A 71,250-nucleotide genomic window follows, 5' to 3' on the forward strand; every position below is an offset into this window, starting at 1 on the left:
AGTCCTCCCTCCGCTTCAGCCTGCCAGCCCCCAGGGGGACCATGACCTGACTTGCCCGTCCCCTGGGCTCCCCCAGGAGACCTAGGAGAGGGCCAGGCCCCTGCAGAGCCTCAAGGACACTAGGCCTGTTTCTGCAGCATCAGAGCAAACTCACAGAACCCACCCTCCATTTCTTATCAGAAGTTCTTACTAAGCAGATGCCCTCACCACGACAGCGCCCTGCTGGAGTCCAGCCGGGGGAGGAGGGATGGGCTCCCCAGCGAACACCACTGTACTAGTGCCCAGAGTGGCCCAGCCGCTGGACATTGTGATGGCACACACGTGAAACCCCCGATGTCTTGGGGCCAGCCCAGGTCACCTTGCCTGGCTTCCCGCAGAAGGAGGCAGAGGCTCCAAGAGGGGGACGGACTGGCCCAGGTCACAGCAGGTCAGAGGTAGGTTGGGTCTGGATGCAGCCGGGCCCGTGCCCCAGCAGCCAGCGGTTCCCTCTGTTCTCACATCATTAGTGTTTTGACTGAGAGGCTGGCTGTGGTCATCTGGTCATCGTCTGAGGCGCTGCCATTGCCAGTCTAGTCATTCAGATATAGAAGCAGCAGCCTGTATGTCCAGGTATCTATAAAGCACTCTGCCAAAGGCTCCAGGCTGCCCTTAATAAAAGCGGGAAATGGTGGCCATAGCTAAAAGCCCCTCAGAATAGTGAGGCTGGAGGGGAGAAAGGCGTGCAGCCAGATGGTTCTGTGTTCAAATCCTGCTCTGCCTCCCTAGCTGGGACACGAGACAAGGGGCATAACCTCTCTGGGTCTGTTTCCACATTTCAGGATGAGAATGTTTGCTTCTTTCAATAGCTGTGAGCATGGCCCTGTGGTTATGGAAGACAGCATCCCTGTTTCAGAGGTGCGTGTTGAACTGCGTGAAAGTAACATGCCACACGTGAAGTCTGGGGTTTGCTTTATCTCCAGCTACTCAGATGCTCCTGGGCACGCAGATCGCCTGGGGCTCTAGTTAAAAGACAGATTCTGATTCGGTAGGTCTGGGGTGGGGCCTGAGGTTCTGCATTTTAAACTAACTCCCAGGTGACACTTGGGCTGCTGGTCCATGGAGTAGCATAGCTTTGAGATCCTTCAGCAACAGCATCAGCAAAAAAGGTAGAAGCGGGATGGAATATACTAAAAACCAATGAACTGTACACTTTAAACGGGTGAGGGGTAAACAGTAAAGCTGTTAAAAAATAAAAGAACAGTAACTTCTTCATGGTTTCTTCTGAGGAAGAAATGAGTGTATGTAAATGCCTGGGTCCCTGGGAAGGAATGAAATTCCCTTCCCCTAGAAGTTCGGCCTTTCACAGCCTGGAAGTCTTTGAAGCAGGACCCACATTAGCTTTAGTCTAAAGCTAAAACCAGTCAGTACTTGGAGTTCACTGCCAAGGAGGTGATGGGTTTCAGAAATAAAAGCATGTTGGGAGACTCCAAGAAAATGTTAGGGACTCAGATTCTGAGGCATGGAGGGACCAGAGGAACGGCCCTCCTGTCCTGACCCTGGCTGTTCCAGGCCTCATACAGGGTACGGTCAGACCCCCACCCCATCCCCAGGGCCTGAGCCCTTCCTCCATCCTGCTCTCCCCTGCACACTACTGATGGAATTCAGCTGAACCCAGGGTTCTGTTAGGTCTCCCACCCCTTGGCCCAGAAAGTGTTTCTCCCCTCCAACTTCCATGCCCTGTGCCAAGGCCATCTCCTCCAAGAAGCCTTCCCTGACATTCCATATCCCTGGATTTGCCTCTCCCTTAGAGAAGGGACCATTTTCCCCAGTCTGAGCTATCAGGCCACACAGGCTGTCTCTGGAGGACTCAGTGGGCAGCTGGTACTTACAGAGCCCCTACAGGTGCCTGCTCTGGTGTAAGGCCCCACCATGGGTCATACATCAGGGGATCATTCACTCAGTCGTACATTCCTTCATGCCTGGCTAGGCCTGAGCCTCAAAATCACCTGCCACGCAGTTTGGTCTTGTGTCGCTCACCTGTCGTGTGCAGCCTCCTTGACTTCTCACCCTGATTCTGGGGCAGGTGAACCTGCAGAGGCCTCTCATGACCTAGTGTCATGTGTACTCTGGATGGAGCCCAGGGCTGGAAGCCAGGAAGTCTGGGGCTTCTTCACACAGATCACCACAGGCAACAGGCTTCACCTCCCTGGGCCTTAGTTTTTCTATCAGCAGAATGGGGATAAAAGCCATGCCTGCTGCCCTCCCCCTAGGGCTGTAGGGAATTAAGAAGAACCCCATCTTGGGACCAACCCAGCCTTTAGAAACACTCTCCCACCTGTGAGGTTGAGCAGCTGAAGAGCAGAGAAAAGGGCCCTGGACCGGAAGCAAGGCAGCGTTACTGTCTTCCTCCGCAGGGCCTCAGTTTCCCCTTTGTCTTAAGAGGATGAGACTTCCCACACAGGACTTCTGGGAGGGGAGAGGCCTGCCAGGACCCACCAAGACCAGTGGAGTCAGAGTGTTCAGCCAGGAGAGGAGAATGAAGGGCAGCGGGGAGGGAGACTTTATGCATAATGTCTCCTGGGGAGAGCAATAGACCCCCACGAAGCAGGGGAGGGGCCAGAGGCAGGTGACCATCACTCCTCAAGGGCTTGAGAGCATTGACTTTGGTGCCAGAATCCCTGGGTTCAAATCCCAGACTCACCAATTACTAGCTGAAGGACACAACCTTTTGGTTTTACAATGAGGATACTAATAGCACTACATTATAGGTTGTTAGGAGGAGTTATTCTGTTAATATAGGTAGTTTAAAACAGGGCCTAGTGCCTATAAACACTATCAAGTGTTAGCCATTCCTGTAACTCATTCATCGGGTACTGGCTGCGCTGGGTACTGGGAGCACAGCCCAGAACCAGGCCACAGTGACCCCATGGCACAGAGCTGACAGTCCAGCAGGACAGATAGACCAGACCCAGAACTCATGAGCTAACAGACAATGGCAGACTGTGATAGTGCCAGGGACCAAACAAGCAGGGGGTGGAGGAGCTTTCAAGGAAGAGAGAGTGGACGGTGGATGTCTTTTTGTGGCAATCAGGGAGGGCATCTCTGAGGAGGTGTCCAAATCCACATGTAAGGCTAGAACTAAAGGGCCTAGAAGAATCAGGCATGAAAACAGCAAAAGGCAAGGGGATCCAGGCCATGGGGACAGCGTACAAAGCTCAGCACACCAAGAACAGAGCTGCGGCAGAGGAACCAGTGTGTCGCTCAGCTCAAGCAAGCCAGGCCCTGCTGCCACCTGTCAGTCCTACATGCCCCCAGCCCAGCCTTGCCTCTCTCGCTCGAATCTTTGCTCTCCAGACAGCTCCAAATGAACTTGCGCCTCGTGATCACTCGTTGGTCCTGGGAGGACAGGCCAGGCCAGAGAAGGGCTGTGTCAAGAGGGGAGATTGGGGCAGGGGGCAGCCAAAGCAGCCCACCCAGGCCACGCGCATCCCTCAGGGCAGAGCCTGGGACATTCTGATCCGGCCTCACAGAGCCACATCAGCCTATCAGGGCGGGGAGCCAGCTCCAAGAGCCATCTAGTCCAGCCCTCATGGGGGCCTGTGTTCGACCCTGGGGTCCCAGCAGGGGCTGTGCAGCCTCCCCCACGCACCTCCAGTGATGAGCTCTCAAGTGATCTTATCCTGAGCCTGGAATCAGCCTCCTCCAGCTCTGCCTTCCAGGCCAAAGAGGTCGCATCTCCTCCTCCTATTTCCCTCTGCCCAGGACAGCCCAACCCCACTGCCTGCCAGAGCCCTCTCTTCTGAAACAGAACAACCAGGCTCGGCCAGTGCCTCCCTAGCTCCTGGGATGCAGGCTTTGCCTCTGCTCTGCATTTGCTCTACCCTTACCTGGCCAGTCCCTAGCAGGGCGGGAGCCCAGGGGGCCACCCTTCCTCTGCTGTGTCCTATGCCCCCCTAACCCCGCCGTGTCCCTGGGCCCACCTTCTTACTTGAGTGAAAGTCTACTCTCAAAAACTAAGCACACTTTGTGGCGATGGAAATGTTCTCTCTCTTGACTCCATCAGTGTCAAAGTCCCAGTTGTGGTAGTGTGCTACTGTTTTACAAGATGTCACTGATGCGGGAAATTGGGTAATGGGCACACGGGACGTCTGTATTTTTCTTAAGCTGCATGTAAATTACAATGACCTCAAAAAAAAAAGATTTAATTAAAAATAATTTATAAAAGAAAGAAGCATAACAATATAAAGTATTACTGTAATTATTATGGCTCTTCCTGGTTTTCTTCCTTGTCTTCCCTCTCCTCCTCCTCTTCCCTCAGGCATATGGGTTTTCCAAAGATGCAGTCAGATTCTTAAAGTGACTAAGGGTCCACGGCCACAGACGCCCCTTAAGAGCAACCCCAAGCACTGGGCAGCTCTAGACACAACTCCCACTTTACCCAGCTCATCCCTTCTCCATACCTGCCCCCGTTGCACAGATGGGGAGAATGAGGCCCCAAGGGGAGGAATGGCCTGCCTGATGTCAGGCACTCACAGTGTGTTTGTGGCAGAGCTGTGGTGTTTGTGAGCTGGTCTGACTCTAATGATCAAGACACGTGACTAGCACAGAGCAGGCACTCAAATCATCACACATTTTAGCCTCTTCCTTGCTTTCCTCTTCCCACCCTCCTGCCTTCTTCCATCCTTCCCTTCCCTCTGCTTTTCCCCCTTACTTCTTTCCTACCCACCTGAGTCTTAATCAGACTCAGAAGGCAAATGTTGCAGTTATCTAGTTCTGTGAAACAAACCATCCCCAAGACTTAGTGGCTCAAATCAGCAATGGTCATTTATTTTGCTCACAAATCTGCATGTAAGGCAAAGCCTAGCAGGGAAGGTTCATCTCTGTTCCACGCTGCACCAGCTAAAGGAGTTCACCCAGAAGCTGGAGGATCCAATTCCCAGATGGGTCCCCGCCCAGGGCTGGCAAGTCACTGCTGCTGAGGACTGGAGACCTCGGTTCCTCTCCACACAGACATCCAATGGGCCCCTCCAGGCTGCTTGGACTTCCTCACAACATGGTGGCTGGGTTTTCAGAGCAAGTATCCAAAGAGACAGGAAGCAGAGGCGGCTAGCTTCTAAAGGCCTGGGAACTGACCCCTGTTACTTCTGCCATATCTTATTGGTCAAGAACTTCCAGAGCCAGACTCAAGGGTAGGGGCATAGATTCCCATCTCTCAATGGGAGAAGTGTCAAGACATTTTGGTTTTAAAACCACTGCAGCCTATAAGATGCACATACAAAAATCAGTTGTATTTCTGTCTACTACTGATGAACAACCTGAAAATAAAATTAGGAAGACAACTCATTCACAATAGCAATTGTGAATAGAATTCACAATTCAGAAAGAAAGAAGTATTCAGGAATAAATTTCACAAAAGAAATAAAAGAATCGTGCACAGAAAACTATAAAATATGTTAAAAGAAATCAAAGAAGATCTAAATAAAAGAACTAAGTAAACACTCATGAATTGGAGGACTTGAAATTGTTACGATGGCAAGTTTCCCCAAATTGCCATTAAAATCCCTATCAAATCTCTATCAAAATCTCAGCAGGCTTTTTTTTTTTGTAGAAATTGACAAGCTGATCCTACAATTTATATGGGAATGAAAATTACCTAGGATAGCCAAAACAATTTTGAAAAACAAGAACAAAGTTGGAAAACTCACACTACTAGATTTCAAATTTTACTATAAAGCTATGGTAATCAAGACAGCATTGTATTAAAAAGATAGAAGAATAGATCAATGCAACAGAGTAGAAAATCCAGAAATAAACTCATGTATGTATGATCAATTGATTTGCAACAAAGTGCCAAGACAATTCAATGAGGAAAGGATAGTCTTTTCAACAAATAATGCTGGAACAATTGGATATTTGTATGCAAAAAAGGGGAAAAAAAGGAGAAAGAAAAAAACTTAGATTCTTACATTACACCATACACAAAATTAGCTCAAAATAGATCATAGATCTAAATATAAGCTAAAATTATACAATTTCTAGAAAAATATAGGAGAACATCTTTATGACTTAATTTAAGCAAACATTTATTTCTTAGCTATGACACCAAAATGTGACCCATGGAAGAGAAAATTGATAAATTGTACTTCACTAAAAGTTAAAACTTTGCACGTCTAAAGACTATTAAGAAAATGAGGAGACAAGCAACAGACTGGGAGAAAATGCTGACAAATTAGATAGGTGATAAAGGACTAGTATGGAGAATATATGAAGAACTTTTACACCTCAATAATAAAACAAACAACCCAATTAAAAGAAAAAGATTTGGGGCTTCCCTGGTGGCACAGTGGTTGAGAGTCCGCCTGCCGATGCAGGGGACACGGGTTCGTGCCCCGGTCCAGGAAGATCCCGCATGCCGCAGAGTGGCTGGGCCCGTGAGCCATGGCCGCTGAGCCTGCGCGTCCAGAGCCTGTGCTCCGCAACGGGAGAGGCCACAACAGTGAGATGCCCGCGTGCCGCAAAAACAAACAAAAAAAAAAAACGAAAAAGAAAAAGATTTGAATAAACACTTCACCAAAGATACATGAATGACTCACAAGCCCATAAGGAGAAACTCAGCATCATTCATTATCAGGGAAATGCAAATGAGCAACACTGCTATAGACCCAGGTGAATGGCTCTAATAAAAAGATAGATAATGACAATCATTGCAGAGGAAGAGGAGAAACTGAAACCTTTATATGTTGCTGGTGAGGATACAAAATGGGGCAGCCACTTTGGAAAACAATTTGACAGTTTCTCTAAAAGTTAAGCATATACTTAGCGTATGACTCTTAGGTATCTACCCAAGAGAAATGAAAATATGTATCTGCATAAAGACTTATCTGCAAAATATATATCTGCAAAGACTTATAGCAGCATTATTTGAAATTGCCCAAACTTGGAAGCAATCCTAATGTCCGTGATCTGGTGACTAGATTAATAAAAGGTGGGTAGCCACACACGAGAACACTACTTGGCAATAAAAAGGAATGAAGTACTGACACCCAAAACAACAAAAATGTACCTAAGAAACATTATGCTGAGTTAAAGAAGCCAGAAACAAAAGATTCCTTGTTGCATGATTCCATTTACACTAAATTTCTAGAAAAGGCAAAACTAGAGAGAAGGAAAGTGGATCGGTAGTTTCCTGGGGCTGAGGGTGGGAGTGACGGAAAGCTGGCACGAGGGAACTTTTTGGAGTGATGGAAATGTTCTAAACTGGATTGTCCTGATGGCTGCGCACTCTGTAAATTTATTAAAACTCATCAAACTGTGCACTTCCAACGGATGACTTTTATGGTATGTAAATTATACCTCAATAAAGCTGGTTTTTCTAAAAAGCCACAGCAAGGTGCAAGCCTGGAAAAGGCCGTGGGAGACTTTGAGGGGCAAGGCTGGCTACGGAGAGGCGGAGTGCCCTGGACTCAGACCCCTAGAACACAGACTGACTTGAGCCCCAGGAAGCCCTTTGATCATGCCCTGATCCCTAGATTCCCCCAGAGCCCCAGGCCATAGACAGCTCAGGGGCCTCTTACCAGGCTCCTTGACAGCACCATCATTCAGTCCGCTGTGCCAGGGTCGTGCTGGCCTCGTGTGCTGCTCCCGTCCCCACCCTGCCACCTTCACCATCAGTGCTGTGTGGCCAGGATCCCACCCCCCAGGAGCCCTGAAGGAAGTGTGGTGGGCCCCTGGACAAGTCATTTCACCTCCCTAGACCTCAGTTTCCTCATCTGCCAATATGGTACCGTCACCTGCCTCTCTCAGGGGTAAGGGGTCGGGAGGTAGGCTATATTAGGGGAGTGGATGCGATGGTGCCTGAAGAACTGTCAGGTCACGGAGTAAATGTGGTGGGAAATTAAACCACTGAGCCCCAGGGCATCCTGGGAAATGCGAGAGAGACTTCTAAGGCCAGGACCTGCCCAAACTCTATGTTCCCAAACTCCCTGTGCACAGATGTCTCCGTGAGGGAGGAAAACCCCGGAGATGCCCACCCAACCTCTATCTCATTCAGGGTCCCTTCTAGCACCGCCTAGAGGGTTGGTGGCCCAGATTGGGCTTGGACTCCTCTAGCACCGGGGGCTGGAGGCTCACTCCTTGTCTAGGCATCCCTTGCCTCTCTGAACAACTCCAAGTGTTCAAAAAGCACTTCCTACCCTAGAGGGAGGCACCACATCTCTTGTGACCTCCTCCAGCAACTCGGGGCCAGAGCACTGGGATTTATCTGACTCCTCAGCCCCCAGCAATGGTCCGAAAATTCAGATTCTACGTTTGGGGTGATGCTCTAGCATGTGTATTTTGAAAAAAATCCCCCAGATATATGCAATGCACACACACACAAGCTGAGAAGCACTTTCTAGGACAATGGGTCCCATAGTGTGGTCCACGGACCGCAGCATCAGCATCACTGGGAACTTGTTAGAAATGCAAATAATGGCCCCACCCCAGACCCGCTGAATGGAAACTGACTCTTGGGACCCACAGGCTCTGTTTTAACCAGCCCTCCAGGTTAAAACATGCAAAAATTTGAGAACCAATATTGTCCTAGAAAGCCTGACTTGAAAAACGGATTTAACCTGAGCACAGCATGGAGGATCCTGAGTGTCACCCAGTGAGCCTCTCAGTTCCCCTCAGCAGCTCTTAGTTTGAAAGCTACCAGTCATGATGCTTTGGGGGGCCATTTTAGTTTCCCGACAAGGAAAAAAAAAAACATTTGATTTAAAGAAAAACCGGACCTGAAGCTTTCCCTCTCTAAGAGCGGTGATGGCAGCCCATCAGTCCCAGGCTGACAAGCACGGTGACAAAACATCAAAGCGGGCAGGCAGCCTGCGTGTTTGCCCTTACACCTGTCAGGGCCTGTCTGGCAGGCCAGCGGTGCCCAGGGCCAGGCCGCCAAGGCGGCAGGGGATGGCGGGGGGCCATTGTTCCCATCCAGCCTCCAGCAGCCCCGAGTAATGACACCGGGGTCTGACAGCCTCAGAGGAAGCTTTTTGTCTCACAGCCGTGGCCAGTGCCCATAATTGATATGGATTGCGGGGCTACCACCCTCACCCTGGCTGGCAATTAGCGCTGGAGCTGCCGGCTGTCAAGAACTCCTGAGGCTTGGGGGGAGTGAAGACTTGTCAGGTTGCTGGGCCCACGTGGCTCATTATGTTAGGGGCATGGGTCCCCCACCCTCAGACCCCTTTGATCGCAGTGGGGTGGAGAGAGCAGGTAAGCTGGCTTGTCTCTCCCACTCTCTTTTCAGAAAGGTGAGCCAAGGCCACTGGTGACAGCCCTCCCACCCTTTTCCATCTGGAGTCTCTGAGTCCTGCATGGAGTGACCAGTGGGGAGGGCTCTAGCAGAGCTCAGGTTGAGTCAGAGGGAGGAGTGGGCATGAAGGTCAGATGGCCGGGCAGGTTGTGGCCTTGGGCACCTCCCAGCCTGCGGGTGTCGGGCTAGTCATTTCCATGCAGCCTTTGACAAGTCCTTTGTCAGAAAACTGAGGAGATGGACCAGATCACAAGTATTCAAACTGCTGGTCGCAACAATTAGTGGATCATAAAAGTAATTTAATGGATTGAGACAACATTTTAAAAACTTAGAATGGAATATGGAATGGAATGGAATAGAATGAATGAAATGAATAGAATCCCAAATATGCATTAAGCCTAAGTATTGTTGCCTAAAATTTTGTTCCAATTATGTATGTATAACACAGATGTGTGTCTGGGGTGCGACGTAAAAAGTTTTTCTTATTTTGGGTAAATAAAGTTTGAAAGCTGTCACACTGGATGACCCCTACATTCTAGAATAGGGGCTGAACACTCCATCCAACCCAGAGTGCATGGAGCCTCAGTTTATAGGAAAAGAGCCTGGAGGAGGGGAGGAAAGGAGAAGGCCCAGAGCTTGGCTTCAGGGAGCCTCCAGTCTCATTGGCATGAAAGGCAAATGGACAAGAGAAGAGACCACGTGGGTCCCAAAGCGCCAAGCAGGGTCTCATTCGCTTGCTGTGGTTCCCACCGCCCACCCTTGCCCAGTGTCTGGCACAGAAGTGCCCCCTGAACACTCCTATAGGTGTTTTTCTAACTGAACTGATGTGGAGGGAGGAGTAGCCTTCATTGGCTGTTTCCTGTGTACCGGGCTCCCTGCTGCTTGGTCCCGAGCCCCTCCAGCCCGAATGAGTGATGTGGGAACTCTCGAATTTCAAGAACATGCACAAATGAAGTCCGCGGCTGTAAGGTACATGATGTAGGTCATGTGCACACAACTTGACAGTGCACTCCAGCACGACCACATCCTTCCACCCACACGCAGCACATCAAAGCCAACCCTGTGCTGTAAGAAGTGCAGGAAACTTTACCAGCTGGGGTTGTGTTCAAATGAACATTAATTGGCCAGGTCCTTGCACTTTACAGTTTATAAAGCTCTGGCTCGTGCCCCAGCTCATGCATTCCTCCCTATGAGATCAGCATCTCCATCCCCAGTTTACTCAGAGAAGTGCAGCAGCCTGCCCAAGGTCACACAGCCACCAAGCAGTCAAGCTGAGAGGCCACTCAGCCTGACCTGGGCCCACAGGTCTGTAACCCCCCTTCCCCTCCCCGCCGTCCGCCAGGCCTCCGCTCCCTGGTCAGTGTGCGATGTGAGAGCCCTGCCATCCCTCCCCTTTCAGACAAGTACAGCTATTTTGAAAAATCCCTGTTGAGCTAAGTCAGGTTCAACGGGATCCAATAAAGGCTTTATATTTTTCTCTTTGCTATTAAATCATATTTTCTTTAAAAGGCTAAAGCCCCACAAATCACCACTAAAGCAGCCTGCCCCACGCTGACTAGGCCTGTATCTACCAGCCTCCACCCACTGGAATATGCAGATGGCCTCCCCCGCCCTCCCCTCCCCCGTTACACACAGGGAGGAAACATTGGAGCTTATGACTATTATATTGTATCTGTCTTAAAAGCCAGCCCCTCTTTGCAGACACAGACACTCCCCAGCTCATTTAAAACATTTATCGGTTTCATTCCTTTAATGATTCAAACTTGTGCTGCGATGTGCTACTCAGAACGGAGGATTTTATGGATTTAACAGTTTTATTAATTTAAGAGGTTTCCACTGAGTGCCAGAATGGCTCAGTGTGACAAAGAAGGTATCATAAATGAATTGATTTGTCACGTATCAGAATGTGATCCAGCAGTGATTTCATTATTGAAGTTATTTTCCTCCAATTATCTGCAAACTTAAAATGCTAAAGAGCAGCCCCCTCACCCCCACCCCCAGCAGCAGCCAGCCTGGATCATTTGAGCAGGAAATAAATGCAAATCGATGGCCCAAATTTGCCACCACGTGTGGAGGCCGCCCATGCCTCCCTCCTCCACTCGGCCCTGCCGCCCCGAGAAAACAAAGCCTCGGGATGTAGGGTGTCTCTGCGAGGCCTGGGGGCGGAGGTCATCTGCAAGCCCACTTGCTGTGTCCAGGAGACCAGGTCTCGTCCTCAGTGGGTCCCAGGCCTGGAGGAGCCTTAGCATCTGTTCCTGAGTGCAGTGGGCAGACAGGCCAGGAGAAAGGCATCTGGCCACAGCCTCTCCTGGCTGTCCAGGCCTTTGGACTTGGGTCGGGTGCACACGGAATGAGCACTGGACAAGGAGCCTGGCCAAATGGGGTTCTAGTCCTGTCTCTGCCCACACCTCATGCCACGGCCTAGGCAGCTCCAGGATCTAATGAACTCTCCACTGTGTCCTGAAAGTGGCTACGCACTGTCACGTCGGGGCTGCCATATGTTCTTTCTTCTCAGCCTGGAAGACACCTGCCCTGCCCCACCCCCTCCCTCCTCCTCCCCTGCCTCGGCCCAGCTGCTCTCCATCTTCTCCCGCACCCTCAAGCCCAGGCCACGCGCCAATGGGGCCCTGAGCTCCCAGCTCTGAGCCCTTCCCCGGCAGCCTTATTCTGGCCCACTGAGTCCTCTGTCCACACACTGCCCCCGAGACTTCTGCTCCCAGGACTCAGTTGCCTCATCTCCTTGAGGGCGTGAGGGCTAGATAAGTTCCCAGCCAGGACTTACTGACTCCAGCGGGTCCCCAAGACCCTCACTCGCTGCTGAATTGATTTTGTTTGTTTATTCTGCAAACAGCCACCATGTGTCAGGCATCCATCAGGGGCTGGGGAGAGAAAGTAATGAATCAAATGGCCCCTTGTCCAGGCAGGGAGATAGGACATGGGGCCCAGAGCCGAAAGTGATGAGTGCCCTCACTGGACCTCTAAGCTCTGTAGAAATTCAGACGGCGGGCAGCAGGGGAGCTCTGAGTCACCAGGCTCAGCCTCCCACCGGGTTTGCTCCTCCAGCCTCCATCTCTCCCTGATCAATAGGGGCCGCCTGGTCTTGCCATGGGGCCCAGATGGGAAGGGAACAGTCGGGCCCAAGGTGACAGAGTGAGGGGCAAGGGGGAGGACCGCGGCAGAATCCTCACAGGCACACTGGCTCCCACCTACTTCCCTGGCTAAGCAGACTCGAGCCTATGCCAACGCACTCAGTTTTAAGGGGAAGGAAAGGGCCAAGAACCGCTTTATGAGACACGCCTCCTAAGCTCCAGAAACGTATCTGGGCCCTTCTTGTTTCCTTCTGACGAGATTTTACCGGTGAAGGGAGGAAGGCCCAGAAAGACGAAGCGACCTGCCAACCCAGGCCAGGTCTGAAGGGGCGACTCCAAAGCTCTCCCAAGAGGCAGTCTCCCTGCCCCTCCACACTGCCCACTTAGCTCACAGGCCCTTCTGCCTCTGCCCAGAGAAGCACCCAGAGGCTGAAGGAGAAGCAGAGAGAGAGGAATGGGGTGTTCAGGTCCACCTGGGGGGCACAGGGGCTCTAGACCAGATCCAGCTCAGTCCCTCGCTCACTGCGCACAGCTCAGCAGCTGGCCACCCTCCCTTCATCTGTCCAATGGGCAGCGGCTGCCGCTGGGACTCTGAGTGTTCTTGCGCAAAGGAGGAGCAAGTCCTTGGTAGACTGTAACGTGCTGTGCCCACGAGGGCCCGGGCGACTGTGGGGGCCAACAGTCCAGGGTGACCAGAAAGAGCTCTTGCTCCATGTCACCAAAGGGCACCCTGGGAGTGCACTTGCCACCCACCCCCCCCAACCCCAGGCGAGTCATAGACTTCAGGCCTTTCTGAGTCCTTATAAGGGTGGAGGTGACTCCTCACATCTGCTGGCTTATCAGGAAAGCTGGCATCCAAGAGGAAATCAGAGAGGGACAGGCTGGGGGACAGGGGGTGCCTCAAAGGGCACTACATGGGCATTCCAGAAGCATCACCAGCCAAGCCAACAGCCCCAAGGGAGGAGAGCAGAGACCCTAGAGCAGGTCTGATTGCCCCAGCCCGGGGGAACAGAGGCCCCCAGAGTGGGCCTGCAGGACCCCAGAGCTAGCTGAGGGCCTGCTAGCCCTACACGAGCCCTACAGAGAGGGCCTGAACGGAACTACCACATTTCCTGGGAAGCAGCTGGAGGTCTCCGGTCTAAAGTCTCCCAGGAATGGGAGTCAGGGCCCAGAGAGATCCAGAATCCTGGGATCCCAAGGCTGAGTCCATCCACCACCTCCCTTATAAGAGCCCTCCAGAGAGACCGGCTGCCCAGGCTAGCTCTGGGGGCCTCTGTTCCCCAAGGCTAGGGCACCTCACAAGCACTTCGCATAACGGGGAGCTCACCCCTGCACAGGCAGCCCGTCCACTTTCCTCCAGCTCAGTTAAAAAGGTCTCTACACACATACATATGCGTGGAAACCCACTCACTCTTCACACACACACGCATACATGCACACATTCATGCCCAGATACACAGACACAGGTACACTCACAGGTGAGCTGGGGTTTTTTCATTTTGAAGTTTTTTTTTTTTTTTTTTGCGGTACGCTGGCCTCTCACTGCCGCGGCCTCTCCCATTGCGGAGCACAGGCTCCAGACGCGCAGGCCCAGCAGCCATGGCTCACGGGCCCAACCACTCCGCGGCACGTGGGATCCTCCCAGACCGGGTCATGAACCCGCTCCCCCCGCATCGGCAGGCAGACTCTCAACCACTGCGCCACCAGGGAAGCCCCATTTTGAAGTTTTTTAATGCACGAAACGAACATCCCAGAAACAGAACAGGCATTGACTTATTAACGATGAAGCACTGTTTAAAGAAGCCCCCTCCCAACTTGGTAAATAGGAATATAGTATAAATAGACATGAAAGAAGGTGAACATTTTAGGATCAAATGCAAACGCTAACACACTCTTCTATGCCACACTCCTGCACAATGTACACACCAGTCAGGCCCCAGTGTGCACCTGGGTCAGACCACCCATGCAGACCCTCCCTCTGCCTGCCCACCCCTGTTCTAGGACGCTTGAGACTCCATCAGGCCGTGGGCAGTGCCTGACGGATGAGCTGACGCAGCTGAAACACGGGGGAAATGACCAGACTCAAGGTGAAGTGTGATCTCTCCCTTCCAGCTCAAGTACGTCATTACCTCTCTGACCTCCGATGGCTAATAAAGGCGTCTAATTCGTGTGGCACTAAAATAGAATCTTGATGTGCACCACGACCACCTCCTAAAATTAAAGCTATGACAAGTGATGAGGGTCTCCATTAGCTAATATCTGCATGTGGAAGTTCTCATCTTCCCAGAGTGGGCTAATGTCTCTGAAAGCCCCGCTTTGGGGAGCTTACCTTTCCAGGCTCTAGACACAGAGCAGATTGGAAGGCACTAGACCTTGTCACCAGGCTACCACAGACAAACAACTGCCAACCAGTCACTCAGGGTAACAGCTTTGACCGAGGACCACCAGTGACTCTGCCCCAGGCATGGAAGGACAGGCAGGAGGGCCCAAATGTCCCCAAGCTGACCCGCGTGAGGGCGTACAAATGTCTCCACTGTGGAACCCATGTTGGGTATCATGGGTATCCCCAGGAGGCTGTAACTCACTCAGCCCAGGGGAAGTCCATGAAGACTTCTCAGAAGAGGTGGTAATTCACCATCATCCTAGTTCCATTTGGTGTTTGCATGAATAAGATTGGTAAATTGCATGGGGATGTGATGTGTGCCTCCATCGTTGCATTCTTTGATAGCGGTATTAATTTCTGGGATTCCTCTCAAGATTGATTATTGCATCTGATTTAAGATTTGGGGCACAATATCACTAATTATTAGAGAAGTGCAAATCAAAACTACAGTAAAGTATCACCTCACACCAGTCAGAATGGTCATCCTCAAAAAGTCTACAAATAATAAATGCTGGAGAGGGTGTGGAGAAAAGGGAGCCCTACTACAGTGCTGGTGGGAATGTAAATTGGTACAGCCACTATGGAGAACAGTGTGGAGGTTCCTTAACAAACTAAACATAGAACTACCATAGGATCCTGCAATCCCTGGGCATATATCCAGAGAAAACCATATTTCAAAAAGATACATGCACCCCAATGTTCATTGCAGCACTATTTACAATATCCAGGACATGGAAGCAACCTAAACGTCCATCAGCAGAGGAATGGCTAAAGAAGATACGGTACATGTATACCATGGAATATTATTCAGCCATGAAAAAGAACAAAACAATGCCATTTGCAGCAGCATGGATGGACCTGGAGATTGTCATACTGAGTGAAGTAAGTCAGACTGAGAAAAACAAACATCACATGATCTCACTAATATGTGAAATCTAAAAAATGATACAAATGAACTTATTTGCAAAACAGAAATAGACTCACAGACATAGAAAACAAACTTATGGTTACCAAAGGGGGTAGCGGAGGCAGGGGGCACAGGCAGGGGGGAGATACATTAGGAGTTTGGGATTAACATATACACACTACAATATAGAAAATAGGTAAACAACAAGGACCTACTGTATAGGACAGGGAACTATACTCAGTATCTTGTAATAACCTATAATGGAAAAGAATCTGAAAAAGAATATGTGTGTGTGTGTGTGTGTGTGTGTGTGTGTGTGTGTGTGTGTGTGTATGTATAACTGAATCACTTTGCTATACGCTTGAAACTGACACAACATTGTAAATTAACTATACTTCAATTAAAAAAAAATAGATTTGGGGCACAGCCAAGCCCTCCAGGCCAGAGTCCTTTCCTCGCCACTGTGCATAGACACATGGTACTTGTCACGTGCTGACTCTCACCAACTCCTACCAGAAACAGAAATGACTGAAAGACGCTAAACTAGCAAGAGCCATTCAGGTGCCGTCCTTCCCCCTTCCCCCTGACCTCCACCCTGAACACTCTCCCGTCCCACTTGCATCTTCCTCCTTCCTTCTTTCAGGTCTCAGCTCAGACGTCACCTCCTCCAGGAAGCCTTCCTTGGTTGAGGTGCTTCTGCTGTATGCTCCCAGAGCCCCCTGAACTGCCCCCATAGGAGTACCTTCCCCATGGGATTTTCTAGTCCGACTACTTATCTCTGACTACTTATCTGCCTGCCTATCAGACCATGAGATGTGTGAGGGCAAGACCAAGCCTTCTTCTCATCTCCCACACCCACGATGGTTGTACATAGCTCACCAGATACCTGTGTAACCTTATCTCTATTATCCTATTCGATCCTCCAGCTGTCTTAGAAGGCAGAAAGATTGTTATTGATACCCATTTCACACATGGGAAGACGGAGGTCCTCAAAAGGGGAAGCAGCTGCCCAGCATCACTCCTCAGTAGCAACTGACAGCTGGAGGGCTGGGACAGCGGCGTCTTCATCGATGTCAAGTCTGGTCCTTTCCTGGGGCTCTTGGCACCTCTTGAGTCGAGGACTGGGTTTGAGACAAATTGCCGCGTAGAGGGATCGATTCATCTCAAATCATTAATGGTACATTATCTGAACAAATGCTAAGCTTAGGTGCCCCAGCTTCCCAGGCATGGCATATCCCCTGCCCAGCTCTGCTTTGCAGATGGTGACCCCCCCCCCTCCAGCTGTGAACCCATCCTGGGATCTCTTTGGACACCTTGCGGAGAGAATCGCGGTCCCTTCTCCACCCTACGGGATGCTCTCTGGCTCCCCAAGGCCAGCCCTCCACCATTTCGTCTCCTGTTCGTGTGTGGCAGTTTCAGTCAATACCTGCCCATTCCAAACACGCCTATCACCCGCACACATGAGGTTCCTGTGCACGGGGGCTTCCGCTCTGGGGAGCTCCAGGGCTGCTTATCTGGGCTCAGCAAATCCAGCCCTGCATCCCCCTTCCTGTGTGGACACCAACCCAGTGGCCAGCGGTATTTCCCAGAATGTCCACACTGCACGACCGGTGGCATAGCCCCACAGTTCTGCTTCCTCTCGGAAATCCAAAGGCACAGGGGACTGAGGGGGTGGGAGGGCGCCTCAAGGAAGGTCCTCGGCCACTGGTGTCCTGGAGCACCTCTCCTGTGTAGTCAATGGCATGGACTCTCAATCACCCTTTAGCCCACAGCCTAGTTGTCACTTCCTCCAGAAAGCCTTCTGTATTACCACCTCGGCCCTTAGTTAGAGGAGTCTTCTAGTTCAATGACACGGCTCAGCGTTTGTGTCCAGAGTGGTCAGGCACTAAAAGCTCCAGTAGACAAGCTCAGGGATTCGGACTTGCTCTTGAGGTCCATGGAAGCCACTGAGGAGTTATAAGCAAGGACGGAAGATTAGCTCAGTTGTGCCTTAGGAAGACCCCTCAGTCTGAAAGGTAGAGAAATAGTTAGAGGGAAGAAGTCCCTGGGTAGAGAGAAGCAGCCGGAGACGATGGCAGTGACCCAGCAGGCCAGAGGTGGCGCTGGCAGTAGGGCGGGGACAGTGGCGTGGCAAGGAAGCAGGCAGAAGCAAGGCGGTAGGAGGACGGACCTCCCAGTGGCTGACAAGATGAAGGTACGTGGGCGACAGGAAGAGGCCAGTGCGGCCCCCAGGATCTTGTCTGAGGGACTAGGATGGCGGTGGGGCACTACTAAGCTAGCGCACCCAGGGTGAGGTGAGAATTCCCTGAGATGGCTCTGAAAACTGTATGTAAATTAAGCAGTGCTGGGACTTCCCTGGCAGTCCAGTGGTTAAGACTCCACACGTCCACTGCAGGGGGCACGGGTTCGATCTCTGGTCAGGGAACTAAGATCCCTCATGCGGAGTGGTGCGGCCTAAATAAATAAATAAATAAATCGTGCAGTCCTGCTCCAAAAGTATCTTCTTGGCATTTTGTTAAAGATTTCCGCTGTGTGCAAAGTTGAGCCAGGGATTCCTCGGTCAGCTTCCAGAGCCCCTGTGTGCCCACGTCCTGATTCCTGCCTGGCTCTGAGTCCCGGCTTCTCTCGTCCTCCTTCGGGAAGGAGGACTGACCCCCGCCCCCCATCTCTCAGGAACCTCCTCCTCCTGCCTTTCACCAGCCCCCAGTGGGTTCTGAGCTGCCGAGGTCACCAGGTTCTTTCTCATTCAGGGGTCCTCTCAGCTACACAGTCAGCCTCCTGTGGGGAACACTACATCCATCTCCCCAACCCAGAGAGGAGAGGGCCTGACTCGGGGCATGGGCCAGGACGGACACCCAGGCGTCCGGACAGCTGGCCCTGGACTCTCTTTGCAGCTGCATCCTTGTGGTGGGGTAACATGGTGGCTAAGAAGGGCGTTCAAAGCCAACTTTGTGACTAACCAACGGATGCTGTAAGTGATTTGCTTAGCCTCTCTGTGCCTGCTCCCTCATTCTTGAGAGCGGACGTCAACAGTAGTAGCTCCCCCACTGCTGGGTCTCAGGATCAAATGAGTGGCTCTAGGAAACTGCTTAGCCTGGCCCCTGGCCTGTAGTAGGCGTTCAGGGAATTGCAACGATGATTGCTGTTAAAAATGTCTATGGTGCCCAGGGTCCCTCCCTGGCCTGGGTGAGGGGAGACGCCAGTAACAGTCCAGCCCATGCTCAAGGAGAGGAGAATGAGGCTGCACTTTTGAAGGCAGGAGTGTCAAAAAGTAATGGGCAGGACTTCCCCGGTGGCGCAGTGGTTAAGAATCCGCCTGCCCATGCAGGGGACACGGGTTTGAGCCCTGGTCCGGGAAGATCCCACATGCCGCGGAGCAGCTAAGCCCCTGAGCCACAACTACTGAAGCCCGCACACCTAGAGCCCATGCTCTGCAGCAAGAGAAGCCACCGCAGTGAGAAGCCCGCGCACCGCAATGAAGAGTAGCCCCCACTCGCCGCAACTAGAGAAAGCCCGCGTGCAGCAACGAAGACCGAATGCAGCCAAAAAAAAATGTAATGAGTAAATTTTAAAGCCTCACATTTGGCACCTATATGTGATGAGATTCAACCTAATTGTCATTAGCCGTGGTGGCAGCTGGTCGAGGGCACAAGCTGGCCTCATCCAAAGTCCTTGCTCTTAAGCACTGCCTCGTGGTGCACCTAGGCCATGTGGCTGAAATCACACACCTTCTCTCTCCAAGGGCAGCAGCAGGAACCTCTGTTATTCCAACACCCCCAGGCTCAGACCTCAAGGGAACCAAATCTGCCGCCTCCAGGCTTGCTGTGCCCCCCGCCACTGTCTGCTAGCTGAGTCCCCCACACTGAGAGGCAGCTTTGCCCACCCTGCTGCCCAGTGAAGAATGGCACGCTCCCCGTTCAAGGGTGCTCACTGGCCCTTATCACGGGAGAGTGATGTCTGCAGCGCTGAGTCGCAGATCCTGCTTGCCTGGTCAGCACTGCGGAGGGCAGGGAGGCAGCAAGAGACAGACGCTGCGCTTGACAAACACCACATGGCCGGGCAGGCAGGCAGGAGCAGAATGAAATCAGAAGGGAAGGAGGTGAACCTGGCATCCTGACCAGGTGCTGGTGGACACACCGGGCTTCCACAGGGGGGATCTAAGATGGAGAAAATCGGTGACCTTGGTCATAAAGGGGATTGATTGGCCCGGGACCCATTGTGCCTGCTGAGGTGTGGCCTTGACTGGCCCTGCTTCCTGGAGGAAGGGTGCCCTCAGAGACTTCAATTCACCAAGGTTCAATTAGCTAATAAGTTGTGCTGGGGCGGGAGGAGGCTGGTGGAGGTTTTCCAACTATGAACACCAGAAGAGACGGCTTCAGGGACCCGAAAGGGCCTGACTGTGACCTTTGTCCATGGGAGGAAGAGGGAGCTAAGGAAGACGACGGCTTGGCTTTGGACTCAGATGGAGCTGAGTTTAAACAACCTTCTTGGGCAAGTCCCTTCCCCTCACCAAGGCTGCTTCCCCATCTGTCAAACAGGAGTGACAATCCCATTTATGGAGAGCCAGCTACGCGCCAGGCACTTTGCTACCAATCTCAAGGGCGTGAACTCATATAATCAGAACCAGAATCCTAGGAGGTAGCTACTACTATTATTATTTGCATTTACAGATGAGGAAACTCAGGCCCAGAGAATGAAATGACTTTTCACAGGTCCCACTCTGAGTTGCACACCAGGAATCAAACGCAGGCAGCCAGCTTGTACCTAAACCCTTGGACGCGCCCCTTTTCTTCCTCTTGTCATGAAATACACTAACAACAGCAAACTAGCAGCGCGGTCTATGGGCTGAAACAGTAACAAGAACTTTCCACGGATGAACTCCTTTAATCCTCACACTAAACCTATGAAGTGGGAACCAATGTAACCTCCATTTACAGATGAGGAGGCTAAGAAACAGAGAAGGTGAGTTACTCACCTAGGTCACCAAGCTCATGGGCGACAGCAATGAGAGTTGAGCCCAGGTAGTCTGGCTCCAGGGTCCTGACCTGGACCTTATGCAAAGGCATGAAAGGGACTCACCCAGTGTGTAGCACATGGCACAGAGCAGGCTCAGCGGAGGGCTTTTCTACCCTGGGGCAGTCCTTCTCCCTAAAAGGAAGACAGATGTAGTGAACGCTGGGGCAAGCTCCCCACGTGCCCAATGCAAGCCAGGCTTCGGGAGGGTTCGGAGATGCTCTTGGCAGACTCCGAGCTTCCACTGGAGAGGGCATGGGTTCAGTCCGTGGTCGGGGAACTAAGATCCCACATGCCTGCGCAGCGTGGCCAAGAAAAGAAGGAAAGAAAGAAAGAAATGCCTCTGGTTCAGGGAAGATGGAGGGAAAGCGGGGGTCAGGGGCCCCAGTGCGCGGGGGCTTCTTAGCAGAGGTGGGCTAGCAGGCAGGTGGGGCTGTGTCGGAGAAAGAGAGAGCACACTTCCAGTGAGCCACTGGGCTTGAGTGAGAGCTAGGAGGTGAGCGGCTATCAGACAGTCGAGGCTAAGGTAGCAGACAGACGTCGGGAAGGACTGTCAGATCTCCAACTCCATAAAGTCCCACGATGCCTGGCCAGGGCTGTGGGTCACAGGGGGTAGCCAGCAGGTGGGCAGCTCGGGAGAGTGACAGGAAGAAGCAGGCAGCCTTACCCCAGCCTGATGCTCAGGCTCGGGCCAGCCCCTGCCGCTGCCAGGCCAGAAACGCTGGGCCTGACCCCTGAGGGGTCCCACCCTGCTCCCCGCAGCTTTGCTCCCATCCTCCAGCCCTCTGGGGCCCCACCCCTTCAATCATTACCCCAGATCATTGAGCTGGAGGTCTGTAATGCTGACACTCCCTCAGAGAGCGTTTATCTGGAAAGTCATAAAATCACACCAGGCATGGTAATTAACGATTAGAGATGTTTATCCCTCAGCTGGCTCTGGCCTGTGGGAGTCTGTTGTGGGGACAGAGGCGGGCTTCCCTCCGCAGCATGGAGGTGGGCGGCTGCCGCTGCCAGGTTCTTGCCATCAGAGATGTGCCAACAGAGGAGGTGAAGGCCAAGCCCTTCAGCCCCTCGATGGGGGGCCCTGTTGGCGCACTGAGCCATCTTCCCAACAAAGTCGTCCAGGCCTGGCTCCTAACACCTGACATCTCCTACCCCCATGCCTTTGTATACACCGTGCCCCTCACCAAGAATACCGTCCTGCCTGTGCCTCAAGGCTCAGCCATCTCCAGGGAGCCCTCCCTGACCACTCTGGGCACAGAGCTGCTCCGTTGCAGGCCATCAGGACTCTCGCCTCCTCTGATCTTCACCCGGCTGTGTGCGTCCTGTGGCTGCATCTTGATCACTCAGCCAGACCCAGTGTTCCCAGAGGGTACATATTCACTCCCATCCTCCACCCCGCCGCTCTCCCATACCCAGCACTGGACCATGCACCCAACAGGTCCTCAAAAATGAACCATGACAGCAGAGTGTTAGAGTTGCAAGAGAACCCCCCTCACCCCCTAGACGATGCTCTGCATGTATGGACATCGGCACCTGGCTCTGGGGAGCAGGCCCAGGCTCCTTCTCTAAGGGACTTGTAGGCCAGACAAGGCCAAGGCCCAATGCACACCAACTCGGAAAATGGAGACCTGGACCAGAAGTTAGGAGCTTCCTTAGCATCTGACAGCATTTTGGGTGGCAGAGCCAGCACTCAAGCCAAGGTCTTCAGGAACCTGGGCCTGGCTCCCCAGGAAGAGTGGTGGCCCACCTGAAGTCACCCGGAGAAGGATAGAGGATCCTGGCGCCCCAGGGTGTGGGCTGGTTCTACCACCAAATTTCTATGTCACCCCAGGCATGTCCCTGGCCACCCGGGCCTCAGGGTGAAGATGATGGGCAGAGCACAAACCTGCCGGTGCACAGGCAAGCCCTGAGTAGGGTAGCCAGGACAAAGCGTCCGTCCACCCTAAAGCCAGAAGGATCTGGGTGGGAGAGGGCTCTGTGGCCGAGTGGGCCTCTCATTCCTCCTTGGACACAGGCAGAAACACATGCACTGCCCCTCCTCACCCAGCCGGCCCAGCTCCTTGCAGGCAGCAGCTGCCCATGGCATCCTCAGGGTAGCTGCAAAGGCCAGGCCTCCCCGGTGCTGGCATTCACCCACCCAGGCCCAGTGCTTCTGTGGACTGAGCCAACTCCCAGGGCAGCGGCCAGCACCGAACCAGCCACCCACCCCACAGAGCCTCCCCTACTGGCCTGTGAGTCACTGAGGCCCAAGTATCAGGTCATCTAGTCCAGCCCGGCCCAGAGCCTTGCCCCAAGATGCTCTGCAGGGGTACTTAGAAAAGTTAGAGATCAAGAGCTCATTGCAAGTCAAAGGCACAGACAAGGCTTTCAGGAGGAAACAAGACTAGGTTCTTAAACAGCCTATGTATGTGTGTGTGTGTGTGTGTGTGCGCATGTGTTTTATGGGCACAGAGAGAGACGTGTAAAGACATAGCCCAGGCCATTAGCATAGCTTGCCCTGGGAAGTGAGAATTACAGAGGGTGGTGGCTATTGGCAACTGCTTTATAGCACTCTATACTTCCCACTGATCATAGTGAGTATGCATTTCTTTTGAAATTAAATTAATTATTTAAATAAAGTAACGTTAGGAAACCAGAGCCCACAGCTCCCCAAACACAAGTCCAGACACTGCTGCTCTGCCCGGTTCCCTCTCTGAGTTGGGATGAGCTGCAGGCATGGGTGGTGAAGAGGGTACAGTGTCACAGGGGAAACACCTGGTACAGAGAGAGTGACAGGACCACAGAGGAGTAGGGCAGACCCAGTGCTGCGGGGTAGGCACAAGCCTTCCTGGGAAGAACTGGAAACCAGGAGCCGCCACACGGCCATGACATCCTGCAGCCAAGCATCAAGTCCCAGCTCTGGTCCCTTCCAGCTCCCCAACTCTGGGCAAGTTGAATTTCTCTGGGCATGAAATAGGGTCCAGATGGGATGGTCCCTAAGGTCCCTGCAGCCTGAAATTCCAGGATTCTCGGCTTCACAATGACCACTGTAGGTATGACCCTATGACTTATCACCTCCACTTTATAGGTGATATAACTGAGGCTCAGAAAGGGTAATTGTTTTTTTTTTTAACGAATGTATCTGCCTTTTTTTTTTGGCTGCATTGGGTCTTCGTTGCTGCGCACGGGCTTTCTCTCTAGTTGCGGCGAACGGGGGCTACTCTTCGTTGCGGTGCGCGGGCTTCTCGTTGAGGCAGCTTCTCTTGTTGTGAAGCATGGGCTCTAGGCGCGTGGGCTTCAGTAGTTGCAGCACGCGGGCCCTAGAGCACGCGGGCTTCAATGTACCAGAGCCAGCCCCAGAGTCAGACCACCTGAACTTCTAGCTCTGGCTCCACCTCTTAGCAGCTCTACGGTTTGGACCGGTCGAGTAGCCACTCTGAGCCTCAGTTTACCCCTCTGCAACTGGGAATAAGCCTCCACTGGTTACATAGTGCAGTCCATCATGTCAGATTCACCATGGGGCCCAGCACACTTAGGTCTTTGGAAAATGGGAGCTATTATTTTTACTATAACTCTATAAATTATCCCACAGTTGAGAGAAAAAGGAGAGGTAGGCACTGAACTCCAGGTGTATTGGCCTGCGGGTCGGGAAATCTGTGTGCCCCAGGCAGATCCCAGGACTGTCTTCTACAGACTGAGTCAACTCCCACGTCAGTAGCCAGCTTGCTGCCCGTTTGAGGCTCCCATTTGGAGCCTCCGTTTCCCCATCTGTAACAGGAGGGGCTGGACTGGGTGACCTCTGGGAACACACGGATCTATCATCTGGACAGAGGAAGGTCTCCATGAGATACTCTTTTCCCACAATGGGTTGGAGAATTTTGCTCTCCAGTAGTCTGTCATCCTTTTCTGGGGGGTGGGTGTGTGGTTGATGCATTAGGAGAAGGAGGGATAGGTCAGGGACAGGAATAAAGAGAACATGAATGGGGCACTTCCTGTATACCAGGCGCCATCCTAGGAGCTGTCCACAGATGAATGCATTTAGTCCTCAAAACAAGCCTATGAGGCCACAACTAGTTAACCCATTTTATAGACAAGAAAACTGACATCCAAAGAAATGAAGTCATATGCCCAAGGTCAGAGGGCTGGTGAAGCAGGATTTGAACCCAGTCCTCCCCAATCTTCATGGCTCCATGGTCTAAACTGCTGAGTGGTGCCAGCTCTAGGTCTCTACGAAAGACAGAAACCCAGGGAGGGAGAGATGGGGCAGGGCAACAGGTGCAAAAAGAGCAGGTGCAACGTCCCAGGGCAGCCTGGGCACGTTTTCAGGGAGGGGAGTGGGAATCCCATCTGGGAAACAATCGTTTGCCTCCATTTGGGGCCTGCTGAGTTTCAGAGTCATTGTGCCCAGACAGAAATGCACAACCCTCTCCCTGTGGGGCTGCAGAGGGTCCCGCTGCCACGTCACCAGGAAGGAGGCACCTGCTGGCCTGAGAGAAAAGTGGGGCCTGAACTGCTTTGTCTAGTGGCCACTGGGCCCGGGAGATGCTTCGCCTGCCACTGCTTGGTCACTCCAGTCCAGTGACCCCCACTAAAGCCACGCACTCCAAGACGGTTTGCTCCCCAATATCACATGCAAAATGTCTGTCAGCTCTTGACACAAATATTATTTAAGGCCCAAAGTCTAATGTAAGGCTTCCTTTTAGGGAGATTGCCTCATTTAATAAAACTCTCTGTCTCTGTTCCCCCAAGGTAAGCACGCTGATGATAACGTATTCCCCGCACTGTGATTTGATCTGGGAATAGAATTAGCACACAGCCTTGCTTCATCGTCAGATTGGTATTTTTATTATTTTCCCCGGAATAAATAAACAGGAAGCCATCCAGGTGAAAGGCAGTCATCTGCCCCCAGGACCTTTAGTCGCTGGCCTCCTAACTGGGTCACCTCTCCTCTTCAGGGCTCACTCATTCACTCATTCATTCTTTCACTGATTCAGTCAACAAACTGCCCCAGTGTCAGTACCCTAGGCTGTACCCAGGCTCTGAGCTGGTGAGTTGGGGTGTGACTAAGACAGAAGAGCCCTGTCCTCAAGGAACTGACACCTTCATGGTATTGCCCTACACCCCTCATCTTCCTTTAAATGCCCCCCAGCCTGAGGTGGCACCAGTAGGACTTCCAAGAGAAAATTCAGACTCTCGCTCACACGAAGGCATTGATGAGAAAGAAGACCTGGGCTCAAGGGCATCCCTGTCCCCACACCACTGTGGCCCGAGGCAAGTCACCTGATCTGTTCAAGTCTGTTCATTCCTGGGTGGGAAGGACATAATGAAAACATGGGCTTAGAGTCAGACAGAGCCTGGTTCAAATCCCAGCTCTGCCTCCTACTAATCGTGAGACCCGGAGCAAGTCACTTTGCCCTGCAATGTGATGCCATCATTTGAGACACGACCTGCTTTACAGAGATGTTGTGAGCAGGGGCACAGCAGTGAGACAGGAGCTCACCCCAGGAGCCCCTGAACTTGCACAGTCCTGAGAGGAGGGGCCCCAGAAATGTCGTGTCCTCTTAAAAAGGAGGAAGTTTAAATGAGATGATGTAGGTCAAGTGCCCGGCTCGTGGGAATTACTCAGCAAACTTGCTATCACCATCACCATCGTCAACATCATCACCATCACCAACAACGCTGCTGATATCACTCATCTAGTGAGGAATGAAAGCTCTTTAAAAACTCTAGGGACCTAGACTGGAGGGTGTGCAAGGCTGGCACTAGGCTAGGAATTCTCGCCCTGTAACCACGAGCAAGCCCCTTCTCTTCCCTGGCTTGGGTGTCCAGCTGTGACACAATTTCCTTCCTGGCCCTGACGCCCCAGTGCCTGTGAGCAGCTGGGAGAACACGTCTCTCACCCTGCTGGGCCCTCTGTTACTAGTTGACCCAGGGAGGGCCAGGGGCTTGGCGGGGCCTGGGGACTCCCCCAGCCTGGGGATGCCACAAACAAGGCTACACCAGGCCTCGAGCTGAGCCCAGCAGGCAAAGATGGGGTGCTCGAGGGCCCCAGCGGAACGGGGCTCCAGGGCTCGTCTGGCCCTGCTGCTTAGATGAGCTCTCCCTTACTACACATCACTAGAGGTGCCTGAAAAAGGAAGAGAGGTGCCTGGAAAAGGACAGGAGTCCAGGGCTCAAGTCCTGCCCTCCTGGCACTCACCGTGGGAGGCATTCTGAGCCTCAGCTTCCTGCTATGACATACGGTGCATCGGTGACAGTTCTGGCAGGAATGTTCACTCAAGAGGGTGACTGAAGAGAGTTTAATGAAGGGGCTTCTTAAAAGTGTAAGCAGGGTTAAAGGAAAGCATAAAGGACTGGTGAAGCACCCCAGGGTTAGCGACAGTGGGAGCTGCGGCCACCCCTAGAATGATTCCAGAAACGCCTGTAGGCTGGGAGCTGCCATGAAGGAGAAGACAGACCAAGAGGAGCTGTGGCGTTTGCTAGAGGAACACAGTCATTACTGACCCACGGTGCAGCCGGGAGGAAGCTCCAGAATGTCTGTGGATGGAACCAGAGAGTGAGTGAATCAACGAATCTGATCTGCTGATTTATCCTGAGGCAGATGCCGTCTTCCAAATGGCTGCTTCAATAGGTCCCCTCGCACACACTCTTCTTATAGTAGGACTTTAACACTCCATGAATCTGGGCACAGCTGTGATTACAGCGGAAGTGACACTATGTGATATCTGTTAGGTCATAAAAAGCGATGCAGCTTCCACCTGGTTCTCTTTGGGATGCTCACGCTTTGAAGTGAGCCACCGTGCTGTGAGGGAGCCCAAGCAGCCACGTGGAGAGGCCACACACAGATTTTTCTGTGGACTACCACATCGGAGGTCCCGGGCCACAGTCAGTATCAATTGTCACACAGGTGAGTGAGTGAGTCTCCAGATTTCAGATAATTCTATCCCCAGCCTTAGAGGCTTCCAGCCCGAGGTCCCAGACACTGTGGGGGTGGAGACAAGCTGTCCCTACTGTGTACTTTCCAAATTCCCAACTAATGGAATCAATGAACATAATCAAATGGTGGGTGTTTTAGGCCACAATGTTTGGAGTAGTTAGTTATGTCAATTGTTTGCTTTGGTCCATAGGGACCATGTTCCCAGAGCACAGAACAGGGAGGAGAAGGGTGGAAAAGGAATGTGAGGGGGAAATGGAGAAAACCCAGCAGCACAGATGCCTCACATAGGGCAGGGCTTTGAGGACCCATCCAACCTGGCAGAATCTGAAAACCCATTCTTATACCGAAAGTTAGTTCCACTAACCTGAAGAATTGCCCCAGCTGCCTCAGTAGCCTTTTGCGTCTCGAACCTGTGTTCCCCACGTCCCATTCCGACTCAGCCCTGCCCACGCTGCCAGAGAACCAGAGCACCCCCACTACCTGGGCACTCTGTCCTTGACCAGTGGACCCGCTGCATACTCTGACTTGGCAGGGGAAAGAAACGGATGGCAGGAGGGCCTGCAGGGACAGGCCTCCTTACTCAGCCCTACACATACCAGGCACCTGCACACCCCTTGCCCTCCCCTCACCTGGAACTCTCTCCTCACCACACAGCCAACACTACCAGTACCATGGCACCTTCAAAGAATTAACCCTCTGCCATGGGCTGCATGTTTGTGTCCCCCTAAACATCATATGTTGAAGCCTTAACCCCCAAAGTGATGGTATTTGGAGGTAAGGCCTTTGAAAGAGAATTAGGTCATGAGGGTGGAACCCTCTTGATGAAATTAGTGCCCTTATAAGACGAAGCACTAGAGAAATGGTCTCTGCCATGTGTGGACAGAGCAAAATAGGCAGTTGGCTCTCACCAGACACGGAATCAGCCAGCACCCTGATCTTGGCCTTCCAGCCTCTAGAACTGTGAGAAACAAATGTTTGCTGTTTAAGCCACCAGTGTGTGGTATTCGTTATAGCAGCCAGCCCAACTAAGACACCCACCACCACTACCACCCTCCCCCTCCCCTGAACCCCGTTCCAAGATGCACATGGTTGTAATTTTCCAGAAAATGCCAACAGGATAATTTGAGGGCAGCATCTGAGTAAGAGAGCTAGCATACACAAGATTTGTCTCCCCAGGAATGTAGAAGGGTCTGTTCTAAATCCCATGTGTGCCTTCCATCTGCAGTCCTGGGCAGGGCTCACAGCTGCTTGCTAGGAAATCATCACCAAGGCCACAAATCCTCCCGGCTCCCCTGTGCGTCCACAGCATCTTATGTCCGCTCCCCCCAGCCCAAATCTCCCGTTACCATAACTAATAACTTCCCTAACCATGCTGCCACGGGAGCAGGACCCATGTCTTCCCAACACTCCCGATAAAACAATAACCACACTTGGTGTTTCAGTCACTGCTAACAAGAACATCGCATTTCCTCACTTGATCCTTGCAACATTATGAGGAAGGTGGCTAGCATTATCTCCAGCTCACAGAGGGGACAAGCTCAGAGGTGAAGTGACTTGCCCAAGGTCACCGAGGAGGTGGGGACCAGAGCCAGGACTCAGAGCCAGGTCCGGCTCTCCCCACATGCCCACCCCCAGAGTGCTTTATCACCTCTTCAGCGCCAACATAGAGCAGAGGGCTGAGCACGAAGCAGGAACTCGACAAATATTTGTAAACTGAACAAAACCTTAACAAATTCTCGTTGCATGAATACAGCTCTTATACGGAAGAGAATCCAAACACCACCATCCACTCCATGCATTCTGATGCGCTGATGTCTTTTGTTTTTTGGAGGGGTTTTGTTTCCTCCAGCAACGCGAGTGGGCGGCAAGGAGGTACACAGAGTCCCCTGGGGAACTGTTTCTGCACAGCATCTCAGATGTGAGGTGGGGAAACATTCTAGAACAAATAGGTTCTGGTTATCACAACACCACTGAGAGAGAGGTGGGCAAAGACTCCGGATCCCATTTAACATATGACAAAACTCAGACCCCCAGAGTCAAGGGACCAGTTTGCAGTCACTCAGAGAAGGAGGGCCCACACCAGCTGTCTTGATGTCCATACAGGAGACTTACAATTCCCCGGCTCCCCTACTTCCAAAATGCCCGGCTCTGAACACTACAGCCTCGTCAAAAGGATAGAGGGTACGGCTCTAGGGAAAACGTGTGGCAGCCTCACTCGATCAGACGGCCGGGGTCTGAATTCTGGCAGAGACCAAAATGAAGCTTCCTGAGGCAGAGGCCTCAGCACCCCACACACCTCCTCCCACCTCCCCTTCCTCGTTTCTGCACCCAGCAGGCAGATCGTCAGATCACGTGGGCTGAACCTCCACAACCAGGCAGCTCTGCGGAGGAAATGCAGGGAACTTCGCAGGCCCTACGCCCTGTTGGCAATTGATGGCTCTGGCTGGGAATGGGGTTCTCAGAGGACTGTGACCCTCAGAGGGCCTCCTTGCCAGGGAGTGAGTGATTGGAGACCCCTTCAGCCCAATCTCCACTGGAGACTCAGGCCCCTGGCTCGGCGATGAAAGGAGGTAGAGTGGACCCAGCCCCAGTCTGGAAGGCAAAGCCCTCTGGTCCTTTGGGTGAGGAACCACAGAGATGAGGCTGGTCAGGAAGCAGCAGCAGGGCAGTGAGGCCACCTGCTCAGGAAGAAGCCCTGTTCTTGTCAGGGGACATCCACCCCATACAAGGCCTGGCAGACCACAGCCCACAGAACATGGACCAGGCTGCCAGGAGTCCACGTGGCCAGAGCCCGGAGGGAGACAGGCCTGTGTGGCCGAGAGCAGACCCAGCACCAACACTCTTCAGCCTGTAACTGAATCCTGGGTCAGTCTGGGATCAATGTGCTCAGAAGTACCATGTGTATGCACTTGGTTATATCTTGCCTTGTTCCAAGAAAAATGATTTAAAACATACACAAACCCATATGGGATTTACAAGGCTACCTAAAGTACTGCAATAAAACATAAATTAGAAATTGATAAGAAAGTACAGAGGCAAAACAGAGGAAAGGACATTAAATGAGACAGAAATATGACTAGCTCAGAAACGAAGACTACAAAGTTCTAAACGTTGTTTCAGAGGATCCAGATTGTCAATCTGAGCTTCCTGGTAGCAACTGCAAAAGGAGAAACCTGCTCAGTTACACGATCCCATGAAATAAAATATAAATATATAAATAAAGCCTGATATTTAGGGAAATCATAACTGCTTCTGATTATAGAGCAGGAATATTTCCTGGCAGTCTTCATTATAAAATTCTATGAATAGACACGAAACAAATCTCATGGAGATGTTTTCTGGGGAGTGACATCATACAAAGAGACAATTCAAGAGAAGTAGTCCTACAGGGACCAAACTAATATGCTATGGAAGCCATCCTCTCCTGGCCTAGCTTAAGGTACTGGCAGATGAGGCTGGGATATTTTAAGCAGGGAGCATTATTACTATTACTGCTAATAGCATTGGTTGCTATTTATTTATTTATCTAAAATTCTTTCACACCACCTATACTTACTGAGCACCTAAGTAATGCCAGCATTGTACAGGGCATTAGAGAGGCAGAGGTGAGCAGGACAGACATGAACCCTGGCCTCCTAAGGCTCAAGGTCTTGGAGGAGAATATGTAAGTAAACAGGCAGTTACAGACCACAATTCAACAAGGGTCCTGATGGGAAGCCCAGGTCACTATGGGAGGACAGAGAAAAGGTCTAATGCTGCACATCAGGGAAGACTGCCTGGAGGAAGTGAGGCCTGAGGTGGGCCTGGGAAATACCTGGCAGGTGAAGAAGCAATGGCTAGACCACCAGAAATCAGCATGCCAAAGAACCCATCATTGCCCAGAGACGCCACTGAGAATAGCCTTAGGAGGGGCCCCAGAGGCCAGGCCTGGTTGGGTTGGGTCCCTCACCCAGCCACTGCCAGGATCAATCTCAGGCAGAACTACAAGTGTGGCCAAGCTGGGAACAAATGCCCCAGCATCCTCTCTGGGTCCTTCCAACTCATGGGTGCTGCTCCTTCCCCCATTCTCAGAGCTTGGCCCTGCTGCCCAGGAATCATGGATATCAGGCCCTCTTGGTTTGTTCACAGTCAAGACAGACTCAGCTTGGAGAGAAGCAGCAGGCAGTCCTGAGAACAAGCCACTCCTGGATATGAAAACAAACTCGATTGTTTTAGAGCTGAAAGTGCCCTTCGATATCAGCCAGCCCAACTCCCTCATCTTATGGAGGGGGAAACTGAGACACAGAAAGGGGAAGTTATCCAAAGCCACACAGGCTGAGAAGTCCAGAAGTCCAGAGGCAGGAGAGAGCAAAAGTAAAGAGGAGACCAGGCAAGTCAGCCAGGAGCCCTAGGGGGGAACAAAGAGGAAAATTCCAGAAGAAGCTCGACAAGAGGAGGACAAAGGGCCTATATCTGAGGCCATGGACACGAGCCACATCCGAGATTTGCAGCTTTCTCATCTGTTCAATGGCAATAATACTGACCTGCCCCACAGGGTTGCTGGGGGAACTAGAGGGTACCTTGTAAACTGTAAAGTCCTGTGCACCTGGAGATGGCACAAGGGCCCAGGAAGAGGGTGACTTCAAGGATAATAATGAGCCACACCAATCAGCGTGCTTGCTATGTGCACGGCACTGCTGACAATGACCCTCTGACGAATGTAACCATCACCCCCATCTTACAGACTAAAGAAACTGAGTTAAGTAGCTCGCCCAAGACATCAGAGCCAAGAAGAGGTAAAGTGGGGATCAGGACTCTTAATCACACACAAGAGGGCCTGAGGCAGATCCAGAGTTGGGAACTTATTTCTGAGAAAGGAGTGGGCGGAGGAAGCTGAGCAGATGCAACTCCCAGGAGATACAGAGCCCCCCCCCCCCCACCACCAATCCTGTACCCTTCCCCTGGAGCAATGATTTGCATGGAGAGTGTGAGCCCAGCCAGCTGCCCAGGGGCCATGAGGGAAAGATGGCCTGGTTGGGACCTCTGAGATGACTGCATGGTACGTCCCAGCTGGCATAGCTGTACTGGTTATCTATCGCTGCGTAACAAATCACCCGAAAACATGGCACAAAACAATTTACCCTGCTTCCAGATTCTATGGCCCAGGGGTTCAGACAGAGCATAGCAGGGATGATTGGTCTCTGCTCCATGATGTCTGATGCCTCGGCTGGGAAAACGCAAACAGCTGGAGAGCCTAGATGGCTGGGCTCAGCTGGGACTGTTAACCAGGGCGCCTAGACATGGACTGTCCATGTGACTCGGGCTTCCTCACAACATGGCAGCCTCAGGTCAATGATTCTTATTTCTTACATGGTGGCTCAGGGCTCCAGGAGCAAATGAGCTCCAGTGAACAAAAGGAAAGCTGCATGGTCTTTACTGACTTAGCATCACTTCTGCCATTCTCTGTGGAGTGAAGCAGTCAACAAATCTGCCCAGACTAAAGGGGAGGGGACATAGAGGTTATTTCTCAATAGGAGGAGTGTTGAAGAATTTGTGGCCATGTTTTTAAACCACCACAGTCGCCATAGGTGGCCCAGCAGCCTGATAGGGGAGCATGGCAGGGACCCACCCCTCTGTGGCAGAGTCACAGAAGCTGAAGGAAGTCACATTCAGTCAGGACGGACCCAGGACCCAGCCAGGACCATCTAGGCCTCCTCTACCTGTGCTACTGGGCTCTTGCACCCCACCTTTGACTCGAAGCCTCCCCCAGAATGATGACAAGGTTAGACCAGGTACTCACAAAGGCAGGGCTTCATCGCATCTCTGCTACGGCAGGATGACCTTGAGTGAGTCATATGACCTCTCAGGGCCTTGGACTCCTCACTGCATCATGGTGAACGCTGCCTCGCTTCCAGGTTTCTGGGGAGGAATGGAAGAGAGAACATATGTGAGACCCAGAGACACCAAGTAGGCTCCCAGGGAACACTGGTCTCCTTCCAGGGAGAATTGGGTGGGTGGGTGGGGGGGGGTTGTCACATGCAGGGAGAGGATCTGAGTGCCTGACTCACGGGGTTCTTGCCCAGGGACTTCACCAGGGTAGCGTGTCTGCACTGGAAGCTACAACAGGCACCTCTCGGGCCTGTGGCTCCCGGCTCTAATTACAGCTTTCTCGACAGGTTTCCTGTTGGGATCTGGCAGGGTCCCCTTAGAGGAGTCACAGATAATGAGCAGCTGGCGGCAGAGCCTCCATCCATGGGGACATTGACCCCAGAGCAGGCCTGAGCAGGCCTCCCTAGAAGGACAGAAGGCCCTCAAAGTTCCCGGTCTCAATCCTGCCCTATATACACACACATACACACACACACACACACACGACCACCACCATGGCCACCAGATTTCCTGGTCTCTGCTTGCACAGCTCCAGTGGCGAGGAGCTCACTACCTTACAGGCAGCTGGTTGACCTCCAGACAGTTAGAAGCACATCCCAAATCAGACTGCCCTTCAGCTTCTAGCTGTTGATTCTCAGGTCCTCCAAGATCCTGGCAACATGGAACAGAAGAAAGGGCCCAGCTTCTGGTGGCAGGAGGAACTGGGTTCACATTCTGACTCTATCATATCTCAGGTTCTGCAGTCTTAGTTAAGTCCCTTCACCTCTCTGAGCCTCAGTTTCCTCCTCTGTAAAATGAGAATAGCACTACCCAGGGGGAAGGGAGTTTGGAAGGGTGAAATGCCCAGCGCACGATAGATGCCAAATAAAAGTCGTGTCCGCCCCCTTCCCTCTTGTACACTTTGCATTAGGGTGGCTTCAGTAGGCTCAGATTCAAACAAGCAACTGTCCCACAGAAGCACTGGACCACCTGGAGAATCAAGGCGACAGAAGCCCACTTCCTCAGAGCTTCACTGCAAGCTGGAGGGGGCAGGGTGGGGGCAACCTTGCCCATTTCAACTTCTAGGTGCAACTGAATGTCTACCAGATAAAAAATGGGCTGATGGATGGATGGAGAGACCGACAAACAGACAACCGAACAGTTTCGATAAGTTTCTAAGTCTAACCAGGAAACACCCACCCTCTTTTAATCCCAGCCTTGCTGGATGTCATATTTTTGCTGAGCAAGTGTGTAAAGCAGTGATTTTTAAACTTTTATAAGCATCCAAGGAGGATGCTTGTAAAATGCAGATTCCTGGGTCCCACCTCCAGGGATTTGAACGCTGTGGGTGTGAGGTGGGGCCCAGACTCTGCATTTCTAACCAGCTGCCGGCTGATGCTATTGCTGCTGTTCCTTGGGCCATGCTTTGAGAAGGGCTGGAGCAGAGCAGAGCCACCGACTTCAACACTCTTTGAATGCCAAGCCGGTGTCCAGGGTGGCGTCCCTGGCTTGGGGCATTTCTGCAGGAGGGAGGAGAAAGCTGCCCCTCTCAGCCCTGGGACGCAAAGGGCGATGTGATACCACCACCACCTCCCACCTCTTCCAATATTCTGCTCCCGTCTCCATCCCACATTGAAGCAGCCGGCCTGGGCTCTCTTCAAAGCTGTGATGGCATCGTTGCCGACAGGGCTCACGTCCAGAATGAGAGCACCTCCCTGCAGGGAGTTCAGGCTGCACAAAAATCCCATTAAATAGGTGAGGTGTGCAGAGGCCACGCAGAAGAGCCGCCCACGACAGGCCTCCCTGCAGGAGGGAAGAACCCCGGAAAGGAGGGAATTGAGTCTCCTGGCTTCCTAGACACACACATACACACACACACACACACACACACACGCTTGCTTACATGCACACTCACACAGGCACACACACACACATGCACGCAAGCATGTGCCACAGAGGAGGACCCAGACCCTCCCACAGACACCCTTCCTCGCGTGGCTGATGGCAGCAGAGCCTCTGGCCAGGATTCAGCTCACGCGCTAACTTGCTGCACCACCTTAGACAAGTCTCTTCCCCTCTCTAGGTCTTAGCTTCCCCGCCTGAGGTGGCTGGCCTAGGCCTTGCCTAGGGAAGGAACTGGCATTAACTGAGCCACCATTGCATTCATTTATTAATTCTTTCATTCAACAGGTATCTATAGAGCAATTCCTGTGAACCAGGATCTGATTATAGCACCGAACAGAAGTGAAAGGAAGCTCGTGCCTCATGGAGCTGGCCCAATTCTTTGCACCGCCTGCTTTATCCCTTTTATCTCATTTCACCTTCACCTTCTCGTGTCACCTCCAGACAACCACGTGAGCTGGATGTCCTCATCCCTGCTTTACAGATGAGGAAACTGAGGCCTGGAGTAAGTGGCAGAGCTCGGGTTCAGAGCTGGTGTTCCACAGACCATCACATGGCCCCGAGACCTCTGCCCTAACCAAGCCCCACTTCCTCCCAGTCTCTGCTGGGTGGGGGTCATTCCCTCCAGAGTACTCCTCCCCCCAACTCTCCAGGGTCCACCGCCTCACAAGGAAGTAGAAAGGTCAGTAGCCATGGGGATGACTGTTCCCACCCCGCCCCAGATTTGGGGATTCCAGGGCTTCTACCACGGCCCCCCCTTCCACCGATTGCAGGCTAGGCTGCTCAGACCCTCCCTCAGCAGTGGGTGCCTGGAATCACTGGGTGCTCTGGGAGCGCTGGCAGGCCTTTCTAAGTCCCTCATCCCCACCCACCCTGCCCATCACCTACTCCGAGTGCCCATACATGACCCACGAGGTAGAGTGAGCCCACGGCGCAGGCTCTAACACAACACGGCTCCCCAAATGAGACAAGTTCTGCCTCTGTGCACTTATCCAGTTTTGCAATCCAGAAACTAGAAAGGGGCTAATTTAATTTCAACATACAAGGAAGCTTAGTGTTGCTATGGAAAGTAAACTTTATCCTGAGTTATGCAGGGTGGGAACAAGCATCTTCTCAGAGCTCAGGGCCCTTAAGGTCTCAGCCAGCCTTGGCCACATGCCTCTCTGTTCCACTTTGAAGATGTGCCCAATCATTTCCCAGGGCCCAGAAAACTCCCTCTCCCCTCTGCCTCTCGAAAGATGCCCATCTGCCGTGGCTCCATTCACCTTATATGTCTTCTAGGAAGCTGCTCTCGGCCCACTCGCTCTCCTAGTTCCCACTGCTCCAGCTCACAGCTCTCAGGACTGAGCTCTTGGGCCTGGTGTTCGGCCTGTGGCTGATTGCTGGGTTCCTGCGGCATTTGTCAGGTTGAGGAGCCCGTGCAGGGGTCATATCAGGAACGATCTAAGACACCTATGCTTTCAGAGGCTCTACAAGGTCGGAAGGTGTTGCTTGCCTTATTTACCCTCTTCCTTTTGCAAACCTACAGTGGAGTTTTCCAGAGGCTTCAACAGATTGAATGCAGAAGCAGACATGAGAACCCAACCGTCTTCTCTTAAGTGAACCATTTTTTAAAAATATTTATTTATTTATTTATTTTGGTTGCGCCAGGTCTTAGTTGCAGTGGGCGGGCTCCTTAGTTGTAGCATGAGAACTCTTAGTTGCGGCATGCGAACCCTTAGTTGCAGCATGCATATGGGATCTAGTTCCCTGACCAGGGATCAAACACAGGCCCCCTGCATTGGGAGAGCAGAGTCTTATCCACTGCGCTACCAGGGAAGTCCCAGTAAACCATTAAAGAGAACTGTGAAAACATACAGTGGTACCACTCTTAAATTTTTTCATTTTAGAAAATAGTTATTTGTCCTGAAAAATACGTTAATGATTGATATGTAATGAGTTATTCTCGTTGTTCTTCAAGAATAAATATTTTATGATTTCTCAGCTTCATTTCGAATGTGGTAAATATCAATAGATACAACCCCATAAACAAAAACTCTTTTGGGTCCTCAGTAATTTCTAAGAGCATAATAGGTCCTGAGACCAAGTTTGAGACCCTCTGGGTGAACGGAAAGTGCCCATCCAACCGCCACTGACTGCATGAGAGCTGGGGCCTGACAACGGGCAGCTGGGGCAGGGGACCTGGCAGGGTGGGAAGCCGACCTTGAACTGGGAAATAAGGAGTGAATTGGGCAGGCAGCTGGGGGAGAGGGCCTGAAAGGAGGTGTGGACAGAGGCCCAGTGGAGAGTGGAGCTGCCAGGCAGCCACATCCGTGAGGAGCAGGGGTCCAGCACAGACACACAGAGAGGAAGAAGGGAACGTGGGAGTCGGCGTGGGACAGACAGAGCAGAGAGCTGGGAAGGAGGAGGCCCACTGAGGGTGATGCCAGCACTGCAGCCCCGGGGGGTTCTCTGCTGCACGGGGCCCCAGCTCCTGAGGCTCCACACCGCAGTCCAGCCTTGTCTGCAGCCCAGGGAACTGGCTCACCCCAGGCCCCCACGATGTGCCTCTTTTCATTCAGCCCTCCCTTACTTGAGGTCAGCTGAGTACCTCTGTGCTTTGCCATCCTCAGAGCCCAACCAAAACAGCCTCGAGTTCTATCCTAGCTCTGAAACCCTGGGCAAGTGCAGAGCATCCGTCCTCTTGTTGTCAACATGGAGATGGTAAATCCAGCTCACGGCTCAGGGGACGACTGACATCAGAACACATGCGGGGGCCTGGCACGTGCTGGGCCCTCAACAGGTGCAGCTAATATTAGTATGCCTGCTCCTGCCTCGATGGCTACTGTTATTATTAGTGGTGGTATTAATATCCCAGCAGGAAATGATCTTCAAGGTCACAGAGCTGCCGATGTTACTGAGGGACAAACAGGAAGGCCAGGAGCGGTCAGAAGCAGAGCTGGAGTCAGAAACCCAATGCATCCCTGTGAGACTGAAAGCTCCTGGGGGCCGGGGACATGGCAGCAATGTCCACACTCACGACTCCATCCATTCCTTCTCTCCGCTGTTAATTTTTTGGACACATCTCATGGGCCAGGCACTAGGCCAGGTGCTGTCTGCCCGTGGGCTTGGCCCCAAATTGGTTCAATCAATGTTTGTAGATCAATCCATGGCCTCTCCCATCTGGCTGGCCACTGGGAATCTAGGCCAGGGGTGGGGTTTGGAAAGGATTCCATGAGCCATCCCCCGACCAGCAGTAACAAAAACACAGCTGTTACTCCGAGCAGATCCCACTCTGGGGCCCTCTGGGGCTGAAAAAGGCCTGATTCCTCATCCTTTTAGCTAGGTAGAACACAGGTCCGGAGAGGTTTAGTGCCTGGCCCAGGACTCACAGCCAGGTCTGGGAAAGCCAGGGAACACAGGCTTCTCAGTACAGGCTCTGGGTTCCAGAGTGTGGCTAGGGATGGCCATGGAGGGCCCCAGCAGGTGGACATTGGTCAGGACGGGCCTGAGAGTGGGGAGCAGAGAACAGGGTCCTCTTGGGCAGAGGACAGGGTCTGCGGTGGGGGGAGTCTGTTGGTGCAGCCATCCCAGAAACCAAGCCCCTGGAACAGCCACTTCTGCCGCCCTCTGCTCAATGGAGCAGCTTCACACCGAAACAGTGGGGCATCCATGCTGGACGAAGCCGGCTGTCCTAAAAAGGAAGGAAGGTAGAGCGTGGGTCTGGCAGAGCCATCCGTCCTAGCCAGGGGTCAAGTGTGGAGGAGAGGCGGGACCTGGGAGAGCACTCACTGGGGAGGAGGTGGGCAAGTGGACAGTTGCAGGGGGCAGGGGGCAATGTGGCTGAGGAACCAGCTTGAGCTGAAGCTAGGAGCCCATGGGCTCCTGGAAAGGAGGGTGGAGCCGAGGGCACCAGGGCTGCCTATGGCTGGGACCCTGCCCTCCCTCTCTCCCCACCCCTACTTCTCATCCCAGCTGGAGTCAAGGCGTGTCTTCCCGGCTGGATGTGAGGCTCCCTGAAGGCAGGCCCTGCTTGTCTTGCTTACTTCCAAACCCAGGCCCTGGCCCAGAACAAAAGCGCGGCAGGTCTGCCGAGCAGGTGGCTGCAGAGGCTGGCCATGAGAGCCCGGGACACCAAAAACAGAGCCCTGACTCCAGATGGGTCTATTTCTAAGAGGCTTTGCCCTTGTTTCCTGATTTGTTCTGGGTGTTACAACCCAGTGGAAAAGAGGGTGGCAGAGAGGAGGGCCTGGAGCGGGGAGGGGCGGACCACCGGGCAGCCGGGTGCCAGCAAGACCCAGGCAGGGTGTCAGGGCCCCACCCCACAGCCCCAGACCCCACCCCACCCCCCGGGGGCCGACTCGCGCACCGGGAGGAAGGATGCGGCACCAGCGCTGCCCAGGGGCAGCAACTCTTGTGCTATCCCTGAACACAGGATGGAGGGAGGAAAAGGGGGCTTTGCTCAAAGAGCCCCTGAGTGGGGGAGCAGGAGGTGGGCAAAATCCCCCTTGGTTGGCACCCAGCAGGCCTGAATTCAGGGCCAGTGCCACCTCCAGTTCCCTGGATGTCCTTAGCCAAGTCGCTGGCCCAACGTCTCTGAAGACCCCAAGGGGGCTCTGCCATCAGGCAAGGCCCACAACTAGGTCTGTACCCCCATCTCTCACACACACTCACGCCCCGCACGGGCTCCTGCCTGCCTGCCGGGGAAGGGAGGAGGCAGCCCAGGCAGCAGGCCTGCCGCAGGGCCCCTAACAAAGGCAGAGGGGGTTGGGCCGACATCGGCAGCCAAGAGCACTGGGGGAGGGGGCTCAGGCTGGGGAGGGATGTGGCTCAGAGCCGAACGGGCCACCAGCAGCTGCAGCAGCTGCTTTTTCTCACCTCTGAAGGGAATCGATTTGTCTCTGACTGATTTCCCTGACGTCTAGTTTTCTTCTCCGCCCGGCTGTCAGCCCAGCCACTGTGTGCGGGGAAGCGGGGACGCGCCCTGGCCGCCGGCCCGCGCGCCCGCCCGCCACTCCCGCGCACACCGCAGCCCCCACACACCGCCCCGCACGCTCACCCCACACGCCGCACAGGCACAGAGAAGCCCACGCCCCCCCCCCGCAAAGCAGCCACCCGCCCAGAGAGACATGCCCACGGCCAGACAGTTACACCCAGACAGACACACACACCACAGCACACACATGCACTCCCACGCACACCCACACTGCAGCCACCCTCCTGGACAGACACACCCACAGACAGGCATACACACACACATCTCCACACTCACGTTCCCCGGCACCACAGAAGCACTAGCACCCACACACCCACCACACGCACGCACGCACACACACACACACACACACACACACACACACACGCTCCCAGACGGCACAGCCATGCCCACACACCGCACATCCGCACAGCCGCGGGCTACGTTCCTATCTCACAGACCCACACGGACACCCCACAGTCACACCTCCGTGTGCTCCCACATCGGCCCCGCGCCCAGGCCGCCCGCAGAGCTGCTATGAGCGGTGCTGTCACCCTCCGCTGTAATGCTGGGAATCGGGTTGGAAAGTCTTGCAAGGAAACCTACCCCAACGTCTTGGGTGTAGGGGGGCCTGGGCGTGGACGAAGGAGGTGGTCGGGGGGCAGCTGTGGGCCAGCTGAGGGCATGCGGGGGGATAGGCTTGCTGCAGAGCATCCTGGGTGAGGCACTAGACCCAGGCAGGGTCCCAGTGATTTGGGGTGGAGGGTGTCGAACCCTCAAGGTTACCAGGATCAGGCCGGGTTTTCCTGGTCACAAGCACCTTGATAGGGTCTCCCAGTCCTCCAAAGGACCCTGATTGGGACTTCCCTGATGGTCCCGTGCTAAAGAATCCACCTTACAATGCAGGGGACTCGGGTTCAATCCCTGGTCAGGGAGATAAGATCCCACATGCCCCGGGGCAACTAAGCCCACGTGCCAGAACTACTGAGCGCATGCACCCTGGGGCCTGCACACCACAACTAGAGAGAAGCCCGTGCGCTGCAACGAAAGATCCCACACGCCTCAACGAAGATCCCGTGTGCTGCAACTAAGACCTGACACAGCCAAAAATAGATTAAGTAAATAAATGGATAATAAATTTTTTTAAATAGATATTTAATTTAAAAAAAAATTAAACGTCTATCTACTGGGACTTCCCTGGTGGCGCAGTGCTTGAGAATCCACCTGCCAACGCAGGGACACGGGTTCGAGCCCTGATCCCACAAGCCACAGAGCAACTAATCCCATGTACCACAACTACTGAGCCCACGTGCCACAGCTACTGAAGCCCACGCGCCTAGAGCCCGTGCTCCACAACAAGAGAAGCCACCGCAATGAGAAGCCCGCGCACCACAATGAAGAGTAGCCCCCCCCTTGTCTCAACTAGATAAAGCCCAATGCAGCCAAAAATTAAAAAATAAAATAAAATAAAATTATTTTTAAAAATCTATCTACAATGTGATCCAGCCATTCCATTCCTACTCACCCATAAGGAAAGGAAATAACTGTCCATAGAAAGACTTGTACACAAATGTTCATAGCAGTTTTATGTGTTAGTCCTAAACTGTAAACAACCCAATGTCCTCCATGAGGTGAATGGCTGAACAAACTCTAGTACATCCAGACTATGGAATACTACTTAGCAATAAAAAGAAATGAACTGCTGGGACTTCCCTGGCAGTCCAGTGGTTAAGACTGTGCACTTCCATGGCAGGGGGCCCGGGGTTGGATCCCTGGTGAGGGCACTAAGATCCCGCATGCTGCGTGGCACGGACAAAAATATAAAAAATAATTTAAAAACAAAGGATTTTTTGATTGATTACCCGATTAATCAACAACGGCAGCAAACAGCAATAATAATACACACTGACCCTCTCTATGTTCACATTTTCACTTCCATGACAGCACTTGATTGGATCCTGGAAACACCCACTGCGGTTGGTATTGTTCCCATCTCACAGATGAGGAAACCAAGGTCTGGACTGGGAAAGGGACTCATCCAGGCGCCCGCATGGTTAGTGAATTTAGACCTCTGACTCAAACCCAGGTCTCCTGGTTCCACAGCCAAAACTTCAGACCAAACCAGCCGGCTCCAGGTAATGATCCGTCTGCCCTCAGAACCCCGTAAGGCCAGTCCTCCGCCTTGGGGAACGTGGAGGAAGCCCTCAGCATGGGTGCTGGCGAGGCGTGTGCGTGGAGAACGTGCGTATGGACGCGCGTGCATGCCAGAGGTGTGTGTGATCGCCAAGGCGGAGGATGTGTGTGCGGAGGTGGGCGGGGCAGATGGGAGCAGGCTCCGCGGGCTGATGTTGGGGGAGGGTGTGTCCACGTAGGGTGCATGTGACCGTGGGTGTGGGAAGCAATGTGTGTAGGGGACACACTGCGGGAGTGATCAGGCGTGATTATGGGTTCGTGTGCGCTAGAGGTGCACGCAGGAGGGCCTTTTGAGGGTGTGGGGCTGCGTGTATATGTGAGAGGGGTGATAGGTGTGTCAGAGATGTCCCCATCGTTGTGTGTGAGAGTGTGAGGGTGCATGCCCACCGTGGTGTGTGCCCACCGGATGAAGGGGCTCCACGCCTGCACCCTGTGTGTTTCCTGGCCCCCTGCCCCTCCCCTGGGGCTTTATCTGTCCAGGCAGCCCTGCTCTCAGCACAGACAGCAGATCATTGACGAATGGAACCGGTTCTTGGCTCTTCGAGGTCTGGCCAGAGATAAGAGGAGACGCGAGTACCAGCAGAGTGGGTGCTGAGGGTTCAAGGACAACCATCGGAGGCTTTGTCCTCCTCCCTCTTTGGCCAGTGATCCACACACCCACCCCAGTAGCACATGACAGGCAAAGAGGCCCGGTGAACACCTGGAGGGTGGGGGCTGGGACAGAGGTGCCCACCAGGCCTGGCACTGAGCAGGGCTGAGCAATATTTGCTGAGTGAATTAGCTCTCAGCTCAGCATCCACTCATTCCTTCCAACACCTGACCCAGCACCTACTAAGTGCCCAGCTGGGGCTGGATCCTGGAGCCGGGGAGGCCAAGGAGACCCAGGCCCTGCCTCGGGGACATCACAGTCTGCATGGCCGCCCCAGGCCAGCAAGACAGGCAGGGGAGAGAAACGTTAACCCCAACGGTCTGGTCACATTAGGAGAAGCCTCAGAGCTCAGGCCTGCAGTTATCGGGCCAGGGTCCGGAGGGAAGGCATGTTTGAGAATGAATGGACTTGGCCTGGCCGGGGGCAGTGCCGATGGGAAGGCCACCACCCACCACTGACTTCCTGTTATGTGCCAGACCCGGTGCCGCGGAGCCATTTAGAGTGATGGTCACTCCACTTTGTCCAAAGCCCTGTGGGGTAAATACTGTTTTATCCAAGCTAAGGACCTTATCCGTAGGATTTGAGAGGAACGAGGGAGGTGGACAGATACGGTTTTAGAAAGACCCAGCCCCTGCATTTCAGTGTGTAAGAGGAAGGTGAACGATTGTCAGGCAAGAACGCCCAGCTGCCCCAGGCAGCTCCTAGCAAGGCTCCTCCCAGGCTGCCCCAGAACTTTCCCGGGACTGATCCTCAGGATGGTCAGGGCTTCCTGGGATGAGGGCAAGAAGGCCTGGTTGGGACAGGGGAGGTGAGGGGGATAGACAAAGGAGGAGGGCAAACACACAGGCCCTTGCAGTTGGGGCTTGGAGTCCAGGGACCATTCAGGTCCACAGTTCTCCCTTCAAGGAGCAGTGATGGCCAGTTGGTGCTGGGGGTGGATGCCAACTCCATCCTGCCAGGCAGCCCTTCTAGGACATCCCCACCATCCTGGCCTGGCCCCAGTATAGTCTTCCTGTGGCCTCCTCATTGTGGCTCACTCCAGATGGGTAATTGGGAGAACTATCAAAGGCCAGGACCAAGGGAGAAACTGAAGCCAGTGCGAGCGGGAAGCAGACTGGCTCCTGGTCGCATGGTGGGACTGGGACTGGACTTCAAGTCTCCTGATGCTCAGCCTGACCACATAGTGGGTGGCTGAGGCGTCTGACGTGGGATGAACGTCAAGTTTCCATCCTCCTCCTCTTTCTTTTGCTACTCCTCCTCCTGCCCCATGTTCCTCTCCTGTCCTGCCCCCAAGCCCTGCCTCCGCTTTCTCTTCCTCCTTTTCCTCTCCTTATCTCTTCTACCTCATACCTTATCTTGCTTAAGAGAAGCAATGCAATGTCCTCTGGCTCCAGATTAGAAAATTTCTCTGGGTGACGGAGACCTCAGAGGTCTTACCCGTCATCTCTGATAGGTGGAGTAATCACACCCCCCAAAATGTCCACATCCTAGTCTCCAGAAGCTGGGAATATGTTGGTTACATGAAAAGGGGAATTAGGTTGCAGATGGAATTGAGGTTGCTGATCAGCTGACCTTGAGATGGGGAGATGTTCTAGGACTATCTGGGTGGGCCTGATGTAGTCACAAGGGTACATAGAATGGAAGAGGGAGGCAGAAGAGAGAGCCAGCAAGATGGCATCACTAGAGGGACACAGCCTGGTGTCACTGGCTTTGAAGATGGAGGAAGGGGCCGTGAGTCAAGGAAAGTGGGCGGCCTCTAAAAGCTGGAAAAGGCAAAAAATTGGACTCTCCCCTAGACGTCTCCAGAAGAAACGCAGTCCTTCTGACACCTTGATTTTAGCCCAATGAGACCCATTTTTGAGTTCTGACCTCCATAACTATAAGTTAATAGATTTATGTTCTTTAAAGCCATGACTCTTGTGGTCTTTTGTTACAGCAGCAATAAGAAACGAATACACGGTTCCATGTCTCCCAAAGCCCTCCAGCTGCATTCCTCCAGTGACAGGGAGCTCCCTCCAGTGTCAGCCAGCTCTGGCCATTACCACATCCCTCCTCATGGGATCCAAGCTGTCCCCTGGGACTGCTTTCCAATTTGCCAGCTCAGTCCCTCTAGGCCCCCCCAAACAAGCCACTCTCTGCCTTTATAATGTTTAAAAACAGTATTCATGGGATTAACCCCCCTCCATTCTTTCCTTCTCTTTGCCCGGCATCCCCAGAAAGCTTCTCTGATTGCCCCACCAGAAACTCCTCTCAAAGAAATCTTATTCCCTCTTCCTACATTTCTTCTGAATTCTGGGGGTCACTCACGCCCAGGCCAAAGTTCTCAGGAGCAGAGACTCAGCCTGCCTGCCAAGGAGGCACTGGGGTAGGATGGAGGTCATTGTCTCTGCTGGCTGTGTGATCTTAGTTAGACAAACCCATGCTCTCTCTGGACCTCTGATGTCCCATCTGTAAAATGGGATGAAACCCCATGAGCTCCGTTGGACGGCCACAAGGCAGAGTGAGTCTTACCTGCCCTGATTCCTTTGCCAACACAACTCTCAAGTGTTTGCCTCCTCTCCATATTGCTTGTCATTAATAAGAGAGGGGAGGAGAGGGGAAGAGAGGGGAGGGGAAAGAGAGAAGAGAGGAAAGGAAGGAGAGGGGAGCTGTTAAGTCCCTACAGAAATTGTATTCGAATGTTTTATAATGTGCTCTGGCTCGGGCAGCACCTTAGTTAATGGTGTGTCAGATGATGGTACAAATTTATAGCTGAAGGTTTACATCACAGACAGCTGGAATGAATGACAATAAATTAATTTAAAGTGCTACCAAAGTGTTCCCCAATGTATATGTGCTTATGAGCTCTGGGCTGATAATTTATAAATGCACGCCTTTTATAATCCTGGTCTTAAGTCTTGAAAGCAGGTAGTTAAAAAGCAGTCACATGACATAAATTATTTTTATTAATATCACGAGTGCATGATTAGGGTGGCGGGAATGCTGGTCACCAGTACAGGTTTCTGCAGCCAACCTTCGCTTCCTTCCTCTGTCTTCTTGTCCTGAGGGGTTTGAACCTCACAGTCCCAGGTTCCATTCCAGCCCAAGATCCCCTCAGGTTGCCAGGGCCTGAGCTGGTGCCACCACTCCCTGTTCGCCTCTCCTGAGTGAGAATTTCACTTCACATCCATATGGGGTCCCTCCTCTAAGGAGTTATTATAACGTCCACATGTTCCTCAGATAGGAGAGAGCAAACGTGTTTTATGTGCAGACAATCAACCCATTCACACAAACTCAAAGACAGAGAGAGGCTCGCTGAGCCTCAGTTGCTCCACCTGTGAAACGGGTATCACCACATTGACCTCATACAACCAAACAGGGCCACTGGGAGAACTGATTAAGGCCAAAGTAGCACTCAATAATAAGTGTTGCTCTTAGGAGTCTCTCTGCTATTCTACAAAGGGAGGGGAAGTTCAAAGTGGTTTACACAACCCAGAACTTTGTGGTTGGTTGACCTGCTCAGATCTTGAGAAAATATAAGATGACCCTACCCTCCTGGAAGCCCATTCCAAGCCCTTCTTCTTTCTAAAGCCAGTCCCACTGCATGTGCCCTGGGCCTCCAGCCCTGCCATTTTCTCGATAGATCCATCAATTATTCCCGTACAGGTTCACCTTTTCCTTTTCCTGTGTTATGTTAAAGATTGCCAGAGTTCTTCTCCGCTCCTCCCAACAAGAAGAGATGGAGTCTATTGCCCCCTCCCACTTGACTCGAGGCTGGCCTGCGACTTGCTTTGACCTATAGAATGTGGTGGAAGTGACATTGGGTAATTTCCAAAACTGGGTCTTAAGATATCTGCAGCTTCTTTGGAGCACGTGGCATACTCTTGGAAGCCAGCTGTTATGTTGTGACAATCCCAACCAAGATGGAAAGGCCACACGGAGAAGAACCACGATGTTCCTGTCGGCCAAACTCCCCGCCAACGGCCAGCACCAGCCGCCAGCCACGTGATGGGCCATCTTCACATTCTAGTCAAACATACAGGTGACTGAAGCCCCATGTGAGCCAGCAGAGCCCAGTTATTCCAAGAATTACGAGAGATAATAAATGGTTGTTGTTTTAAAGTATTACGATTTGGGTGGTTTATTACACAGCAGTAGACAAGCAGAACACCCCTCTCTACTGGCTGCTTTGCATCAGCGCTTAAACGAATCCAGGCTGCTCTCATCTAAAATCCTCCCTGGGTCCCACATCCCTCACCAGCTCCAGCCTTGGCTCACGCGTCCCCACCAAACTGCAAAACGAGACAGAGACGCCACGCTGCAAACGATCTCCCTGTCGGTCCCCACCATCCACCCCTCACCGCCAGCCAGCTCTCCGGCTTTTGCCCCTCCCACCCTTCCAAGGGGGTCATCTCGTAGGTCACCAGGGGCTGGCCGTCCTTGAGTCCTGCCCTTTATCTCACTACCCTTGGGCAGCATGCTTGCTGGTGCCCGCTGCCATGCCTTTCAACACTCGTCCCAAGGCTCCTCCAACCCTCCTTTGTCAGCATCTCTATTTCCCACACCGTTTCCTTCAGTCTCGCTTGGACACCTCTTGTCCTTCTCTTGAAATCCTGGTGTTCCTCAGGTCCCTGTCCTGAGCCCTTGGCCCTCCACATTCTTCACGCATTTATGGGCATGCTCATCCACTCCCTGCTCCGTGCCAGGGCCTCTCAATTCTGCATGTCCAGCCGACTCCCTCTCCAGACCACAATATCCAGCTGCCTCCTGGACTTTTCCACTTGGACATCTTTGACCTCAACAGTCCCCATGTTTACTCATCATCTCTACACCCCCTGCCCCCTCCTTACTTGCTCCCCTTCCAGGGACATGGTTGCCCAAGTCCCAAACTTGGGATCCAGTCTTAATTCATTCTGCCTCCTCCCCACATAAAATCAGTCACCAGATTCTGGCAGGTTTCCCCTAAGTTGATCTAAAAGCTCTGCTTCCCATTGCCCTTGGCCAGGTCACCACCGCCCTTCCCTGGAATACTTACAACCCCCCAACTGGCCTTTCTCCCTGTATTTATGCACCCAATCCTTTCTCCACTCTGAAGTACAGAGACCTTGATTAATACTTCGCAACTTAAAGTCTTTCAGTGGATCCCTTTTGTCTTTAGACTAAAAGCCAAACTCACTGATGCAAAATATGGGCCCTAGGACCACCTCTCCAGCCCTAAATCTGACCAGTCCCCACATTCACACTGGCCTCATTCCTCCAACATGCTGTGTACTCTGTGTGCTCACATATGTTCCTTCTGCCAGGCACACCATTCCCTCCTCCATGGTCCAGCAAACACAGCCTCCTTCAGGCCTTCACTTCCCTGGGAAGCCTTGTCCACCCCATCATGCCCTTGCCCTGCCCTCCCCATCTCGCACCCTTTCTCTGTCTTCCTTTCTCCCAGCACTGATCTCCCTCGCTGTTAACCGCTTGGTGAGTTATTTGTCTTCTCAGCTCAACAGTCAGCTCTGGAGCAGGCAGGAACCATTCGTTACTGCCTAGCACAACAGTTGGCACAGAGTAGCTACTCAGTAAGTAGCTGTGAATTAATGAATGATAACTGAGTCTTGGGAAAATGTCATCACCTTGCTTCCTCCAACCTCCATCAAAGCCTGGCTTTAACAGATTTGCAAAGTCCCCACCTTCAGCTTCCATTCGCCCCCTCAGCTACTCAACACCCATTTATTGAGTGCCCAACGTGTGCCCAGCCCTGGGATGGACAAATGAATATCAGGTGCGTGAATTAACAAAACACTGCCGAAATAAAAAAGACCAAACTACCGATATACACAGCAACATGGATGCATCTCAAAAGCAATATACTGAATAAAGGAAGCCAGACGACACACTGGATAATTCCATTCATATGACATTCTAGAAAAGGCAAAACTATAGGCACAGAAAACAGATTGGGACTCCCAAGGCATGTGTCATGGAGAACGAGTGAGGCAGAAGCAGGGATGTCTTTTTATAACCAGTCTTAGACGTCATGAGGCATCACTTCTGCCACGTTCTGTTCATTAGAAGCGAGTCACTAAAGCCAGAAGAGGAGGGGAATTAGAGTCCACCTTCCAATGGAAAGTGTCAAAGGATTTGCGGATGTGATTTGAAAGTATCACAGGTACCACCTGACCACAAGGCAATGCCGTGTCCACCAGGCACGGTGGCCACACGCCCCAGCATTCCCAGTATCTGCAGGCAACGGGGTACCATGGACACCTGGGTGACCCCAAGGCAGCTTTAAGAACATTATTATAATAATGTTTATAATAATGTTGAAAGAGTATTTTGGCAGAAAAGAAAACCACCTCTATTGCTAGTTACTCTCTGTGTTACCATCAGTCATTTCCCCTCTCAGTACCTCAGTTTCCTGATCTATAAAATAGGCATAGTTATATTCCCTACCAAGTAGTGCTCTTGTGCGGACTAAATGAGGTGATTGCGTAAAGTGCTTAGAAAAACACAGGGCACAAGGCAATTCCTAGTAACACTAGTCTTTCATGAGCTGACAGAGGAGTAAATGAGATGATCCACGGAAAGAGCTTAGAGCAGTGCCTGCCTGGTACATGAAAACACACCAGTTACATGTCATTGTTATTGTATTTATAATTATTTCTTGCTCTAGCCTCCTCAAGACCTCTGGGATAATGTGCAAACTCCCAGATGTCATTCCAGGTCCTTTGCAAATACATTCCTGCCTATCTGTCTGCTCCCGCATAACCTTCCCCACACACGTACCACAAACACCATCCCTGAACATGCCCCAAACTCACAACTTCCCCCTGTGCAGCTCTTTCTCCTAAGATGCCCCTACACACCTCTTCCTGGTTAACTTCTACTCAACATGAACATTGGACAGGAGTCAGTGCTGTCCATTCCTAGCCATGACAGAGTAACTGGTAATCAGATTAACACTAGCACCAGCACCATAAAAAATGAAAAGAAATAGAAAAAGAAAACGGAAGAAACATAGAAACACCTATTTTCACATAGAGGCACAGGTCAGTGATTCCCGAGAGAAGGGAAACAGATGAGGTAAGCTCTATGATTGTCTCAGTTGTCGAACTGGACACACGTTCCAGGCTACTGAACGAAGAGAGAGAATCTAAGTAAAGCACAGCAATCTCACTGAGCCGATGAGACAGGCTGGAGAACAGGGAGGCTAAGCCTGTAGAGGAAGTCACGGGCAGAGTACCAGCGAAGAGGGAGCTAGGCAGAGAAAGTTCCAGAAATCTTCACAGAGGTCCTCTTGAGCCTTAGAATGAATTATAAACTGTGCCTGTCTGGGGGTGAGATGTGATGAGGCCAGGCAAAGTCCAACTATCAGAGAAAAATTATTACCAGGGAACTGAGTTTAACCACTTGCAGAGCTCACACAGAGCTGAAAGACTTTGAGTTCCAACCAGCCGGAGCAGAGCAGTGAGGCCTCATTGATCAGCTTAATAAAGCTTAAAAATAAGCCTCATAAGGAGCAACTTGATCCACCAGTAAACTAACTGCCTGCCAAAGCTATATCTTCAGTAATCTTTCAAGAAGACAACAAAATCCAAACACTCAGCAATGGAGCATCAAAATGCCCAACACCCAAACAAAAACTCCTAGACACGCAAGAAAGCACGAAAATACAACCCACAGCTAGAAGAAAAATAATTCAGTAGAAACAGACATGGATGACAGAAATTATGGAATTAGCAGACAATGACATTAAAATAATTATTATAAGAATATTCAAGGATTTAAGAGAAAACATAGTGAAGAGATGGATGAGAACCATAAAAAGAAACAAACAGAACTTCTAGAGCTAAAACATACAATTTATAAAATAAAAATTTCATAGGAAGGAATTAATAACAGATAAGATGCTGCAGACAAGTTGAAGCCAGGGCAACAGAAATCACAAGGGAAATTAGAAAATATTTTGAACTGAATGAAAAAATAAAAACACAATATATTAATTGTTGTAGTATGCAGCTAAAAGACTGGCTGGAGGGAAATGTATAGCTTTAAGTGTTTGTATCAGATAAAATGAAAGCTTTTAAACATTTGTGCAGGAAAGAGTTAACAGAGTAAGCCTGAGACTTCTATCATTAGAAAGTCCTGCTTGGGCTTCCCTGGTGGCACAGTGGTTAGGAATCCGCCTGCCAATGCAGGAGACACGGGTTCAAGCTCTGGTCCAGGAAGATCCCACATGCCACGGAGCAACTAAGCCCGTGTGCCACAACTACTGAGCCTGCGCTCTAGAGCCCGCGAGCTACAACTACTGAGCCCGTGTGCTGCAACTACTGAAGCCCACGCACCTAGAGCCCATGCTCCGCAACAAGAGAAGCCACCTCAACGAGAAGCCCGTGCACCGCAACGAAGAGTAGCCCTACTCGCCGCAACTAGAGAAAGCCCGTGGGCAGCAGCAAAGACCCAAAACGGCCAAAAATTAATTAATTAATTTTTAAAAAATGCGAAGCGTGATAAAAGGGGGAAAACAGTTTGAAGAGAGAGCAAGCATTAGAGCCAGACTCGGATATGGCAGAAATATTGGAATTGTCAGACCAGGAATTTAAAACACCTACGATTAGTATGCTAAGTCCTCTAATGGAAAAAGTAGGCCACATGGATGAACAGATGGGTAATACAAGTAGAGAGATGGAAATTCTAAAAAAGAAAAAGAAATGCTAGAAATCAAAAGCATTGATCCTGGATCTGCTGACCCAAAACATAACCTCACCCACTGAATCTCAGGTTGAGCCAGCGGGCATCACTTCCCAGGCCCAGAGCCCATGGAGAGGAGGAGCCCACGGCAGGCCTGGGCAGGGCCGGGGCTGTGCCTGCTGCTACATCTGGGATTGAGCCACGGCTTCAGTGGGTCCAGGGCAGGCTCTGCAGCCAGCAAGGGCTGTGGGAAGCAGGTGAGGAGGCCAGAACTTCTCCACACTGTCAGGACCTGGAGGCCTGGTGTGGGTGGCCTTAGGCTGAAGAAGAGGGATGCTGGATGGGCCGTGGGCAGCTTGGACCGAGAGGAGGGCAGCTTAGCGTCTAAGCACAGGCTGGGTAGTCCTCCCTCACTTCCTAGCTGTGTCACTTTCCCATGTGGGCCTTGTTGTCCTATCTGTCCCCCAAGTGGGGTGATCTTGCCAGTCAAGTAGGCATAAAAAATGCAAAAGCTGCAGAAGCTTTGACATCAACAAACCAAGGTTCTCGTCTCTGATCCACCAGTTCCAAGCAAGATGTCTTTGGACGATTATAAACTCTCTGAGCTGACTTTCCTCATCTCTGCAGTGGGTATAATAGAACTATTACTAGGGCACGACGCTATACCAACATGTACAGCTGCAAGAAGTAGCACATTCTGGATTTTTCTTTCAAGAAACTAAATTCTGACCATCTCACCTCCATCATTATCAGGCTGTTACCCTCGGCCTCAAGAAGAGGGAGGCCCCATGGTGCCCAGGAAGTAGGGCAGGGCCTTGGATCTCCACTCTGTCCTGGCCACTGCGGAGGCCCTCGTGCTCTGAGTTGCGTGTCCCTGACGTCCTGTGGCCTCCTACTCCGCTGGGCATGAGGCTGGACTAGGTGCAGGATTGGCCTCCCAGAAATGCTGAGGCCTGGTCACACACCCGAGTCTGGGCCTGTCTTACCCACCTTCCTTCTCAGTCTGTCCCATCCTCCTTGGAGTCTTGTCCCTCGAAGGCCCTCCAGGCCCCCTTACAGCATCTTGTCTGAGATGACAAGAGAGAGCTTTGGATCTGGAGCCATTTCTACTATAGGCCCCAAACCCCTGGGTAAAAGGATGCAAAGGCCTGGTCAGCAGGGGAATACCAGTATAATATCTATAAAAATCCTGCTGCGCAGAACCCCCTCAGATGGTGGGTAGATAGTAAGTGGTCCGTGAAGCTGTCTGTGTCAGACATCTTAGGCTGCTGTGAAGACAACTTAAACACACAGAAGGTGGCTGCCCAGTGCTGACCCACAGAAAGGGCTTCCAATCCCCTGCACTCACATCCTTTGATCCTTGCAATCCCACAAAGCAGGCACTGTAGATGATGTAGGAGAGGCCCAGAGAGGGTAAGAGCCTTGGGGAAGGTTACACAGCAAAGCAGGGTGAGCACTCGTCCCCTGCCTGGAGGCCTCTATCACCAGGAGAGAGGGTGAGGCAGGCACATCCCCCAGGGTATCTGGTTGCCAGCCTTATAGGCAATGCCGGTCCTAATGCGAGTTAAAATTAGAACTAACTGGAGAAGTATTTTTATTACAGGGTTGAGCATGTGGACAGCAGAGGAGCCCAGCATCACAAGAGCAGCCACAGGGCTAGCAAGGAACAGCATCCCTCCTCTTGTGCAAGAGACTGTGTGCTGGCCAGAAACTGAGGACAGTGGAAGCGGCAGGGCAACAATACCTTGGAAGCAAGGAGAGAGAGACTTTTCTTCTTGACCAAAAGTCCAGAGAGTCAGGCTCTGAATATGAGCAAGGACATCTAGGCTCTCACTCTGGGCCTTAGTGTACCTGTCTCGGAAGTGGGTACAATGGCCACAGGAGGGCTGTGAAACTCAAACACCCTTCTTTCCTGCCATTAAAGAACCTTTGCCAGAACAAGATTGCTATGGTCCAAATGCTTCCTCTGGAAATTCATAGGTTGAAATCCTAACCCCCAAGGTAATGGTATTAGGAGGTGGGACTTTGGGGAGGTGATTAAGTCCTGAGTGTGGAGCCCTCATGGGTGGGATTAGTGCCCTTATAAAAGAGACCCCAGAGAGCTCTCTTCCACCATGTGAGGACACAGTGAGAAGACAGCTGTCTATGAACCAGGAAGCAGGCTCTCAGCAGACACTGAATCTGCCACCACCTAGATCTTAGACTTCCCAGCCTCCAGAACTGTGAAAAATAAATGTCTTGTTTATAAGCCACCCAGTCCATGGTATTCTACTGTAGCAGCCTGAATGGACCCACATAAAGGTGCTCCCACTCTCCACACTCTCCATCCAACAAACTTCAGGAGAAGGGGGAACGGTAAAGTTTCCTCAAGTAAAGTTTCCCGGCCTCCTCAGCTCCTCCAAGCTGTGGCTTATCCCCAGGGAAACCTAGTACAGGTGGCGGAGGATCATTCATCTTTAAGAATGCCTGTGACACTCACAGGGAGACACATGTCAGGGGAACTCTTCACTTCACAGAAAAGGTGCTTCCTTCACAGAAAGAGATGGCCTTCGATTCCCTGCATCAGGAGCTTCCCTCCCATGTCCTGGATGCGGGGAGGCCGGAGTTGCGGCAGGGGAAGTGTACACAGACAGCCCAGCTGCTGCCCTGCTCTGGGGGGACTTCTTTACCTGTAAGGTGAGGGGTTGGAGGGAGTTTTCTCAAGGACTCAGGTAGTGTCAGGAGGCTTGAAGCAAGAGGTTTAGGAAACCCAGGGGAAGCGGTCAGTGAGAAATGGAAACTGTGGTTCTCAGGTGGACCTGGATTGCCAACACTTCTCAGGGACACTGGGGCTGCTGGGAGGAGGAGGACACCCTATGTCACACCTGGCCGCTGGTGTGGGCTGGGGTTCAGGACCCCTTAAACCTCCAGGTCCTCCTCCCACAGGGCATGACAGCTGAAGCCGGGAGGAGGCCAGTGGGGGGAATCTGTCCTGGGCAGGAGTCTGGCACACCATCATGGTCTCGCCTCCATGATTCTTGCTCCTGGTTGCAGGGGGTGAGCATGGGCAGGGGTGTGGGGTAGGGAGAACATCACCTTATTTTTCTGAAAAGGAAGGCAAAGCCCCCTTCAATATCCCCGCAGCCTCTACCTCTCCCCTGCAGTCTTCACCCACACTGATGCCTACGTGATCCTTCTGGAACATGGTCTTCATCGTGGTGCTCCCTCACTCACCCACCTTCAGCAGTTCCCCACCACGTCTGCCAATTCCCCAGACCTGGCTGACAATTGAAACTTCCTGAGGCCCCTGTTAAGCAGACAGAGACCCCAGCCCCTGCCTGACAGCCTTCAGAGTCCACCTTCAGAAATCTCTTCAGGGATTTCTCCAAGTTTCTCTCATTTGATGGCCAAGCCAACTGATGCTCAGAGAGGCTAAACAACTTGCCAGAGGTCACACAGCAGGAGGACTTGAAATTCAAATCCAGTTCTGGTGGCATGGCTAGAGCTCAGGCCCTACCTACAGAGGAGCCACGATGCTAGGACGGAAGCTTCAGGAAGCTCTGTCTCTCAGGTGGGGAGAGCCTGGGCCCTGTGTGTGGGGGGAAAGGCAGGTCAGGAAGGAGGAGGTTGGAATGGGGAGCTCTGAAGGCAGCACGGTGTGGTGGGCAGAGTCCGGACCATGAATGCAGAGGCCTGGGGCCCAGCCACCTCTGCTGTGCCTCAGCTGCCTCCTGTGGGAAACGGATGATAGCCCCCGGCCCAGGTGCACAGGTTCCCGAGGGAGTGTGAGTACACAGTAGGTGCTGCAGAGCCCAGCCCCGAGCTGGGGGCACAGCAGGTGTTTATTCCACACTGGTTGCCTTTGCACAGGATCCAGGGGCTCAGGGCTGTGCGTGCAGCCTTCGGGCCCAAATCCACCCCCCAGCTGCAGCCCACGGTGAGGCTTTGCAGGCCCAGTAAACAACCCCTCACCGCCCTCACCAAAAGGAAACTTTTTTAAAGCAACAGAAACCAACATCTCTGCAGGCTGCCTGTGTTGGTAACGGAAAAGGAGCTTCTGAGAGGAAAGGGCTACAGGGGTTGGGGGCGGAGGCCAGGCAGAGGCAGCAGAGCGGAGGAGAGAACCAAGATCTGATAAGGAGCTCTGCTCTTCGGGGCCTGGGGGCTGGGGGGGAGGGGAGGCTGGGGTGCAGTGGGGGAGGGAGGCTCAGCCCCTCCTCAGCCCTGCAAGCACGGAGCTGGGAGGTGGGGTCTGAGATGGCCTGGGGAGTGGCACTCAGGCCACAGGACTACAAAGCTCAGCCATTCTCCCCTCCCTTGGGTCAAAGCCCTTTCCCTGGATGCAGGAACCAACCAGAGGCTCAAGGGCTGGCGGTCCCTTAGTCTGGCTCTGTAGCCACTCACCCATGGCCTTGGGCCAATCTCTTGGACACCCAAGGGGTCTCAGTGTCCCCCTCCCCCAAAAGAAGGTACTGACTGTCTATAGCGACAGCATCAGGACATGGTACCAGCCATGGGGAATCAGGAGGTTCAGGGTCTGAGCTTGCTATTAGGCCCTGAGCAAGCAGCCCTAGCTAGGGTGATGGAGACTGTCCCAATTTAGCAATGAAAGTCTGCATCCCAGGAAACCCCTTGGTCCTAGGGAAGATGTTGGTCACCCTTTGCCCCTCTGGGCTGGGATTTCCTCTGCTGAGACTAGAGGACTTTCCCAGCTCCCGGCATGGCCCTCCCCATGACTGAGGACTGGGCCTGCCCTCTTACACAGACTCACAGACTGACCGCAGAGACTGGATGTGAACCTGTGCCAAGGAACCCAGGCACAGGCAGGCAGGGTGAGCAGGTATCAGAACCCGAGGGCGAGCGCATCCAGGGAGGCTTGGTGTGGCACGGGCTTCACGGAGGAGCCATCCAAGCAGAGCAGAACAGGGAAGGGCACTCCAGTGGGGGTAACAGCTTCCCCAAGGCTGAGCGGCCACATGCTGCACTAAGCATTGCGCAGCACCCTGTACTGAGTGCTGGCCTAGGTGGTAGGGCCCCAGCTGGCCCTCAGGGGCCACACAGTTGAATTTCTAAATGTACGGCCTCCACTGTCTGAATTCCCCCGGCTGTATCCACCGCCAAATGATTTGCATAAAAGCAAACACATAAAAAAGAAAACCGGCAACAGACAACAAAAGTTTGTCTTTTTTTTTTTCAGTGAAGATGGGCTTTTCACAGAAATGAAAAGCACCCACCGGAGCTCTGGATGCGTATGCCCACGCCCCGCATGCTAACCTGACTCCCTGTGCAGCCCACCCAGCAGAGGCAGACCCCCTAGAGAGACTGGAGGCTGAGTGGAGAGGGCCTGCCTCGAACACCCACACCCCAGAGCACAGGGTGGCTCCACCTGGCCCGGCCCAGCTGCCAAACCCACCCCCTCAAAACATCTCACCAACAGCTTCGGGGATAGCAGGGAAGTCACGAGCCCATCCTAGTTTCTTGTGCCCAAGAGCCCCCCCACTTCCTAGCTGAGCTGCCCTGAACAAGTCACTTACCCTCTCTGAGCTTCAGTTACCTCATCTGCTAGAGGAGGGCAATAAGACATGCCGCGGGTGGAGGAGGGAGGGCATCTGGTGCACGTGCCAAGTTCAGCGGGGAGAGGGCTTCCAGGAAGCCCAGCAAAGGCATCTCTGACCCTCCTCGGAAACCGCAACCCCCATCCCCTAGAAGGGCAGCGAGAGGCAGGAAGAACAGTGAGTCCCACTCTTACCTGCTAGGCTGAAAGCTTGGGCCCGGTCCTGTCCAGAACTCTCTGCTGGGAGGAGGGAAGGGCCGCGGGCCATGAGGGCAGAAGCGCTAGCAGTAAATGCTATCGCTGTTCCCATGGCTGCCTCAGCTGGTCTGAGGCCTCAGTGAGGGCCAGGGCTGAATCTGCCCTTCCTCTCACCCCAAGCATTTGCTGAGCGCTTCTGACCCCTCACCGGGCCAAGTCACATGATTCTCCCCCCCAACCCCCCAAACCACGCTGTGTGAGTTACATACCCCGTGGTTCCCTCTCAGTGACCCTATCCCGAAGGCCTTGGTGCTCACGTTTCTTTAATCAGTCAACTGAGGCTCCGAGAGGCAGGGACTTGGCCAGTATAAAGCAGAGCAACTTCGGAACCGAGTCTGACAAGAAATCAAGGTACTTTCCACTGCAGGCGAAGGTCCCAAAGCAAAAGGCCCTGGCAGGAAAGGGGCCCTCGGGAGCCACCAAGGTTCCTGAGCAGAGGAGTGGCGTGATCAGGGGGGCCCGTGGGAAGTTGGACTGAGGGCCCTGAGCCCGGAGCCAGCGAGACCAGCACGGAGGCTACAGTAAAGGTGCAGGCAACTGGGGGAGCCGAGGGAAGTGTGGGTGCGAGGGACGCTGGGAGGGCAGACCGCTGTGGCTCTCAGCCTCTGGGGACTCAGGGTCGGGAGGAGGAGGCACAGAGGGGGAGAGGGTGGGGTGGGGAGGACATCTAGAGTGTGCTCACAGCACTCCCCGCTCGGCACTGCCTTCCATCTTCCAACTCGCCACGCAGTGGGCGCAGCAGGGTCATCACCTCACCTCCCAGGCCAGGGGCAGCCGGGGCTGGGCTCCCCCAGTGCCACTTGGCCAGTGCGGGGCTGTCGCCACTCCCTACCACACACCGGCTCCTGCACCCACCTCTTTTTCCAGGCTGATTCCCCAGGCCAGATGGATGAACAGCGTAATAAAGGGGGCAATCACATCATTCCTGAATGCATTTTAATAAAAATCAAATAAAAGCAATTATGTGAATTTTCAAAAGGATCACCTCTGCTCCTTCCCCTGAGGTAGGAAACAGAATGAATTCAGGAAATCATTAAAATCAGAAACCCAAGCGGCTTGCCACCACCCCGCTGGCGGCTGTCACACAAAGGCAACAGGGAAACCCAGTCCCCTGCGGCAGAGCGGGTGCCTTTCTTTTAGCTCTTTGAGTGGAAATTCCACCTATGGGTGAAGAAGGGTAATTAAGGGCCAGGAGAGATGCTTTGATTCCAGGCTGCCTTTGCCCCTCCAGTACAAACTTCCCAGCTTCAAAGGGGCCTCAGACTCCCCAAGGGAGAGCTCTCCAACCAGGCAGCTCAGGGGCCTGCGGGGAGGGCAGGCACAGGGCTCGGAGAGGGTCCCCAAATGAACACGCTCTCCCCTCTGTGAGGGACGTGCAGCTCTCAGCCCAGCTGGGGGCCAGAAGGAAGAGGTCCCACCCAGGTGCCTGTTCCCCACCCCAGCATCCCCAAAGTGGGCATTTGCAAGGCCCTTCCCATCTGATCGGTCTCTCTAGCCCCTCAAACTGGTGTGCTCATTCGGGGCTGAGGAGGGTGAGGCCCCCAAGTTCACCCAGCTGGTGAGGCAGCACCAAGACAGAGCTTGGTTCTCCGGAGGCCAGACCCAAGTCCTGTGGACCAGGCAGTCTGGACACAGTGCAGCCTGGCCTTGCAGGGCCACTTACAAGAACAAGCGCTGACCACGTGTCGGCCATCTCCTGGGCACTGGCCTGGGCCACCATCCCCAAACACCTGGAAGTGAGCGTGTTCCTCCTCTTGGTACAGGTTCAGGACTGTGCTCCAGCCAGGTGAAGCGGCCTGCCCGCAACCCTGCAGCTAGAAGCGAGGAATCCAGGGTGTGCGCAGGGCCATCAGAGGCAGTTCCTGATTGCCAGGCCGCAGGGCATCCTCATCACAGGAAAGAGGCCTTCACGCAGGGCCTTCCGGGTTGCATTTGGGCGTTAAGGGGAGGAAAGTCAGGGATTTTCCCTTCCTCTGGCCTCCATATTCACACTGGGTAACCCACTTCCCCCTCCCACCCGAACAACAGGCTAAAGGAGCACCTAACCACCCCCAAGGTCATCTCCCTCAGCCACTGGGTCCTGGTTCTCAGATGGAGGCAAGCCGGAAGCCTGGCAGCCATAGGTCCCCTTTAGGGCAGCCTGAGTTAAAGGAGCAAACAGGGCTGGGAGGCAGAGGGCCAGCACTGGTTGTGCGTGACCTTAGGCTACTGCCATCGCCTCTCTGCATGTGCATGCGTGCGTGCGTGTATGCACATGTGTATTTGTGTGTGCACATGCATGCATGTGTGTGTGAGTGTTGGGGGGGGCAGTGCCGGGTCCCCAGTTCAGACCTTTGGCCCTGTTCCACACTGTCCTGTCTGACTCAGCTCAGAGCTACCCTTAGTCCCCGCTGCTGCTAACAGTTATGGCGCCCTCCTACAGGACGCTCTGGGAAATGTCACTCAGAAAGTGTGGTTTCCAACAAGGGGAAAGCAGAGTGACTGGGAGGATTCTGGGCAGCCCCTCCCAAAACCAGGTTTCCCTGGGAAGTAGGGGTTTCTGGCAGGCCCTGTACCATCCAGCACCCAGGACTGGGAATTGAGCACAGAGCTTCTGGTCTCGTCCACCTGTCTCCACTGGTTCCCCTGTCTGGCCTCTGAACTTCAGGGGCTTCTAAAGGGAAGAGGAGACAGTGGCATCTGGCTTCTAGGGCTAGTGCATAAGGGAGAGCAGGACGGGTAGCTGGTGTGCAACCCCCCTGTCATTTCTGTCCTCTCAGGGGCCAGCTGCCCCCTACTCTGCTCTGTCCAGCCCCTCGGGTCTTGCACACCGCAGGCACTCCATAAACGTGTGCGGTGTGGTGCTCAGAGGGAAGACAGGCTTGTGCAGGAGGGGGAGTTGAAAACAGGAAAAGGAAGTGCCCCTGCTTGTTTCCTCGCGGCCTGTGGACTTGGGACTACGTGTATGCACACGTGAGTAAGCACGTGTGTGAACGTATGTACTCCTGTGACCACACCCACCAGCTGACGTACCCACTGGCTTGCACACATGTCTTGCACACACCCGTCAACACAGCAGATGGGTAAACAGCGGCCCCAAGCCTCAGACAGTCTCCTCCCAGCCTTGCATCCAAATCCCCCATCAAGACGGGCCTTGGAGCAAACTGGCTAGGACCTTGGAGGTCCAGGCCATGGGGTCCAACAGGGACATCCATCTGCTGTCACCTTCACCCAGATTCTATCCTGGTCACTCTGGGAACATCTGCCCAGGTCTGACACCGGCTATGCCTGGGATCTGGGGATAAAGGCTGCTCTTGGGAGCTACTAGAATATCTGCCCTGGGATAAGGGCTGACAGAGGGATGTCCAAGGACTCTGACAGGGTAGAGGAGGGCACATCCAACTCTGCTGGGGGCTGAGGGGATGGGGATCACAGGGAAGACCTCCCAGCAAATGGAACCTTGGAGTGGGACCTAGAAGGAACTGGGTTTCCTGAGCAGACTAGGTGGGCAGGACATTCCAGGTGGAGGGAAGAGCTTATGCAAAGGCGTACTGGCATGCCTTGTTCGGAGAATGCCCAGCTGCCCGGGTACTTGCCCTGCTTCTGCTGGCTGGCTGCACCAGGAAGAAGTGTCCTTTTCAGAGCACTCTCGGGAGGGAGAGAGCAAAATGGGGCACCACACTGCAAATAGACCCAGAGCCAGGAGCTACTGCAGAAGGCAGCTCCTGAAGGAAAGAGACACATGGGTGTCAGTGGCCCCCAAAACTCCTCCTCTTTCCCTTTAAAGAAGTCACTTCCCCTGCGAATGCAGCATACGTAAAATTCAATGTCTCAAAAGTGCAGTTAGCCCAGGGGTCCCATACCTGTGCTAAAACCATGTGTCAAAGCGAGGAAGGGAGCAATGGATGAACGTCAGGTAGTGGTTCCCTCTGGGAAGCGAGGGGCTGGGAGGGGCAGATCCTCACTGGTGTCTGTCATGCTCTTAAGTGCAGGGGTCATGAGGGTTCATTTAATGTGCTTCATGGCTTACAAATAGTCTTTTATATGTATGAAATATAATGTAATAAAAGTTTTAATTGTGTTTATGCCCAAGTTTACAAGGCTGTCCCAAGGCCTGGCTGGATGAGACGCCTCTGTGTGATTATGCTTGGCATCTTCACAGGTACCTTATCTCCGACTCTAGGGCAGTGTAGGGGCTGGACTCTTGTCCCAGCTCCACTGCGTCCATAGAAGATTCCAGTCATTTCCAGATGTAGCTAGGAAGGTAGGAGATAAATGCCCAGCCAACTACCTCTGTGGACTTTGTCCTTCCCCTCCTCTCTGGGTTTCAGTGTCCTCTCTGTACAGTGAGGGACTCTGCCCAGCTTGTGTCCTGGGTTTGAATCCGGATGTCACCACTGCAACAGTTACATGGAGCAGTTTCCTTACCTGGAAAGTGGGACCATGACAAAGCTGCTGTGAGGAATGAACAGAATGATGCTTTAAGACACAGCTCCTGGCATGTAGTGACTACTCCATAAATATCGTTGTTTGTTTGTTTTTTGGGTTTTGTTTTGGGCGGGGGTTAGTCACCAGAATAAACAAAGACCCTCACTGGAAACAGGGCGAGATTGGAGACTGGAAAACCTGTGCTCCGGGTCTGGACCCACCACTCACTGGCCCAGAAGCCTCTGGAGTCCTTCCACCCTGGGCCGCACTCTGCTCCTGTGTAAAATGGGAACCCCAGGGCCCCTTCAGAAGAGGAGAGAAAATGAGAAAGTTCTGGCAAAAGAGAGTGCATTGTGAATGCCAGGGTCAGTAACCAGAGCTCTAATCCCCAAGACCCCTCCCCAGAGGAGAAACCCCAGTCTGCCACGTTGGGGATGCGCCCGGGGCTTCACCCAGGCAGCCCTAATCTCAGGCCAGCCCAGCACCGGCTCCCCGCTCAGAGTTAGGGGCCTGGGCTGGATCAAAGGCGGAGGGAATTAGCATCACAGAGAGCCCGGGGGAGGGGAGGCCAGGATTAATTCACTCTCCTCTTCCTGCTGTTTTTCCAGCAGCTTGTGGAGTTGGGGGAAGGGTAACCATCCACCCCCAAGCCCCAACCGCACCCCCAGGCCAGTTCTCACTGGAGGAGCGGAGCGGGGGCAATGATATGGGCGGGACCTGCTGTAAAAAGGGGGATGCTCTGTGTACACATCTGGACCCATCGGTTTGAACGGACAAGAATGCAAATGCCTGGGCCGGAGGGACATCCTCAGAGGCTGGATGTGGGGCAAGGGGAATGCAGTGTGAGTTCACAGACCCCACTGTGTCATTTCAGGGACATAAAAGTGTGTGTGTGTGTCTGTGAATCTACGATAGTGAACCACATGTGTGAATGTCTATGTGAGTCTGGGTGACCAAGGTGTCAAACGTGTGGGCATATGGGCACATGTATGGACAGAGGAGCTGCCTGAGAACTCTGAAATGAGCAGAAAGGAAAAGTGTGAGGGGGGCTGGCATTGGAGTATTTCCCACAGGGAAACAGCTAGAAGGTGTCCAGACGACTATCTCGCAGGGCCTGCCTCTAAACTCCACGGGCTGACTCCATTCCTCAGGCTTCACCTGTCCTACCAGGGAACCGCCTTGAGACCACCTGGCTTAACCTTTCTGTGCCTCAGTTTCCTCGCTTGAAATGTAATTACAGTGTGTTTGTGAGGATTCAATTAGTTCATATAAGAGAAGCAGTTAAAACGGCCCTTGGCGCACAATGAATGCCCTCAGGGATTTGTCAGTACAATTAATGCTACCTGGAGGGGGCATGGTGGGCCTGAACCAGAGGAACAGGGTCAGACCAGAGCCTGCCAGGAGCTGTCCTTGCAGAAGCCTAGAAGGAAGATTGCTTCTAAGCCAGCAGAGCTGGGCAGCCTTTGGCAATGCCGGGAAAATGGAGCATGTGGTGTTGGAGGAATCACGAGGCACAACCTCAGCCAACTTGGCAGGCTTGGCGCTCACCGGCCGTGTACATGGAGCTCCTCCCACCCCTCCCCTTTTAGCTTCTCATTCCCCCCACCCCCATGCTTCCCACCTACTTTCTGCCCCCTGAGTGTGAGGCACATCCCCCCAACCAGGCCTGTTTCATCCTTCAACTGGCTGAAAAGGTCCATTCTTCATGCCCATTCTCCAGGTGGGGAAACTGAGGCTTGGAGAAATGGAGGGATGGGAGCAGGGAGCAGAGCTGGACTCAGGAATCTCAGAGTAGATTACAGAGAGGCAAAATGCCAGTCCGGCCTCTGGAGCAGCCCAATTGGCTCTCAGCTCCTTCGGGTCTGTGCTGGCTTTCAAGGCCCCTAAAACAGTTCCCTTGACTATTCCTGAGTTCAGACTGGGCAACTGACACACGCCTCCCCACATTCACCCTGTCTGCTCCATCCCACCCTCAAGAACAAGGGGAAATGGCTAGCCTGACACTTAAATGAACCCCTAATGTACCTCCCCCACCTCTACACTTTTACTCCTGCTGTTCTGTCTTGTCCATCCCAGTCCAAGTCCTCTTCATCTGTCAAGGACCACGGCAAATGCCACTTCTTCCACGAAGCCTTCTCTGATTGCCTTGTCCAATAGTGGCCTCTTGGTCCCCTTCCCCCAGGGACCTAGAGACTTTCCTCTCATCAATACAAACAACTTTACCTGTTGGGAGGTCCTAGAGGGCAGACCAGGAGCATCTTGGTACACTCCCACTCCCACCCCACAGGTCAAGGAAAAGATGTCCACAGGCTGGGGTGCACTGTGGGTACTCACCCTCCCACACCACTTCAGAAGCCCCTCCAAGCCCTTGTACCGTGGCCATGTGATGTAGCGTTCAACAGCTAAGGCTCTGGAGCAGATTTTCCTGGATTCAAATCTCAACTCTCCCACTCACTAGCTATGTGAGCTCGGGCTTATTATCTAACCTCTCTGAGCCTCAGATTGCTCATCTATTAATGGGAATAATAATAGTTCCAAGGCCACCAGGTTGTTGTGATAATGAAGTGAGTTAACCTATGTTAGTTCTTAGAATAAGACCTTGTACACAGTAAGTGCTATGTGAGTGTTTGCCATTGTTGTTAATAGTTATACTGTTATTGTTATAACCAGGAGAATACAAAGAGGCACTGGACACAATCTGTCCCTAAGAGGATGAGAGTCCAGACAGGAACAGGAAAGGAGGTTTACATTTCTAATCTCATTTAATGGTCAAACCACCTTAGTAGTTATCATCAGCCCCACTTTACAGATAAGGAAACTGAGGCTCCAAGAGGTGGTGTGTGTAAGCTCCCAAGGGCTCACAGCCCTAAGTGGCAGGGCTGGGATGCAGGGCCAGGTCGTGCGGCTCCAAAGTCCATGCTCTTTCAACAAGCCTGCGCTGCCTCTCAGTCTGGCAGCGAGATAAGCTGCGTACACAAATAGCTGTAATCCAAGGTAGAACGTGATAAGTGCCAAACAGGGACTGATAAAGGCTCTGGGAGGGTGGGGCTCTGGGAGGGAAGGGAAGGGGTGGAGGTCAGGGCGGGCTTCTGAGAGTGGGTGACATCTGAGCGTAGCCTCAAAGGTGGACAGGCTGAGTGGGGAGACTTTCCAGCTGGAGGGGGCCACTGTGAGCAGACATGGGTCACTGTGTCCACAGTACCTAGTACAATACCTGTCATGTCACTGAGGCCCAATAAATATTTGAGAAAGGAGGGGGGAAGAAGGGAGGGGGGGGGGGGGAAGAAGGGAGGGGGGAGGGGGAAGAAGGGAGGGAGGGGGAGGGGGGAAGAAGGGAGGGAGGGGGAGAGAAGAAAGGAGGGAGGGAGGGAGGGTGGGTGAATATACACTGACCCCACTTGGCCCAGGAACTACCCTTCTCGCGGGGAGACAGGGTCAATTCCTCCAATTCTCTGAAGGGCTTCATGGGGCCAAAGGTCCCCCTTGTCGTACGACACCCCAGAGAAGTAGCTCAGCATTTCCAGGCTGGAGTTCCTGACAATTAGATGTTTTGCTCAATAACAGGAAGAACTTCCCAGCAAGTAAAGCTGGACAGGGCTTCTCTGTGGGGCGGGGCAGTGGTGTGTTGGGGCCAGTTTGGACTGGCTCACAGGAGCCCATTGTTAAATTTTCAGGAACTGCCTGACCTAGTTGATATTAAGGTGGCAGCCTAAAATTGGCCGTGGTGGGAGTATTTTACACCATGCGAAATCAGCAAATGCTACAAATCAGGTTTTCCCTGCTTTGGAGAGCCAGCTGTTAAACATTTAGCAGCACATCACTAGGTGTTATCTGCTACGTGAGGGAGCAAGCTCCCCAATTCCAGAAAGATGCGAGCAGAGACAGTCACCTCCTGGGAAGAAATGAGACCAAGGGGTTCGTTGTTAGTGATGGGGCTCAGATTAGATGACATCAAAAGCCCCTTTTTGGCTCCAGAACTTATGAAAAGTCAGATTTAAGAAAAAACGTAATCAGGGTAATTATTCATGCCAGGAAATTATTAACCACTTGACTCAGAGGCTGGGAGTAGGGCATGAGGAGCCACATGCTTGCAGATTTCACAGATGGAAAACCCTGTCTAACGTCACACAGGGAGTCCGTGGCAACACTGGGACCAGAACATGTGTCTCCCAGCCTCTCGGCCAGAGCTCCTTCCAGGGCACATGGGCTGGGGTGGGATAGGGGAGGACAGGCACATCTTCCTGCACAGTTTGTTTGGGGTCTGTCTCCTCCACATAAGAATATAAGCACGGACCACATCCGTTTTGCTCACTGTTGGATCTCCAGCGCCTAGTTTTGTGCCAGGCACATAGCAGGTATGTGATAAATATTTGTTGCAAGCACCACTATGTCTGAGATCCTGTCTCCTGGAAGCATTTGGAGAGCTGGGAATGCCGTCGTCTGAGGCCATTACCACTCGGGTCCCCACTCCCACTTAGTGACATGGGATCAACAGATCAGGCTTCCCATTCCAACTCTGCCCCTTCCTGTATGGCCTTGGCCAAACCACTGGGTCTCTTGAACCCTCAGTTTGTTCCTCTGCCAAGTGGGTCGACTTTTGCCTGCCTCCTGAGGCTGCCGCGGCACTCAGGTGAGACAGAAAGTGCTCTTCACAGACTCTAAAGTGCCGTGCCCATTGCAGGAGAGTCGGAGATTGGAAAGCCGGCTTTGTTGGCTGGGTCAAGCCCAAGGGTTCCCAGCGGACACTGGGCAGTGGCGAGGCTGCTGCTCTCTCAGGGCTGACATTTGGGGAAACCTGCGCCAGATCAGCTCACTGTGTGTGTGTGTGTGTGTGTGTGTGTGTGTGTGTGTGTGTGTGTGTCGGGGGGAGGGGGAGGGGCTGTAAACCAGAGCTCAAAGTTCTAAAGGGACAAGTGAGGGGGAATGAAATAAAGATAGTAAGGGAGACTTTGGAGAAGCCTTTTTCTCCTAAGATCAAGTCTCTTGAGCAGAGGGAGCAGGCGAACCAGTGACTTTAAAAAGCACGTTTCTGTATCTGCAGAGCTGTTTGTCACCGCTCGCCCACCCCCCCAGGCCTTCCCTACTGCCTTAGTGGGTGAGCTGAGGACTGGTACCTGCCAAGTCAGGTTGGGGGCGGGGAAGATGGAAAATCCTGGTATGTTCTGAAATCGACCCAGCGTTCCAAATGATTCCATGGAGAAAGGATTTCTGCCACTCTCCCAGACAGGCATCGCAGGCCCCTCCCGGTAGGGTGAGGGGCCGGGCTGTCAGGGAGGGAGGCCCAGCTCACCCCAGGCTGTGGGGAGATGAGGAAGGAAGGCAGGGGGCTAATGGCCCTCCCAAGTGGCATCGGATTTTCGGATTTTCGCAAAGAGGGTGAGGGCAGCAGGAGGCTCAGGGCTGTGGCCAGGGAGGCAGGTGGAGAGGGTGCCCATGGAGCATCAGCCTGGGCCCCCCTTGGGAAGCAAAAGAGAAAGGCCCTGTGTCAGCAGCCAGGCCCCTGGGCGGCAGGGCTCTCGGCTCCATTCTGTTCGGCAGGATTCTAGTTGGCACCAGCTGCAGTCAGGAACAATGCCTGGATTTCTTTCTTTCTTCTTTTTTTAAAAATTTTAATAGAGGGGAGAGAAGGACCAGAGCCACTCACTGAACAGCTCAGCATCATGGAGGCGTCTGAGACCATGTGTCCTTGAAAAAGCACAGACGCAGGGGCCCTACAGCTGGCTGCAAGGTGCAAGAAGGCACATCATACTGGCAGCCTGGGGTCTCAGCCCCACTGCTGCCTCAAACTTGCTGTGTGACCTTGGGCAGGCCCACGCCTCACTCTGGTCTATGGTCTCTCCAAGGCCCCCAACGAAGCCGGCCTTCCAGGCCTCACACAGTGACGATTAGTCTCTTTTCCCCAAACTCTTAGAGTGGCATTTGGTGTGGGTAGTCCTTCCTGATAGCCTGTGAGCTCCCAGAAGGTTGGGTCTGGTTCATCTTGTGTGCCCCCTGCATCTCTCACGGCACTTGACCGGCCATCAGTCACCCAGCAGCTGTGCTGGGTGATGGGATAGAACAGTGAGCCATCCTACAGCCTGCAGTCCCCAGGGAGGGGAGAGGGGCGCATACCAAATAACTTCCCTGACTAGTGAGGTGTCACACCAGGCAAATGAAACTCTCTGTGCCTCAATTTCCTCATCTGTAAAATGGAGACGTTAATCCTAATAATCAGCTCAAGTGAGGACTGGAGGGGTTTATACACAGTGCCTGGCACATAGTAAGAACTTAACCAGTAATTGCTATAACGATGACAATGCTGTGGGGACAGCAGCATACGGGGTTGAGACGAGGTAGGCAGAACATCTGCTAGAGGTAATCAGAAGAGGCTTCCCAGCAGGTGGCTGTAGATGTGGCCTGGAAGGCTGGGAGGGGTGCGTCCCAGGAGGTAGGCAGAGCATGAGAAGGACAGTAAGTATATAATGCTGACGATTCTGAAAGCCACCCAGAATGGCTACATGACGGGGTCAGGGCAAGAGGTGTGAGCCTTGAGGCCAGGCAACTGCTATCCAGGTGAGGAGGGGAGATGTTGAGGCTCTGAGATCTTCTCCGCCCCCTCCAGCGCCAGAAAGGAGGTAACCCTCGGGGCACGGGAGCTTTCAGGAAGGAGGTAGGAGGCTTGACCTTCCTCCCATCGCCTGTCCCAGAGTCCGCCCCACCACCACCCTGCAGTGCAGGACGTTCTAGATCTCCCCTCTGGCAGCACTCGTGCAGGTGAAGGATTAGAAGACCTGGTTCCTGTCCCATCTCTGACACTTCCCAGATGTGTGGCCATGGGAAAGCCAGCACCTCCACCTGAGGCTCAGTTTCGTCACCCATAAAAGGGCCGTTGTGAGGCTCAGAGAGTGAGAGGTACCCCCTGAAGGGAGGTGTTAAGGTTGTTACCTATTCACAGTCTTGGACAGCTCCCTGGAGTATAGATATTTTCCTGTCCCTACCTGGCCAAAAGGGGGCCTCTGAGAGCACTCCCCAAAGCAGCCACCCTCCCCCGAAACCCTGAAGTGCACCGTAGCTCAGCCCAAGGCTGGAAAGCTCAGACCTACAGAATCACAGGACGATCAGAGGCACAAGTGCCATTGGACAACCCCTGTGTGTCCCATGCTCTCTTGCTTGGCAGATGGGGAAACAGAGGCACAGAGTCTGTGACATGGAAGCAGGCTCTCGGTTTACTCTCTGGGGCCTCCGATGGGAAGAGGTGAGTGGTGCTGGAGCTGGAACTATGGGGCAGAGCTCCATGATGGAAACTGAGAAGATAACAGGCCTGGCGGAAGGGCCTGGGAGAATTGGGGCCTGGATGCTGGGAAGGTGTGGCCTCAGAGAATGGAGGGAGCCATCTGATGGGTACACGGAGAGGAGGCAGACCAGGAGAGCCTGCTGTGCACATCTGCTCTCTGCTGGACCTCACCACCCACCCTTAGAGGCACAGGCCTCAGAGCTGGGCAGGGACCAAATGTCTCCTGGATCCAACCAAGGTGTGAAGACTAAAGGTCCTCCCTGTTATTCCACTGCCATGGGAGGGCCTGATGACTGCCTGGTGAGTAAGAGTCTTTACTCCACCTCAAGGTACCCAGCTGGTCACCCTGTCTGCACCATAGCCTGGGGATGAGATAAGGCAAGTCCCCGTTCTCAACCCAGAGGCCCAGCCCAGACCTACAGCTCACTCCCAGCCCCGCCCACTGAGTAGTTGTGAGGTCCTAAGCAGGTCACTTAAATCTCTCTGAGCTTCTTTCCTCAGAGGCAAATTACACCTTCTGGCTTGTGGAGAGGATGTAAGGAGAGATTATTTCCCAAGCGCTTGGGGAAGCGTAAGCACTCAATGAATGTAACTTTCCTCCTGCCCCCTTAGCCCTCTGGCTCCCTTTTGGGGAGGGGGTTGTGGAGAGTGGAGACAGAGGAGACAACCCTGTAGAAGCAGGAATTCACCCCCCACATGTGTCAGTCCCCTGACCACCCCCAGCCCACTGAGGGGCCCCTGCCCGAGGGGACCACAGTCATGACACCCTGCACAGGACCTAAAGCCTCCCACCACCACCTTCCTCCCAGGCCTAAGCAATGGCCTTCTTCTCCTGCTGATAGCTCCCCAGAGGGTGGAGGGTGAGGGAATTAATAGCACTTAAGTCTGTTCTGAAGGTGGGTGTGGGCTGGGCCCCATACTGGTGCCCACGGACAGGCCCCGTGCAGCCTGCATCCTCCTGATGGCCGCTGAAGCCGCCTCTGGAGCCAGGTGACTTATGGGCCTGCACGGGCTGAGCGGAATCCATCTTCCAGCTCCCAGTGGCTGGGAAGTGAAAGCACTAACCTCTCTGATTCACCCCAGACCTCCAGGCCCACAGAGGCCAAGGCCAAGAGGGTGGGGGCTCAGAACACACAGTCCCCAAAGATGCCTGATCACCATGATAAGAACTTGCCCTTGGTTTACAGAGGCCCAGAGAGGGCTAGCTACTTGCCTAGGGTCACACAGAGAGTCTAAGGCTGAGGATACAGAGCTGGGACTGAGGGACCAGCAGGAAACTTTGTTAATGAGGACCTGAGTTCGACTCCTGTTGACCCTGGACAAGTCCCTCACGGTGCAGTTTTCTCTGAACGGGGGATGGTAATAGCACCTAACTCAAAGCAATGTGAGAATTCAATAAACTAACGCTTCAGAGGCCCTCAGCACAGTATCCAGCACACAGTAGGCACTAACTAAGTCATAGCAACTTCCAAGACCCCACAGGGATCAAACCTGCCTTGTTATTTCTCGAAAGTGGAACAGAGACAGCAAGGGCCTGAGTCCCAAGAACTGGAGCCCAGGGTCCCCAGGAGGCCGGGCAGACTCAGGGCCCAGGCGAGATTTCTTGGACTTGCTGCCACCAAGTGCCATGCTTGCTCAGCTGGGAAGAGGGGAGATTAACCCCCGGCTCCACGCTTCAGAGAGTTGGGCCTGCTTTGTGTGCTGGGCTGGGCTCCTCTGCCCTCTTCAGCCACTTCCTAGTTTCCAGATGCCAAAGGAACTGGCAAGGGAGGTGGCGGGTAGGTGTCTTCTGGACAGGAGCTTTTGAACATGAGTGGTGATCCCCAAGGTCACCTGCATCCCCCCACTTCCTAGAGGTAGCTATACCTTGTCACTCACTGAGAGATTTGGACAAAAATGTTGAGAGGACTGAACATTCTGACGTAGGTGGTCATCAAGGTAACAGGAACTGGCCTAGTTCTCCGCTGGGGCTGAATTCTTGCCCTCCAGGTCCT

General features: G+C 53.0%; 1 long non-coding RNA gene across 2 annotated transcripts; it reads right to left on the minus strand.

Moving 5' to 3' along the window:
- Nucleotides 1-19,139: 19,139 nt before the first annotated feature.
- LOC114908767 lies at nucleotides 19,140-58,050 on the minus strand. 2 transcript variants are annotated; one of them, XR_003797040.1, is made up of 3 exons: nucleotides 57,786-58,050; nucleotides 33,359-33,477; nucleotides 19,140-20,795 (listed from the first exon to the last, which is right to left on the minus strand). It is a non-coding gene; the product is annotated as an uncharacterized LOC114908767 (long non-coding RNA). The 2 variants fall into 2 exon arrangements; XR_003797039.1 differs by lacking the exon at nucleotides 57,786-58,050 and adding an exon at nucleotides 57,299-57,397.
- Nucleotides 58,051-71,250: the final 13,200 nt, after the last annotated feature.

Source organism: Monodon monoceros, unplaced genomic scaffold, assembly GCF_005190385.1.
Source record: "Monodon monoceros isolate NGI ecotype Baffin Bay Population unplaced genomic scaffold, NGI_Narwhal_1 Super_Scaffold_4, whole genome shotgun sequence".
In the NCBI taxonomy this organism is placed as follows: Eukaryota; Metazoa; Chordata; class Mammalia; order Artiodactyla; family Monodontidae; genus Monodon; species Monodon monoceros.